The sequence below is a fragment of the Haemaphysalis longicornis genome, unplaced genomic scaffold (genome assembly GCF_048455015.1).
Source record: "Haemaphysalis longicornis isolate Haplotype H1 unplaced genomic scaffold, Haemaphysalis longicornis Haplotype H1 scaffold_10, whole genome shotgun sequence".
NCBI classification, from domain to species: Eukaryota; Metazoa; Arthropoda; class Arachnida; order Ixodida; family Ixodidae; genus Haemaphysalis; species Haemaphysalis longicornis.
In genome coordinates, this window is record NW_027526204.1 from 31,063,226 (window position 1) to 31,134,722 (window position 71,497).

General features: G+C 47.3%; 1 long non-coding RNA gene across 1 annotated transcript; it reads left to right on the forward strand.

The window, feature by feature from the left end:
- The first annotated feature begins 4,324 nt into the window (after window positions 1-4,324).
- Window positions 4,325-35,466, forward strand: LOC144157676 (uncharacterized). The gene is made up of 4 exons (XR_013319818.1): window positions 4,325-4,447; window positions 4,923-4,955; window positions 16,621-16,728; window positions 35,303-35,466. It is a non-coding gene; the product is annotated as an uncharacterized LOC144157676 (long non-coding RNA).
- Window positions 35,467-71,497: the final 36,031 nt, after the last annotated feature.

The window sequence follows — 71,497 nt, forward strand, 5'->3', positions numbered from 1 at the left end:
CCCAGTTTTCCCACTGTAAATAGCTGTATATAAACTCTTCGTTTCACTGAATCAATCTCAACGCCTCGAGTTCGTCAAATCGACCGCCGTCTCCAAGAACTTGAACGCCATCGCCCTGCCAGGCTCCTGCCAAATCAACCGAGCCCGGGCGATTGGGTTCCTGATCGACACCGGACTTTGGGGAAACGAACCACAACCATCTTTACTGGTTCTTCCCGACACGTAGCCATCGAGGGTCTTCAGCATGTTGCCGCAAGCGCCAAATCAATTGAGATCACTCTAGATGCCGTACCGCCAGGCCGTGTAAGGCCCTTTCCATATCAAAGAAGACTGTTATGCAAACTTGGTTATTGATCAAGCATCTTTTACATACGATTCTAACGCAACCAGTTGATCATTGGAGGATCTCCCCGCCCTGAAGCCAGCGTGGCAGCTCTCGAGAAGACCATTGTACTCTAAGAAGTACATGAGTCTCCTATTGATCATCTTCTCCAGCAGATTACACATGCAGCTTGTTAGTGCCATGGAACCGTAACTTGCGGTAGAGCAGGGTCCTTTCCCTCCTTCAGAAAGCCACTACGATGGCCTCGCTCCAAGACCTTGGAAGAAATGAATATTTTGTTGCATAGGTGAAGGAGTGCTTCAAGTGTGTCCGCGTGTAAGCGTTGTGTCATAGCCTTTGTAAAGTCTTCACCCAGAGCTGAAGGTTTACACGTACTGAGGGCGATCTTCAGCGCATGAAGTGAGAAGGGATTGTTATAAGGGGAAGTAGACTTATTATTATCTCGCAAGGACTACTTCTCATAGGATGTTTTGTATTTTATGAAGTGTTGGTGTATGCTGAACTCTACACGTGTTGGAAGTGCTGTGCGAGCATGTTAGCCTTGTCTTCCAGTGTATCCCCTGAGGTACTAACCAGGAGCAGGCTATGTGTATGGTGCCCTTTGAGTTAGCGTATACTTGTCCAGACTTTGTGAGTGTCGGTGTATGAGTTTATGGATGCGATGAGCGACCGCCAACTATCTCGTTTTGCCCCACGACGCATGCGTTTCCAGAGTGTTTTTGCCAGTTTGAAGATTACAAGGTTATTGGACGTGGCGTACGCCCCAAAACTTGTTCTGGGCCTCTCATGCTCGCCTGCAGTCCTCCTTCCACCAGGGCCTCCTTGGGTTGCGCGGGGCACCGAAGGCCTGGGGAATAGACTTTTTCGCATCATCGAGGATGTGCGCCGTGAGAAGGTGGGTGGCTTTGTCTACTTGTAGGCGTTCTATGGCTGTGTGCTGTAGTTTAAATGCATCTGTAAAGTACTCCAGTTTGCTTTTGATTCGTTAAACCTGTTATAGGAAGATGGACTGCTCGGGTTTTACCTATATATATTAGTGTGATTGGGAAGGCCTCACTACCATATGGGTTCGTGCCCACGTACCAATCAAGAATTAAAGATAACTGCATATCTAATAGCCAAGTGGAGGAGTGAGTAAGTGCTGTGTACTATATCATAATGTGTAGGCTGTTTCTTGCTAAAAAAGCATGCTCCCCGGAGCTGTCAAGAATTTCTCCAAAAGGCGACCTCGGGCATCCGTGCGAGAAGAGCCCCAAAGAGAATTGTGTGCATTAAGGTCGCCCATGAGAATGTATGGTTCTTGCAGCTGATCTACCAGTGCCTGGAACTCGGAGGTTGAGAGCTGGAAGTAAGGAGGAATGTAGAGAGAGGATACTGTTATTAACCTGTTACTTATTAGGATACCGTTATTAACCTCTTAACCTGTTACACGGATTCCTACATCCTCAAGGGCAGTGTTCAAATCGGTGGGGTGGCATGCTAAGGATTTGTGGGTGATGATGGCCACACTACCTAAACAGTGTGTGCCGACATATGTGTTCTTTCTGAGTACCATGTTATTATTGAGGAAGTTTGTGTTTCATGTTAAGTTGCGTTTCTTGGATACACATGACATTTGGACGATTCGAGTGCGGTTTCTCGTACACATCGTCAAGATTTTTAATAAGGCTTCTACGTTCCACTGTTTTCTCTTCCTATTACTTAGTGTAAGAGCTACTGAAATGTGCATGTTTACGTTTTTTCTTTCGGGCAAGTGATTCGATGCTTTTGGGGCTTTCGGGGGGGCTTTGACGTCGAGACACTTTCTTTGCGCTGCGCCGCAGACAAGAATGTTCCGACGTCCATTTCGTCGTCAGAGATCTTCAGGCAACCCGAAGGATCCGGCTCCTTGGACAGCGCACCATTTCTGGGGGTTCTTTGCTGGAGCCGCCACCGACAAGGGTGTTGGGCGTGCCACATGTTGCACGGGCGGTGCAGCGGTGTTGGGAGCCGCCACGGCTTCCTCCATCTCCATCTCCTCCGTGCCCTCGCGCGTGCTTTGGGTCGGTGGAGAGGAAACAGGGGATGCAGCGACATCCCCAACGGACGTGGTTGCCACCACAGCTGCTGATGACCTTGAAGGCGGTGTGGTGACGGGTTGGGCCGCTTGAGGGAACCCGTCGGGGGCAGGGGCGGGACCAAGCCCAGCTAGCGGAACTGGGTCTTCGCCGAAACCATGTGCCGCTCCGTCCCCCGGTGAGCTATGTCGGCGTACTCCCCCAGAGGGAAAGAGGCGAACCTCTTCCGCGCCTCTGGGAAAATTTTTTCCGTGATTTTCAGGCTGATCAGTTTCTTTCACATTTTGAACATTTCAGACGTGCGGGAGTATGCAACATGAGGTCCACGACAGTTGCGCACATAAATTGTTGAGTCTGCCAATTATCTGGGTCATGATCTTCTGCTGAAAATTTGGAGAAGTTCTTTTGCCACAACAGAAGGTGGTGCCATGCCCGAACTGTTGGCACTTGAAGCAGCGCCGCGGGTTCAGGATGTATGGCCGCACGGAACAATGAATAGAACCTGCTTTGACGGATTCTGGAAATTTGGAACAGTGAAATTTCAAGATTACCAATGTGCTTTGTTATGATTTTCTTATCATCTCGCCGCATGGTGATGCGCTTTGCTGCCGCAACAGGCTGGCCTTTCAGGCCTATGAACAGATAGGATGCTGTCCGATTTATCAGATCTAGCTCAGAAATCACAGCCTCAGAACTATTGAGGCTAGGGTTGGGTGGGACTCTGATGTCCAGATCTTCCCTGCGTTTCTACGTCAGGAGGCTTGTGGCTTCTGGTGAGTGTTAACCTCGACCATGACTTTGCTGGTGCTCAGTTTCTTGGCTTCGAAAGACTTGCCCAGGATGCCCTCAAAGAGTTTAGCAATAAGGAGCACTCTCTGGGAGAGACATGATTTGAATTGTCAAGGAATTCAACAATCAAGAAGCGGGAGAGTTATCCGGCTTCGGGAAAGGGATGGCTGCAAGTGGCGGAAATGATCCTTTTGTGCTGCCTGTTTTAGGGGGCCAATCTTTGGATTTAGAAAATTAAGATATTATATGGCATGTAAATGAAGCAGGGGACGGGGGTGCTTCTTTTTCAAACCTTACCCTGATAGCTTGAGAGGTCCCGGAGCTCCCTGCCTGGTAAACAGACAGGGAGCCCACGCGCCGGGGCTTGATCACGACTCCGACAGCCACCGTTTGTGGTTTCTCACCCTCCACATATAAACACATCGCCACGATTGACTACTGCTTATGTTTGGTGGCTCGGGGTCCCCGGTGTCACCAATACGGTGACCAAGATTGCGCAAGGTGCCCCATGCACGGTCATTCGAATTGTCATTGGAATTGGAACTGTCATTGGAATTCCACACAAACTGTCATTTGAGTACAAACTCTCAGTTGAATTGGACTTTCGCAACACCACCCCGACGGTTAGCTTTTGCAGAATATTTTTTGCTACGCTGAGTAGAAAAAAGCTGACGAAAGCACAGGCACACACTGAAAAGTAAGGAATATCACCTGCTTTAACGAAAGGTCATATAAAGGTACAAAATGAACAATTGAATTTTGAATTGAATTGAATTGAATTGCGAAGCGTGTAGATTCAACAACTGTTACCTCATGTTATTCCTATTAAATGCACCCTTCAGTGAACCTCCACAACGATTTTCTGAAATGAAGAATCACGCACATCATTGTGTGTTCTCTCGTCGTTTCCGGTCATGCATATTTATTTCTATTTTGTAAACGGCTTTTCGGATAGCTTCAGTTCCTCTTGCGTGCCCTGTGTTTTTAGTCCCTTTCTTTATACTGAACGCAATCAAAAAAGCCCGAATGAAACCTCGTAAACCATAAAACTGAGCCAGGCTTTTGTTCTGAAGCCATTGTTTCAGGGCAAAAAAATGAGTCGTGTGTGTACAAAGGCGTCAAACGTCTGTTCCTATGATTAGCCAAGCCTTGACATTTCCCTCGGGTTTCGCTCGGCCAATTTCCCCCGGAACAGCAACATTTGTAAATGCTAAGCTGTTAGGAGCACACACCTTTATTCAAGTGGGGTGGCTCTAAGGTAAGCCATACGTTTTTTTTCTGAGCTGGCCAGTTATGTCAGGGACCAAATTTTAGTGTGCATGTATGAACTGAAACTACTTGTGGCAATTTTCTTAACAAATTCAGGGCCGCCAAAATACACAAAAATTAGGGCTCAAGCTAGCATCCTTACCAACTCTTTCTCGCTTTACGCCTTCCATCAATTACCAAGAATGTCTACGCTAAGATCAATTACCAAGAATGTCTACTCTAAGAGTTTTTCATGCAGGAGGAACAGTTTTAGTCTGACGGAACTTTTCCCCGTAAAGTCTGAATATATCGTTTAAGCCCCAGCCATAAAATGGAGTATCTTCTCATTTGCGTATTTTTTGTAGAACTTTAAGACAAATAAACAGATACTAATGTAACACAATTCTTGCAGATCCTCCAGATACTGCACTAATTTTTAGAGTGATATGGTTCTAGCTCACCTACAACAAATTTTTCGCTTACAGATTCCAAAAATGTGCACAAGGGTCTTCGAAATGGTAAGATGTTGGATAAGGCGCTTGCATTTTTTCTCAATTAGTGGGCGCTTTTGGGTTTGAAATACCTGCCATTTAATTTCGACTTCAACTGTAATGAATTATCTACAGCTTTACTGTATAAGGGCTATCGGCGGAAATATAATTTCACTTTTGAAGACAGACATTATTCTCGGTGTCCCTCTGTGCAGAAAATAAAGTTTCAAGACGGGTGAGGAGAATGCCATGGCAGTATTAGCGCCAGATCACATGCCCTTACAACAAACCGTCTTCGCAAAATGTCAAGCGCTGGTGTCGTGCTCGAACAACGAGATCGCACTTGCAGATACTTTCTTTGGCCTAACAGCTTTCTGTATGTGTAAATAATTCAGTGGGGCCGGTCCAGATCCCTTATATTATTTAATTTGGGAGGGTAACCGTGTCTCATGGCTCCAAAAACATCAGATTTCATTAAAGTGCTAATGTTTTTTTTGGCTGCTTTAGCTAGCATTGGCGCAAAAAAGCCACTCCAATGTTATTATGGTCTTATCACAACAATGTAAAGAGAAGTTTGGACAGAAATTAGTTATTTGAAGCTACTGAAGCCTTATACGTCATCGGAGGTGCGCCAAACCGACAGGGCGAAGGGAGAAAAACAACAGCACCGCTGTTCGCCCTCTTCCTTCTTTTTTGCTTACCTTGTTTGGTCACGGCTGGCATAAAAATATATGCGCACGAGGTTTTACTGAAGGGCTGCTTGGTACAATCATCGGAAAACGAAATCAGTTCGCGAAAATATGAACCGGAACAAACGAACAGCGCCATTTGTTTCGGTGCAAGTTAAATAGGCGCCTGGCTTAATTACAGCAGCAAAGTTGTAAAATGTAGCTTTCCAAGCGTACCAATAGCGCGCTATTTTTCAACGTCCACAAGCAGTATTTTTCGATTTTGCGGGGTCTGGTTCATATTTTCATCTTCACCTTTTATTTTCCCAAGACCGTACATGGCGAATCATAGAAAAACAGCGCAAATGACAAGTCGAAGCAAAGAAATAACACAAGGCAGGCTTCTGTTGGAGGTGAAAAGTGAAAACGCCCGTGTGTACGAGATATTGGCGCACGTATAGATCCCAGGTGGTAGAAATTATTCTGGAGCCTTCCACTACGGCGCGCCTCATCGCCTGCGTTCCGTCGGCGCGTTAAACCCTGCAATCAATCAATCAAACACAACGCAGGCGCTGGCGAGTAATTGAGTGGTGCTTAATGGGGAACAAAATATCTATGAAAAATTGCAGAAAATAGATATAACGTGGTGGTGGTTGTGGTTTGCGACAGGAATAGGAAAGGAAATGCACTGGGGATATTTTGAGCTCGGCAGGGAGCTCACCTGCATAAAACCCAGTGCAGGGGAAGGAAAGTAGAGGGGTAGTGGTAGGAGAAAGTAGAGAGAGAGAACGGCATAAAGAGAGCTGTCAGTCCTAGAAAGCTGTCAGTCCGGGCAAATCAGTCAATCACTGCACTCCGGGTTACAGCCACTGCGTGAGGCCGGTCGTCTGCAGGTAATAGAGCAGACGGGCTAAGACTTCGCGTTGAGTTTCCGCAGGCCCCTTCGGGAACAGAAGGTCCTCCATGCCAGCGATGGGAAGGCCTCGACGCTGGAGCGCTCGATGGAGCTCTGCTCTCGGCCCCGCGTGGTGGGGGCAAAAGCAGAGTAGGTGCTCCAGCGTCTCCAGTTCGGAACAGTACACACATGTAGGGGAGTCCTTGCGCTCATGTCGGTGTAGACGCTCCGCCACACTGCAGCAGTCAAGCCGCATGCGGAGAAGCAGGGAGTGGGCGTCCCTGCTGATGCGTGCGGGCATCGGATATAAGGTATCAACTAAGATATCAAAAGAACACAATTTCGTCGCCCTGTAACGTAAGTAAATCAGTAAGTATTGTTGAATAAGGCGAACTTAGCCTAGCATAGCTGCCGGCAATTGCTCCGCCTGATCGTCCCCAATACCATATCAAAGCTCTCAAAGTCATCACACATCACTTAGTTCCAAAATAACAGACACACAATGTCACCACAGCTCACTTAGTCATGTGAACTTCAAGAATCCGAGTAGGAGATGACACACCTCTCTTCGCACAATCCAGTGGTCCCTAGGAAAAATAATGTCCTCCGATGTAGCATGGGGCACTCCTAACTTCTGGAGGTAACGAAAAAAAGTTCGTTTGCTAAGGGTTGGTTTTGGAGTAATTCATAATGAAGTGATCAATGTCACCAGTCACACTGCACGAGGGGAGGGGCAAAAAGGGGATGAAACAATGTTTATTTTATGTAACCAAGCTGGTGTACGGGCTGAGTCTGTTCTTACTCGGTGGAGCACACAGGCTTCGGCTCTTTTCAGGCACTTCGTCACGACTGGTTGATGTACTGGTCGCCACAGCTGCCTAAAGTGCTCGCGAACGGTCTGTTTCTGTATGCGTTGGAAATCGCACCGCGTTTGCACCATCCTTGTAGAAGATAAGGCGTCCTCGGCTAAGCTGCCAGCACGTTCGTTTCCAGCTACACCGACGTGCGACGGGATCGACTGGAATTGCACGGTGAAGCCTTCATGCTTAAGCCGATTTAGTAGAACTAGGGATCGCTGACAGGTCTTTTTAACAGGTATACCCCGCTGCAACTGGTGAAGGGCTGACTTTGAATCGCTGAATATTGTGACTTTTTGCCTTTCAAACGATGACAGTTGGCGCAACGCAGCTTCTATGGCAACACACTCATTCGCTGTAGATAAAACCAAAGGCGTCACCCTGGCAGCCCACGAAATATTCAAACTGGGTATGAAAAAAGACGCCGCGCACACCCCACTTTTTGCGTCAACTGATCCATCAGTGTATATGTGCAGAGAGTCCCCGTATTCCCGTTCCAAATGCTCCAGCACCAGCGATCGCCACATGGTTCATGGTGCAATCTCCTTATTGAGAAGTAAAACTGATGGTTCATTAATACATTAGTTCCTTTCATGCTGATCCCCAAGCTCCGAAAATGTCCCGCTCCCTCTGCCATGCTACGTCATGAGAGTCGGAAAGCAAATGAATCAGAGTGCGCAACCGCAGGAAAAGCAATGCGCAGACCAGGTTCTACCTGTGGAAGACCTGACATCACACGCGTCCTCCCTGAATCGATCGCGATTGCTCACTTAGCCACTGGCCGGTCACATGCAAAAGCATCCGACCGACAACAGGATTTCGTAGTCGACCACACAGTCGACGGAGCCTGTCATGTGATTCTCGGGGCATGCGCGTAGATCAGGATTCTCGGGGCTGACCCTCTAACCTTGGCTCTCCCCAATATTTTAAACGTCTTTCCAGAAGCATGACGAATATTCTCAAGTGTCTTAGTCTGCGGTCTTTTTTGAAGCAGAAACCATGAGCTGCATGGCTGCGTTGCGCACAGAGAGAGAGAGAGAGAGAGAGAGAACGCCTTTAATGAAAGCTGAAGAGGTCAGGCCCACTAACGGTAGGGCTTGCTACTCCAGATGGGGTGAATACAGTGAGGTCACAGAGCAAAATAGAGAGAAAAAGAAAAGGAAAAAACCCGCCCGCATCTTCCCACGGGGGGAACTCGAGTAAATGCGTCGCAGATTGGTGGGGGCATCGCGTGAATGTTGCGTAATTGGGTATGGTTTGGGAATGCTTAATTGTTATTTCGTCTTTATTATTCTTATTTATTGAATGAAGGAGAAGCGAAGGCAGGGAGTGTAAAGTTAAAGTCTGTCTTTATTGCTTGGTGCCGTCAAGCAAAGCGTCAAGTCAAGCGAAAGCCAAGCAAAGACGCCCTTGACTGAATTCTGAACGCGCGCTCCACCGCTTATATACACACCGCCCGCGTTCGAGGGAGATGAGTACGGGGGAGAGACCCGCATGCGCACACTTCCGTACACAAGCGCGCGAACTTTCCACGCACCCACCACGCCGTTATCACGTGTACACGCCCTGCCGCCGTTACTGTTGAGCGCGACGCAGCGCACGCGTAGCTACGACGCATGCGCGCACACACGCGCTCCCCCCCGCACCGCCGCACCTGTTGTTGAGAGCAAGGAGGGTACGGGGGAGAGACGCGCACCTGCGCCTCGACGCGGCGCGCATGTGCAGTGAGCGTGTGGACGGCGCCGACAACATCGACGAGTGACATCGCGAGCCTAAGAAATGCTCCGCATTTAAAAAAAGAAAGGGGAGGGCGAGGGAAAATGCACACATATATAAAATGTGTATGCTCAGAGGGTTAACAGAACCTCTTCTAGCCCTGTTTCCGCAAGACAAGTAAGCAGAATTTTTGTACCCAGCACTGCCTCATCTCGATTTTGACAGGTTCCAAGGAAGTGTGAGTTCTAGAGGACCTCCTCGTCGTAGTCGCACAAGTGCGTTGGATGCTGTTGCCCCCTCACTGGCATATCGTGGGCAGTGGCTTAAAATGTGTCTGGTATTGTCGGTATTAGAGCACAGTGTACACAGTGACGACTCCACCCAGCCCAGCTTAACCACGAAGCTTCGTGTGTATGCAGCGTTAAGTTGCAGCCGGTATAGCACGCCTTCAGTGCGCTTTGACACACCCCGTGGATGCCGGAAAGCGCACTGAGGGTTTATAGCATGAAGAGGCGCATAACTTCTTCGTTGCGTACAATCCTATTGAGCCCAAGGCTTACTTCGTGTACTTAAAGAATGACAGCAGTCTTCTGCCTTAGCTACTGAGGACGTTTCTTCAGATCTTTCAATGACACTTCGCGTAACGACATTGTAGGTAAAGAGCTCAGGAGGCCCGTCGGATGCAAGGCGTCTTGAGAAACTTTAGGTTTCTAAAAAAAGGCCTTGCCGAGTGAAGTCTTAGGAGTGCTTCAAGAAACCCGGTCCCCGCAGTGTGAGAGAGTTTTGAGTCTCACGCCCACCTTTTGAAGTATGCGGCGTATCTTATGGAGTACCCCCGCTCGTTTAGCGATAAATTGCTATAAAAACGTTTCCGGGACCTCTTGAGAAATGCTCTCAGAAGGAAAGATGGAAGACTGCTTTCATGTGGAACTTTTACACAGGAAGCCATGTGATTATAAAATTTGTCAGCAACGAGGGCGTACGACTGGCCTTTTATGATTAAAAAACCTGAGCCACCCAACCAGCCATGTAAACGCCGAAAATCCTAGGCCACGCAACTACGTCAAGAAGCAGATGACACGCTACTTCAACTGTGTGGACAACGTGGCATATGAATTTAGGTTGTGCGGACGACACTATCAGGCTGCCGAGGACTGGCGATGTTAAAGAGGACTCAAGAGGGTGCTCGGGACCGGATGCTCCTCTCGGGACGCCAGGCAGTCGGGCGCAGAGGAGGACGAGCTCGCCTGAAACGACACCTCGGTGGCGACTGGACTTCAGCTTGCGTGCTACGGCTGGTCGAACGGGACAGCGAGACTGGCCTGAGCACACCCTTGGCAGCGCACTATCAGATCAGTGGCAGCGCACCAATGCGAGCACGCCAGTGCCTCTACCAGCGACCGTCGCTGACATGGCGCTATCGTAGAAACACGACCGGCAAATGCTCTCTTTCGACTGACCGCCCCGCGGCAGTGTTAGATTTCTGTGTGAATCAGGTGTCTTGAGTACAGCATCCGTTCATAGTGACTGTCTCAAGCAAAACGTGTGTTCCTCAGCTGAGGCACCTTTGATTCGTCTCGTGTGCATCAGTCCCGTGCAGGGGTGATTTCTTTTCCACCCGACTGGCAATGGGCCCTTTCCCCGACCTGTATCTGCGCATGCGCTTTCGGGTTCCACCATTACTTTGGGGGGCTCTCAGTAGTTATCGCAGATACCACGTCTAACGGCTGCCTATGGTGAGAACGCTGGGCTCTACTCCAAACAGATACTGGATGGCATTTGGGTGCCGCTGCAGAAGCGCTAAGCCATAGGACGGTCGTAAGAAGACGTACTAAATTTCTTGAACAGCGCACCTTCACGCATGAACTGGAAAAAGTAGAGTGCGGTGGCCATACAAAGCAAGCCTCTTGGCTATCCCCGCCGGCGTGCTACGTGATTAGAAGCATAGACAACAGCGTCACGGGCAAACATGGCTGAAAGAGGCACCAATTGTGCTTGTCGTATTCTCCGCTACGAGGGCTATAAATGGCCTGGAAAAGGTCCACTGCACCCGAAGAAACTGAAGCCGATCGACAACGTTAATGCGAATTGCTCGCAAGCGGAAAATTTACGATGGCTTTCGACTATGCGCCGCCCAACAAAGGCGTCCAGGAGTTTAGTTGCACATTCATCATTTCGTATTCTTATACCATACGATCTCTCCATCGCTTTCGGGGAACATTTCACACGAAGTAAGTCTCACAAAATGCAGGTGTCGTCCTTTTGCGTGAAATTATTAAGGAATCCTGTGTGCTTACGGTGGTGATGAAAGAGTACCAGATATTAGGTACCCTACATCCATATGAAGTGTTTAGGGGCGCGTGACAATTCATCGAACGCCGTTTCATCGAACGCCGTTTTACCGAAGGAATGTCCGTTTCATCGAAGCCGTTTCATCGAACACCTCTTCGTCGAAGTGACGTCACCCGCTTTATCGAATGCTGTGCGGAAGCTGTGGTCGCGATAAGTATTGCTGCTAGAAAGTTTTTTCGTCATAAAGAAATGCATGAAGCATGAATGGCTTTATAATATAGGGTCGCGTAAGCAAACCCTTCCTTTTTCAGGCAAAAGTCTTTGTCACTGCCACTCCCATGGCGATTATCGGCAACACCCTAGGTGTTGAAGTTGCTGCAAGTGGTGCTGTCTTTCGTGTTGCGATTACTGAAGGTTGTTAGTGTAGCGTAAGCTACACTGGCCGAGGTTGAGCAGTTTCGCGTGGACCTTGAATGGCCGTGCTGCTCAAGCGCGATAAGCATTGGATTGGATCGGATTGGATTTGAATTTTTTTGGATAAAATTGAATTGTATTGTAAACGATTGAAAATCCAATCCAATTGGAGAACGAGTATGTAGAGAATTGGGTCTGCTCATTCACCGGTGTGCGCATTCCAGAGGAGTGACGTCATAGCCGCGGCAGACGCACTGGCGGCGGCGCGTGCTCAGCTGTGCGCCTCCGTTGCTTAGTAGCCAAGTATGACGTTGTGCCGGAGCCGCTTGATAGCCGCTTCGCGTGGCTCCTGGAGAGACGTGCTTCGCATGCGCGAAGAGCAGTGGACTGGAATGGACCGAACCGGACCGGACCGAACTGGACTGGATTGGATTAGATTGAACTGGATTGGATTGGATTGGATTGAAAATCGTTGTAGCAGCAGTAAGCATGATAATCAAGCTAATCCTAGGCAACCAGGAAATCTAAGAATAACCAGCTAAACCATAGCTCACGCTACGTATATCCTGGCATAGCCGAGCTAAGACACTGCTATTAAGTTTGAATACACTTTATAAGCGACCCCAAACCATCCACCGCCGGCGGCGGCGTCGGCGTCCGCAGTGCTCCTCTATAAAGAAACACCATCCGGCGCCAGGTTTCGATCCGCGGACTTTGCGGCCGCAGCGCGACGCTCTACCGATCAAGCCACGGACGCGACGGTGATATCAGTGTTGACGCGCCTTATATCTTTAACGCATTCAAACTACGTCGTCAGCGGCGTGCGTTGGCGACTCAGCGGCGTTATAGCGGCTTGATAACTGCGTGGTGTACACGTGATACTACAAACCCGATGGAAGAGATGGAAGAGAAGGCGGCGAGGCGGTGGGCTGCAGGGGCCGAGCGCAAGCGCCGCAAGCGGGCCGACAACCGTGCATTCGCACTTTCACATTCTCCCCCTCGGGGAAATGCGGGGGAATTTTTTTTTCTTTCTCTTCCGGTTTTGTGATATTGTGTTTACATAAAGTATTTGACCGCCCAAATAGTCACTAGACACATATTTTCAGGACGAAATAAAAATCCATCAACCGACTGGCAGCAATCAAAGAAGCTTATTTTTCAAGGACAATATGGGCTGTTTATATAACTACACTGTAAAATGACATAAACATGCAGGAAAACACTGTAACAGTTTTATTGATGAGCATTTGCCCTCAAAAAGACCTTTTCTGGCATGTTCTTCCGGTGGTTCGAGATGAGCTCGAAGGACTCATCTTGGCTATTGCACAGCCTTCTTCTTCTTAGGCGGCTGCTGTCTACCCAAAAGTGCTTTCAGGCGTTCGTTCGTAGCTTTTTGCTGATGTCGCAGGTGCCCGAGGAACCGCCAAATGCCGGTGCGTCAGATTCCCTTGTTCCGCTATACGCTGAACCGACCAGTAGGCGGGCGGAAACCGGGGTTACACACATGGCCAGTCCACCGGTCTGCTGGCGTGATTTTCGTTTACCCCCGACCTAGTTTTTTTTTTTTCGAACCAGCACACCACATCCGAGACTGCTGGCAGAAACTCTGTCTTCATCGTCGAACTCCTGCCAGCCAGCAAGATTTGAGCAATGCGCGCAGTAACTCTAGTCAATTGACGTTCCATCTAATTCTATGCTGTGGCCGGAAGGCCAAAGCGCTTACCTATCGGACGGAGGCCAAAAAATTAAGTTCGCGTGCTGAGGCTAAGACACTTATGTAGATGATAATATCTTGCGAACTCATCAAAGCTTATCCGCATGCCAAATTGCTTGATGACATGATTGAACTAAACAAATCAGCAGCAGCGAAAAAATAACAATCGTATTCGGTTTTGTCTATTTGCCCTTAAGGCTCTTCTCATCGTGTACGACCAGATTCGATGAAATGTCCTCGATGAAACGTCCTTCAACCAAACGGCATTCGATGAACTGCCTGGATCCCGTGTTTAGGACTTTGCGCGTTCAGTGATATCCGTCCTCTGTGTATTTAGGCACCAAAAACAAACCAATGTTACGAAATTTGTGGCTTTCTGGTTAGATTTGTTTTGAGGGCGTTTTACACACATGTTAGTAAAAGCGAGGCAGAAGTGTTTAATTTCTAACCTTCGATAGAGTAAAAGGTAGCGAGCAATTTTTTGAACTTCACCTTATAAGAATAAAGAATCTCAAGTACGTTACCTTGGTAGTCTTGATCCGTCCGACATACGTAACAATAAAAAGAACGCCTACATTTTTCCCGGGCTTATGACTTCATAATTTTGAAAAATTACGCTAGCCCGAGCACTTAGCCAGTTTGCCTTGGGCCACACAGAATAATTAAAGCGAAGCTTTCAGCCTCTCACTGGTGTCATCTGTAGTTCACCGAAAATGCACTGAAGAAGACAACTTCACCTAACGGTGATGATGATCATGGGCGCAGAAGTAAAACAAATGGAAACAGTTTGGGCTAGCAGTGCAAGGGTGGAGAAACACCAGAGCTGGGGATCGATCCAACTGCTCCCCACACCCACAGCGGATACCCGGGGAGAGCAAGCAGGAAGAGGAAGTCTATGCGCGTACCTCGTAAGCGAGCGGCAACCCAAGACTGTAAACCTCGACCTTAACGGCCGCCAAGACGTCCACAGCGCGGACAAAGTCAAGCCAGCTTATGCCACCTCCCTCCGACCCACCCACGCCTTCCCCATCTCAACGACTCCTCCTCGCAATTCCACAGCTCCAGCCACTGAAAAATCCCCGCATTTCCCCGAGGGGAAGAATGTGAAAGTGCGAATGCACGAGTTGAATTTGCGCGGTTCGGTAATGCTCGCGAAAGAGAGATCACACACACACACACAACTACAAAGAAAGAAAGATGCATTTATTCCCAGACACCTATTTGTGTTGTCGTTGTACTTGATTGCTAGAGCGGATCTCAGCTTTGAAATTTCGTGTCAGTACTCCTTTAAGCGGGTACATTAGCCCTTCTAACGCCCGATTCCTGGCCAATCCCCCACGTGGGTATGTGCCATGTCAGCGGCCAGGCAGCGCGCGCCTATCTTCCCCCGTTGCCAAGGAAGACGAGGAGATTCCTGGCCAATCCCCCACGTGGGTATGTGCCACGGACATCGCCGGTGGACGCAGGTTCAGGATCGCTTAAGAAGTGCATTCGCACTTAAAACGTCACGTGGGCCACACAACGGCCGGCGGCTCTACGGGGGGAGATCTGTAGCCACAGGGGCGTCGTGCATTCGCCGCGCCAAATACGAGGATGACGAAGGCGGGAGCTCCTCACGTGGCACAAGCCCACACCAAAGTCTGGACGACGCCGAGCGCTGCTCACGAAGTGCACACTCTCGTGCGCTCAGTCTTCGTGCAAAGCACCTTAGGACCTCCCTTTGTCCGTGCCTTGGCGTCCGTGTACACATGTTGCGCATGCGCGATGAGCATGGGATTGGATTGAAATAAAGTCTAGTCCGCTTATAACAATATCCAAGTGCCAAGGAAATCCCATCGTTATAACCGATAATTGCTATAAGCGGGTGGCGAAATAAAAACACGGAACAGAGCTCAAAACATTTGATGCGCATGCGAGCAAGGTCGTATTATTACTAATTTACGGAAAAGAATCCACAGTCGGTCACCTTTGTTTGCCGCGTGTGAGGTGCCTCACCTAGCTGAGGTAAATGTCCTTGGCGGAAACAAAGTCCCCGAGTTACTGTGTCACGCATTAAGCCTCCTACGAAGACACTACCCAAGTAAGCTGCACAACCGCATCATTAAAGTCGTCACTGTTGCACTTTTGGTGCACCATATAAGCGGATTCAATCGTTTTATCCGATATCGTAGCACTGGAGCATTGTAATAAGCGGTTTTTTTTTACCATCGAAAGAATACAAAGGTTGACAGTGCCATAGCTGTTCATCGTTTTATCCGATATATTGTTATAAACGGTATAGTTATAAGTGGACTCGACTGCAGATTGGATTGGATTGGATTTTGATTTTGCTTGTATTGGCATAAATTGAATTGTATAGGATTGGATTGGATTGTAATCGTATGTACTGATGTAGTGTACACACGCGCTGTTACTCATTACATAAGCGGGTGGGCAAGGCCACGGGTGATTTACGGTAAGAACGATCCCCAGTGCTTCGCCCACTCGTCATGATTCACTTCGTTGAGATGGGGGAATTTTTTTCCTTTTTCTGCGAAAGCCATTGCGCGAGAGCTGTGCCGAACGCCTCGCGCCGGGGAGGTTATTTTCTCGGTATTTTTTTTCTTGATAATGCCAAAGAACAAAGCTCAAAGTTAAACAGCTCTGCTAATAAAATAGCTGGCTTTCCGTGGTAGGAATCGACGTATATTCAATTCCGCCATTCCAACACGGTCCAAGCAGTTTAAATTTTGAGACTGGTGCATAGACGTGCAAAATTAGCCAGAAATTAAATGTACCCCTCCGTCAAACGATGACAATTGTGCCCTGCTCCGGAAAGCCATAGAATTCCCGCCTCAGTAAAGCGCTAAAGACAGCACAACTGCATTGCAGTAAACCGTCGCGATCAGAAACAGTTGCCACTCGCTTCTGAGTGGGTTCGTTTGGTGTTGAACGTAATTTCTTTCAACTTCGCATTCTTTCATGGTTTTAGTTTGAAGAGATGGGTAGGTGATTTTTTTTTTATCCAGCGCGTTACGGTTTGTGAACAAAGAAGGATTTCTGAAGTATCAATTTTGCCTATTTTAACGAAACATATTTGTAAGTTCGCCATTGCAATAACGAAAACATCAACAATACTCACCTAATTTTGGAACAGGTTTTCAGGTGCCTTCTTGGAATAACTGCTGTGATGTTCCTGACACAAATGGCCTCGGACGCGTCGCCCTTTCGTCTTCCTAAGAAGTGTGGCCCACTTGGACGTCGGGTAAGAGTATAAAACATTTGCCGGAGATACTGATTGATTGATTGTAGGGTTTAACGTGCCGACGCAACGCAGGCGATGAGGCGCGCCGTAGTGGAGGGCTCCGGATTAATTTTGACCACCTGGGGATCTTTAACGTGCGCCGAAATCTCGAACACACGGGCGTTTTTGCTTTTCGCCTCCATCAGAAAAGCGGCCGCCGCGGCCGGGCATCGAACCCGCGACGTCGTGCTCAGCAGCGCAACGCCTTAGCCACTGAGCCACCGCGGCGGGTTGCCGGAGATACCTTGTGAGGATTAGTGTGCTTGAGTCTAATAGCCATGCCAAAAATCTATGCTTAACCTGGGGAGGGAGTGCAACTTCAGGTTATTGCCTCCTCCTGGGGTCCGGGCGGAGGAGGGTGCGCTAAGCAAAAGCATTCCCGACAGCAGATATATATATTTATTGTAAGGGAGATAGTCGAAGTTCCGGTAAAAGGCTGGACTCGTTTATTCACAAGCGAGGCGTCAACGTAGACGGGGTGAGCCGAAGCGACCAGCTTTTCGCGAGGCTGACACTTAACGATGCACGTCCTCTTCCTCAGGCTGCGCCGGCGCATATCCACGTAGGGGTATTTGCCCGACAATATATATATAGGACAGAAAATAAGGGTTGGCAGTCAAGAAAACCTCGGAAAGCAAAGGGGAGGTTGTGGTGGGTCATAGAAAGAGATGAAGAATTTTTTGAGTCGAAAAGAAAGTGGTGAAAAAGTGACCTCCGGGTGGGATCCGAACCCACGACCTCCAGAATACCGGTCTGGTGCGATATATATATATATATATATATATATATATATGGTTAGGAAATGAGGGGCTCGTTAGGAAATACAGAAAGAAATGCGGGCAGTCTACAACGCCAAAGAAGGCATAGGGGAATGGTTGGACTATATTTTTTTACCGTTAGTGAAATTATATATATATATATATATATATATATATATATTTGTATTAATTGAAGCGAGAAAGAAAGAAAGAAAGAAAAACACGCGCCCAGAGTGGGGACCGAACCCACGCCTTTCGATAAGATCTCGAATGCCTTAGCAATTTGGCGTGGGTTCGGTCCCCACTCTGGGCGCGTGTTTTTCTCTCTTTCTTTCTTTCTCGCTTCAATTAATATAAATATATATATTGAAGCGTGGTTTATTGGACCACTAACGAGCAGTTAGAGCTGCGGAGAAGCCGGGGTTCTTCGTGCTCAGCAAGCTAAGTCCGACGCGATACTCGATCGGCCCGTGCCCAAGCGATGCTTCTGCCTCCTCGTCGTCGGGCGTGCACCAAGCCGAATATCCCCAACGGGGAATTGTCTTTACATGGTTGCCGGTGACAATTACATCGATCGCGTCCATAATCAACGCTACAATATTCGCCCCCGGTGGAAAAGGAGCCATCCTGGCGACTCAAGGTGCCGAGGAGACCACAGGATCGTAATACTCTTTCAGCCGGTTGGCGTGAACTATCTCGCGACCACGGTGTCGACGGTCGGGTGCGGGCGCAACCGGTTCGATGAGGTAATTCACTGCTGAAGTTTGCTTGACAACTCTGTAGGGTCCATGATATTTTGCAACAAGCTTCGGTGAGAGACCGGGTGTAGGGCATGGGACCCAAAGCCAGACAAGTGAATCAGGCCTATAGGTGGGAGCCGCGGTGGAAGCGTCGAGATTATGCTTCTGGTGTTGCTGGTGTTCAGATGTGAGCGAGCGGGCGAGCTGACGGCACTCTTCGGCATGCTTGACTATTTCCGAAATGGGTGCGAACTCGGTCTGATCTGAGCGATACGGCAAAATTGTGTCAAGAGTGCATGCCGGCTCCCGTCCGTAGAGCAGGAAAAAAGGTGAGAATCCCGTCGTCGTCTGCGTGGCCGTGTTGTAGGCGTACGTGACAAAGGGAAGTATCACGTCCCAGTCCGAATGGTCCGACGCCACGTACATCGAAAGCATATCACTCAAGGTGCGGTTAAATCGTTCTGTGAGACCATTCGTCTGCGGGTGGTAAGACGACGTAGTTCGGTGAACAATTCGACATTCCCGCAGGAGGGCTTCGATGACTTCCGACAGGAAGACGCGACCTCGGTCACTGAGCAGCTCTCGAGGGGCACCATGGCGAAGTATGAAGCGGCGTAACAGGAAGGACGCGACGTCACGTGCCGTGGCAGTTGCTAGAGCAGCGGTTTCTGCATAGCGCGTAAGGTGATCCACTGCCACAATGACCCAACGGTTGCCAGCAGCTGTGCACGGAAGGGGACCGTAAAGGTCTATCCCAATGCGATCGAACGGTCTTTCTGGGCACGGCAATGGCTGCAGCGGGCCCGCCGCGGGAGTAGGAGGGCATTTGCGCCGCTGACAGTTGATGCATGATCGGATGTAGTTGCGGACGAACGTGTACATTCCCCGCCAGTAATACCGTACGCGAAGCCGCTCATACGTTTTTAACACACCGGCGTGAGCGCAGCTGGGGTCAGCGTGGAAGGATGCGCATATGCCCGCGCGCAAATGGCGAGGTATTACCAGTAACCATTTGCGACCTCCTGATTGGTAGTTGCGCCTGAACAGCATTTCGTCGCGGACTGCAAAGTGGGCAGCTTGGCGGCGCAGCGCACGCGATTCTTGAGCAGAGGGCACGCCAGAGAGAAAGTCAATAAGCGAAGCAATCCAGGGGTCCTTACGCTGCTCGGCTGGCATGTCCGTGATGTCGAGGGACGACAGGCCGGCATCAACAGAAACGGAACACGAGTCTTCCGCCGGTAGGGGGGAGCGGGACAGAGCGTCAGCGTCTGAATGCTTCCGGCCGGAACGGTACAGCACACGGATGTCATGCTCTTGAAGTCGCAGAGCCCAGCGACCAAGGCGGCCAGACGGGTCTTTGAGCGACGACAACCAACACAATGCGTGGTGGTCCGTCACAACGTCAAAAGGACCCCGGCTACCCCGCACCTCCACCAAACTGAAGCGTGGTTTATTGGACCACTAACGAGCAGTTAGAGCTGCGGAGTAGCCGGGGTTCTTCGTGCTCAGCAAGCTAAGTCCGACGCGATACTCGATCGGCCCGTGCCCAAGCGATGCTTCTGCCTCCTCGTCGTCGGGCGTGCACCAAGCCGAATATCCCCAACGGGGAATTGTCCTTACATGGTTGCCGGTGACAATTACATCGATCGCGTCCATAATCAACGCTACAATATATATATATATATATATATATAATTTCACTAACGGTAAAAAAATATAGTCCAACCATTCCCCTATGCCTTCTTTGGCGTTGTAGACTGCCCGCATTTCTTTCTGTAAATATATATATATTGTAACAGAGATAGTGGCCGTTAGAAGGCGCACCAGTGTGGCCAAATGGGTGTGCGCTGAACTGAGACGGAGGCTGACTGTTTGGTGGCGTCAATCCCCCAACTGGGCCTATGTGCGAGGCTCAGTCACCGGAGCAGCCCCATACCTGCGCGTGGACTCCCGAGCTAGCTTGGCCTCTGGTACAACCAGCCCCCGTTACCACGCTCTAGCCGTTTGCTAATAAACCCCATTATAATATATATATATATATATATATATATATATATACAATAGAGAAGTTCAACCAAAAAACATAACATATATTCTAACGTTTTGAACGGGGAACGGTCTTTTTCAAAGATACACATCATCATCATCATCATCACCAGCCTGTCTACGCCCACTGCAGGGCAAAGGCCTCTCCCATTATTCTCCAACTACCTTGGTCCTGTGCCAACTGTGACCAATTTATCCCCGCAAACTTCTTGATCTCATCTGCCCATCTAACTTTCTGCCGCCCCCTGCAGCGCTTGCCTTCTCTAGGGATCCACTCTGTTACCCTTAATGACCAGCGGTTATCTTGCCTTCGCATTACATGCCCTGCCCAAGTCCATTTCTTCTTCCTAATTTCTACTAATACGTCTTTAACACCAGTTTGCTCCCTGACCCACTCCGCTCTCTTCTTGTCCCTTAATGTTACACCTATCATTTTCCGCTCCATTGCCCGCTGAGTCGTTCTCAATTTAAGTTGAACCCTCTTAGTGAGCCTCCAAGTTTCTGCCCCGTAGGTGAGTACCGGTAAGATGCAGCTGTCATACACTTTCTTCTTCAACGACAATGGTAGGCTGCTATTCATTATCTGATAATGCCTGCCATATGCACCCCACCCCATTCTGATCCTTCTAATTATCTCTGCCTCATGGTTGGGATCTCGGGTCACAACTTGGCCTAAGTATATATATTCCCTTACCACTTCCACTGCCTCGCCATCTATCTCAAACTGCTGTGCTGTCCCGAGGTTATTGATCATTACTTTAGTTTTCTGCATATTAATTTTCAGGCCCACGGTTCTACTCTGCTCGCCCAGTGCGGAAAGCATGCTTTGCAATTCGTCCCCCGAGTTACTTAGCAAGGCAACGTCATCAGCAAATCTGAGGTTACTGAGGTATTCTCCATTAACCCTTACTCCCACCTGTTCCCAATCCAACGTTCTGAATACTTCTTGTAAGCATGCTGTGAATAACATTGGAGAGATTGTCTCCTTGTCTGACACCCTTCCTTATAGGTATTTTACTGCTCTCCTTATGGAGGATGATGGTAGCTGTAGACCCATTAGAGATATCCTCGAGTATTCTTACATAATGCTCATCTACCCCCTGGTTCCGTAATGCCTGAATGACTGCTAGGGTTTCGACCGAGTCAAATGCTTTCTCATAATCTATGAAGGCTATATATAGGGGTTGAGTATACTCAGCGCACTTCTCTATCACCTGATTGATCGTGTGAATATGGTCCATTGTTGAATAACCTTTACGGAACCCTGCTTGTTCTTTAGGTTGACTGAAATCTAAGGTTGCAGAGATTCGGTTAGCGATTACCTTGGTAAATACCTTGTAGACGACTGACAGTAAGCTGATCGGCCTGTAGTTTTTCAAGTCCTTCATGTCGCCTTTCTTATGGATTAGGATGATGTTCGCGTTCTTCCAAGATTCCGGTACCATTGCGATCATTAGGCATTGCGTATACAGGTTTGCCAGTTTTTCAAGTACAATTTCTCCGCCATCCTTCAAGAGGTCTGCTGTTATCTGATCCTCACCAGGGGCTTTGCCCCCTTTCATTTCTTTCAAAGCCTTCCTTACTTCTTCGGTCGTTACTGGTGGGATGTCTATCTCCTCTGAACTACTGTCTCGTTCGGCATTATCCTGTATGTCCCGGCTACTGTACAGATCCCTATAGAACTCCTCGGCCACTGTGACTATTTTATCTCTATTTGTGATGACATTGCCTTGCTTATCCTTAAGTGCATACATCTGATTTTTCCCCACGCCAAGACGTCTCTTTACTGCTTTCAGGCTACCTCCGTTGTTTACAGCGTATTCGATCCTCTCCATATTATACTTCCGTATGTCAGCTGTCTTGCGCTTATTGATTAACTTCGAGAGTTCTGCTAGTTCTATTCTGTCAGCTGCGGTAGAGATTCTCATGGTTTGCCGTTTCCTGATTAGATCTTTCGTCTCCTGTGAAAGTTTACCAGTATCCTGTCTAGCCATAGTGCCCCCGACTTCTACTGCACACTTAATGAGAATGCGTGTAAGGTTGTCGCTGGCTTCCTGTGTCGTAAGCTCGGCTTCCTCGTTAAGGGCGGAATATCGGTTCTGCAGCGCGATCCTGAATTCTTCTACTTTACGTCTTACTGTTTGCTCATTTATCGGCTTCTTTCGTACTAGCTTGTTGCTGTCCCTCCTCAACTCTAGCCTAATTCGAGATCTTACCATGCGGTGGTGACGTCAGCTTACCCTTCCGAGCACTTCCACATCCTGCACGACGCCAGGGTTATCGCATAATATGAAGTCTATTTCATTTTTGTGCTCCCCATTCGGGCTCGTCCAGGTCCACTTCCGACTCTCCCGTTTACAGAAGAAGGTATTCATTATGCGTAGGTTATTCCGTTCTGCAAACTGAACTAGTAGGTCTCCCCTGCTATTTCTACAGCCCAGACCATAGTTCCCAACTGCCTTGTCTCCAGCCTGATTCTTGCCATAGATACACACAGTGCACATCAGTTAGGTTTACATACATTTCAGTTGTGGGCGCAGCAAGAAGGTGTATCAAGCAAAACGTAGACTCTACGCGACACAGAAGTATGCAAAGACCCAGAACGCAAGAAGGGGGGGGAGCGTTGGAGTGGTGCCGGGGAATAGAGGGTAAAGGGGGGCGTAATCAAGGCAGGCGAGGCTATTGGATAAGGGGAATGCGTTGCATGGCACTGATGTCACCACCGGAAAGCAAGAAAGTGAGGGACTAAGGAAGGGCTCGTTTCTTGCTCGTTTCTTCAGTGGAAATTGACTGGTTATGAGAAAAGGGTGAAGGCGACCAGAGTTAATTAAGGTCGCCTAGAGCAAGCCTCAACACACACTCACACACAAAAAAGAAGAGGAGTGAAGGAAGAGGGGGATTGAGACAATAGAGGGTTTTTTTAGCGGGAGGGGTGCGAGAACCGCAGCGGGGTAATGCGGAGATGAAAGAGGTTCGAAGAAAGCCCCAAAACAGCACGTGGTTTCACATGGGGTAAAAACGCGGAAGCTATTTGCTGTCTAAAACGTGATGGCCGTCCACGAGGCGGACGCAGAAAGGCAAGGTCATCCAATGCAAGAACAATACAATGCAAAGTAACGCTAATTTAAGCTAGATCACATAAATACTGAAATATAAGTGGACATAAGGCTAAATAACACATACAAAGAGGGAGATATACAGTGCCACATGCAGTTCTCGAAGAGCGTTCATGCAAGATCATATTACCAATAGCAATTGTTCAAGGTGCCGGCTCGGGTGCTAGCCGCTGACGGGCTCCACCCAAGTTTCGAGGGTGTGGCTATCCTGGCGAGCCACCTGCACCAGACCCTACGTCGAGGATACGCAAGCGCAGACTACACGTGGCAGCAGCACTCTGCGGGCCAGACAGCGGCTGAACCAGGCCATACCTCCCCTCCACCAGCACCGGCCTCCCCAGCGGCGGAATCCCGGGCTCCAGCCCAGGCTCCATCGGACCCAGTAGGAGTATCCCGGTCTTCAGCCCGCACTTCAGGCCAGGATCCTTTGGACCCAGCGGCAGCATCGCAGGCTTCATCCCAGGCTCCATCCGAGCCTCGCTTCTTGTTCTCGGCCGTCGTGAACCAAAACCGAAGGAACTGACTAGAATCAGGTGACTCTTGTGTTCAGAAAAGACCAACCGTGTCAAAAATTTTTTCAAAGCTAGAAAAATTGTCCCAAACCGAGTGCGATATCAGTGCCATCTTAGTACCCTCATTCCCAATCGCAGATGTGACGTTGTTCCGAAAGGGATGCGCATTTACGTTAAAGCCGCCACCTCCGACATGTCTCAAGAGCTTCAGGATAGGTGGGCGCTATGCATACACGAAGCATTCAAGGAACTTTCGAATATTGTTATTAATCACGATAACTCACAACTAGAGCACATCCTCAGTGAGGAACAAAAACTCACTGACCAGGTAGACTTGACGCCCCATGAAATTACCCTTTTAAAAGTGTTTGCAGAAAACAAAGAGCGCCAAGTAATTCTAACAAATCAGAAAAAGCTGCTTCGGGACGGCATAACTTCCCCTCTTGAAACAGTAAACACGTCTTTTTTTCCTTCCCATGCAAGCCCCGAAAATATTCCTGACCTGAACCTCTCCCAGCTCAAATAGTGCCACATAGTAAATCTTTCCGACACCCCCTTCACTGATGACGAAGAACGCGGGCTATCAAGAGGCTTGGGTTTTTGCCCTGCAACCGGCAGACTAGACGAATTCTAACTCTATAAGGATTTAGAGAAATTCTCCCGAAAGCTTAGGCTCAGCGAGTATTACTATGGCAAATCACAAGACCCTAATATGGACACGACGCTGTAATCACTACACCTTTAGACTCCTCCCCCACAAAGAGACAAATGCTTATGCATCTACATCAAGGCGGTACAACGTGACATTCTAGTTCAATGTAAAAATAGATCACCGCATCACAAAAATCTCTCACAGAAAGAGGAAGAGGCATTAAAAGGTTTAAGCGGGAGCTCCGGCCTCACAATCAAACCCGCCCACAAAGGTGGCGCAATTATTATTATGAATAAGCAGGACTACATCACTGAGGCAGAAAGAGAGCTCAGCAATACTTCTTTCTATAAACCAGTCGACACCAATCAGACTTCGCAATTTAGGAACAAGGTAGGCCAGACACTCATGGTGCTCGTCAAGGACAAAAAAGTCTGAAAAAAACTGCACCCTCACTTCAAGTTTTAAGTCCAGTTCCAGGACAATTTTATATGTTGCCTAAATTACATAAAGCAGAATGTCCAGGCAGACCAATCATCTCCGGTATAGGGACGGTAACAGAAATGATCTCTAGTTTTATCGATAGCTTAATCAAAGACATTCCTCCCACACTACCTTCATATGTAAAGGATACAAACCATTTTCTGACTGATATTATGGATGTAGTTATACCGGAAGATAGCCTGCTAGTCACTCTCGACATCGCCTCGTCATATACAAATATTCCAAACTCGGACGGCATCCGATCTGTCATCCATGCGTACGATGATGCTCCCCAAGAAAATTCAATTGATGGTGAAACTCTCGGCGTATTTTTAAAGCTTGCCTTGGAGGCGAACAACTTTGGGTTCGACAATCAGCACTAAGTGCAAATCGACGGGACCTCGATGGGAACAAAAATAGGACCCAACTATGCTAATATTTTCATGGGCACATTGGAGTCTGAATATCTAAGCAACGCAGAGCTTCAGCCTTTCTTCTATCGAAGGTTCATTGACGATAGTTTTCTCATTTTGTTCCATAGGGAAGAGCAACATCTAAAATTTATAACCGCTTTCAACAACGCCCACGAGAACATTTCATTCTCCCAGTCATATTCCGCATCCGCCAATAATTTTCTCGATGTTTCAGTGAAAATATTAGACAACAAGCTTGTGACCTCAGTGTACAAGAAGCCAACACACCGAGGTGAATACTTGCATTACAAAAGCAAGCACGTTAAACACTGTAAACTCGGCATACCATACAGTAAGTCTCTGCGTTTTAAAAGGATATGCTCTGACCCAGCTGATTTTGTCTTTAACTGTCAACAACTAACTAATGACCTAACACGACAATAATACCCACCGTCTGTCATCAGTGATGCCATTAGGAAGTCTGAAAAACAGGGCCACCGCCACCTGATAACCAAGTCAAAAGTCAAATTTTTGAATACAACCCCCAACCTTATTCTAACATAGACCGCTTCGTCCTTCAACGTAAGCGGTATACTCAGAAAACACAACATCATTTTTCTTTCAGGGAGAAGTAGAACTTTGAAGAAGGTAGCGAACACAAGCAAAGAAAACTTTGAACAAGGTAAAAGCACCATTGTTGCCAACGTTTCAGCAAAGAGACTTGCTTTCGTCAGGGCAATCTCTCGCCTGCCTGGCACGATTTATATAGGGGTAGGTCCCCAGGTGAGAGGAGAGAAGGAAATAAGGAAGTGAAATTGAGACCGTCATTTCGGACAAAGGTAAAGTCAAAACCACGCTTTTTAGAAAACCAACAGACAGGCAGCAGTACCTAGATTATAAAAGCCATCGCCCGAGGCACTGCAAGGAAGGGATCTTTGTAGGACAACCCAAAGGCTTAGAAGAGAATGCAATGACGACAGTGACTGTGTAGAGCACCAAGACGAACTCAAGTCCACCCTTATGAACAGGAACCACCCCAAAAACTCGCTCGATCAGTCGTACCAACGTGCGTCTAATCTCAAAAGGGATGACGTGGTCAACAAACAGCGACAAACCGAAAGCGCCAGGCCACCTGCCCTAATAACTAAATTATCAAACGCCCTACCAAACCTAAACAGTATACTGCGGAGGTACTACCCCATTTTAGCCAGTAACGCCCTACTTAGAAAGACTTTCCCGGGAGCAGCAAGGGTGACCTACCGGAGAAACAGGAATCTAAAAGATATTTTAGTTCATGCTAAAAACGGGCCTTCAAAGCAACCAGTCATAGCCAGCTGCTCCAGTCCCAGATGGAATATTTGTAGGCACCTGCAGACCGACTGCATTGTAAAAAGCACCGCCAGTAATTATGTCCACAAGATTAATTCAAGTTTTACGTGCACTTCATTCAACATTGTGTATATGTTGGAGTGCTCAATGTGCCACAAACAGTATATAGCGAAACGAGTCAACCTCTGAGACTACGTTCTAATGGTCACCGGGCAGATACTCTTAGCAAACCCTCCATTGCTGTAGCGCAGCATTTCAACCAACCAGGCCACAATTTTGATGACCTTAAGTTGTATATACTTAAGTCAAACTTTAAGTCTCCTAGGGACAGGAAATACCGAGAATCCTATTTAATTCACAAATTCAACTCCATGGAACCTAGTGGAATTAATGCGTCTAGAGGCAAATTGGAGTCTTTGCGATATTCACCGGGAATACAAAATAAGGCATTGTTTTGCACATACCTTATCCAAAGAATAAGACCCCTCCCTCTGCTCTTTACCTGGTCCCCTAATTTCTGTTATTTTCATTTCGTAGCTTCCAGCTTAATACTCGATCGCATCACTCCAACCTTTGCTTTTGGAATTCCATTTTATGTGTTTTCTTTCTCCTTTTTTTGCTCCGCGTTGTCTTGTGCCCCGTACGTCACTCTAACTTTATCTTTCGTTTTTGAGTTTCAGGACAGGCCTGTTCCAGGAATGTTGCCTTGGGCGACACGTGCCATTTCAGTTGTCCGGTTATTCCTTTTTAGATTCAGAGCATCTGATTCACTCGCCTTGTCCCTCCGGCGTCGTCGTCGTCGGCGTTGTCCGCCCCTCCCCCATTCTCCTCGCCGCACCAGCTGCGCTCTCCGCCACTCACCCCCTCTCCTCTCCGATAGCGAACACTCTCTCGTGAGGGGCATTGGATTGGATTCTATTGGATTGGCTTGGATTGGATTGCCTTGGCTTGGCTTGGCTTGGGTTTGAATTGTATTGTATTAAAGTGGATTGCGTTGGATTTTGTTGTGTCATAGCCGCGACACGTTGCGTCAAAGCCACGGCAGACGCGCTGGGGCCGGCGCATGTGCAGTACTCTCTCTTCCGCGGTTTTCTCGCCTTCGGGCGCGCTGCGCATATAACCGGTGTGCCGTTCTCCGGCGAAGCAACATCTACGCTTGGCTCAAACACCTAGAGTCCACGCCGCTTTACAAGTACGCCAACGTCGTCATCGACTGGGACCGGCTTACGCAGTCCCGTCAACGTTATGCGCGCTATAAAACGCGGTCCCTTCGCCGCTCCGCCTATGCGTCGCATCTACACAGGGGTTCCCGCGAGCGGAGGTGGGAGTTTTTTCTTTTGTGTGTGGGTTTGTGTGGTTTCCCTCCCGGTTTTTTTTTCGTCTTTTTTTCTTTTTTCCTTCACCTAGTGATTTTCCCTCTTCTCTACGTTATTTTTCGACCTGAGGCTTGCAGATGGTTTCTGATAAAGACCCCACTCTCACCCCCTGGTCTGCTTCCGGCGGTTCTGAGAACCTTTCGGTATGCTCCGCGGCGGGTCAACAAACACCCTCTCATCCTTTCTCTCCAAAAATTCCCCGAATATCAAACCCCAGCTGACTTTCTTGTGATCTACTTCGTGGCTCAAACTATACAACCTTCTTTGTCCCTCAATACCTCCCCCGACATATTCCCAAACCAATCCGCTTCCTCAATTCCGGAATACCGCTCTGGTGCTTTAACCACTACGCACCAAACCGGTATTCCGGAGGTCGTGGGTTCGGATCCCACCTGGCGTGCATTTTTCTCCACTTTCTTCCTTTCGAAATTCTTTGTCTGTTTCAATGGCCTACCATATCCTCCCCTTTGCTTTCCGGGGTTTTCTTGACTGCCAAACTTTATTTGTCTTATTTTCAACGAGCCCCTCATTTTCTATTCTGATTCGCTATATATATATATATATATATATATATATATATATATATATATATATATATATATATATATATAGGGCTTTTTGCAAATCAGACAGACATAAGAGTTGGCAGTAAAGAAAACCTCGGAAAGCAAAGGGGAGGTTGTGGTAGGTCATAGAAACAGATAAAGAATTTGGAAAGAAAGAAAGTGGGGAAAAAATGCCCGCCAGGTGGGATCCGAGCCCACGACCTCCAGAATACGGTGCGATTACCATTACGCTACCGCCGGGGCGATTTTCCCGTCCACTTTCTGGGGTATTTATGTTAGGGTATTTTTGTTCCTGTGCTTGAGGGCGGTAGCCAGCGCCACTCGGACTACTCGGGGTGAAGGGGAGCTTCTTATTAACGGCCAGGCCGTGACTACGACATGTCAAGAGTGGTCGACCATCGTTGAACCCTCTTGAGCTTCCTATGGCACAAAGACCGCCAGAACAGAGGCCCTCGCTATGCATGTAGCGAATTAGAATGGGAAATGAGGGGCTCGTTGGAAATAAGACAGAAATAAGAGTTGGCAGTCAAGAAAACCTCTGAAAGCAAAGGGGAGATTGTGGTAGGTCATAGAAACAGATAAAGAATTTGGAAAGAAAGAAAGTGGGGAAAAAATGCCTGCCAGGTGGGATCCGAACCCACGACCTCCACAGCATCCACGACCATCACGGCCTGGGGGTTAAAAAGAAGGTTTCCTTCACCCCGAGTAGTCCGCGTGGCGCTGGCTACCACCCCCAATCACAGGAACAAAAATACCCTAACATACATACCTCAGAAAGTGGAGGGCAAAATTGCCCCGCCAGTAGCGTAGTGGTTATCGCACCAGACCTGTATTCTGGAGGTATGTAATACTTCAAGTTCGGCAGTTTTCTATCTAACAAAGGTCGTAAATTTTTGTCCTCCATAAGTTCAGAGTTTGTTTCAATAGGTCCTATGTAAAGGGGACTCTTCTTTCTTGCCCCCAATCCTGCATTTCATCAAACAATCATCGGAAAAGAAAACCGCGTGCACACCATACCTTTGGCATTTCTGTATGAAGTCCAGTGAAACGTAAAATCCTATCCAGCCTCGCGTGGTTGAAACCTTGAAAGTGGACGTCTTTTTCACCGTCTAGACATTGTACGACACGAGTCCATAATCCGCAACAATTTCGGATAACAAATTAGTGCTAGCAGTTCAATACGCGTTGTTCCTTGTTTTATCCCGGGCAGAAAGTACGCAGTTGAAATCACCCATTACCGTGCGCATTCCGTCTGTATCAACGTGTTGCCTGAGAGTCACAAAAAATTTGTCAACTCATTACGCTTCACTTATGACGGCTACAGACCGGGCGAATGGTGCTTACCTGACACGTGAGGACTACGCTACGCGTTTTTAACCGCCGCCAAAGGGCCAGCGCTGCAAGCGTTGGAAATATAAGGTATATACTGTGTAAACAGTTTACACTTTTTTAGTTTTAACATTTTAAGCAGCTTATGTTGTATAGCGCTCGTGCAGTAAGAATCCCCCAAATTACCACAATATCTCACGTCTACCAATTGCATTTCCTAGTCGGAAAAGCGTTCACAGATGTGTGGTCATGCTGCTGACCGCTGTGCTTGTTCTCCTAGCGCAGAAAAGTGTTTCGTGCTCCTTTGCTTTACGCTGTACGGTAAACTTATCAGTTGGTTTTATTTCCTTAGTACCTATATTGACTTCGCTGACTCTTCTCCCGCTTTCAAGTGGTATTAGAGTTTCCTACTAGCGTAACAGTCAGCGAAGCGTCGCATGTGCGCTTGAGTAACGCTTGTGTGGAGCGACCTTGACTTGGAGCTAGATACAGTGTGCAAACTAACAAAGTGAATAAAGGCACATTCTTTCATTCACAAACGTGTCATGGCTTCGTTTCAACTGAGCGAACAAATTGCGACAACCCGTCCGCGGCCGGTGGACTAAACGCTGGGCCGAGTGACTCTGCCGGAAGGTCGGCGAGCCATGCAGTAGCTCAGTAAAGCCAGGTCATCTCCTCCTAACGATACACGAAAACGCCCCAGAAAATGGGCGAGGATGCAAAGAGGAGGACAGCGATTTCGAATCGATTTTTGTACTAAATAAATTCGCGCAAACGCGCTCAGAATGGTCGAAACATGGCCTATGGACTCTGGACTACTATTTGCGCTAGTAATCCTGCAATGTTTACAAATCACTTTAGTGTCCCTTTAAGTCGGACACTTGCACCACCACTCCGTTTCACCAGTGGCACCGAAATCAGCCCAACAGCCAACTTATAAACGCATGACAATGCGAAACTGGGAAAGGACAAACAAGAAAGTGTGCCGTCTGTAAAAGAAAGGAAGGCCTTAAAGGGGCCGATCAGAAAAATACAAGTTTGTTTTATTCAAAAGACTTCGCGTTTTATAAGTGGCCCGAGCGCGTGTCCGGCCGTAAACGATGCCGCATTAAATAAGAAATTATTCCATTTAGGCTAAATTTTTGATTCTCCCGCCAAATCGTGTTTTCGTGACGTCTGCAATGAAGCCACAAGGGCCGGTATTCACATGAACTTCTAGTGCGTCACTGGGCTCTGCCACGGCCGGACTGGAGCAGCGGCGAGCGCGCACTTTCATACGGCCTGCGCACCCAAGAAGGAACCAATACAGCAGATTCTTTACAGTGGGGGCGCTTCGAACCAACCCTCTGCCCTTCCAACCCGCCTTTCTGTTAGTCGACGCATCGCTTCTGGCCGAGCGCAGCTGTGTGTTTTTGACAGTGCGCTTCGCTGCCGGCGGGCCGCTCAGCCCGACCGGAGCGTGAATAGCAGAATCACGTTTAGCTAAGCGATAACCCTATCTCCCTCGACGGGAAATCATTCGCTTCACTGGTCCTGCCCTGTGCGTGTTCAAACCAAGACATCATCCGAAAGGAAAAATAAAAAAATAAGAAATGATATTTCAGTCACGGAAAGTGCCGCGTTTATTTGCCTGTCTCACCATTTTCATAATACAGTCGCTGATAAGATATGAAGACCGCGCATATTTTTCGTCATGCGCCCCGCGTTGAAATGTTTCTTTCAAATGTTTGATTCGGCGCTTCCGAATGATAATGTTAGGCTGTTTGACCCTAATAGACCGAAAATTCAGAAGGGGGTAAGGAATCAACTATTTTAAGAACGCCCATGTAAATTAACACTGGCAGGTATCACCTGTAGCCACGGCAGGGCTAGGGCAGCGGCAAGTCCGCGCGCACCGCTCCTCTACCCCGCCCGTGCTGTGGGTCAACTGGCGAGGGTTGGTCCGAAGCGCCACGAACTAGCGGCGGTGAAAGGTGGGAACTATACCCGAAGCGCAGGCCGTATGAAACTGCGCGCCCGCCGCTCCTCCAGCCCGGCCGTGGCTCTGCCACCTTACTTACCTCAGTCCTCCCAGATGGCGCTACCATACGGGGCCGCGGACCGTTGTCCGCCGTTGCTTTGTTTTTGGCCGCATTTGCGCCTGGCTTGTTTTTCTTACGGCAGAAAGTAATGGTTTCCTGAAGCATGGGGTATCCTCGACAAACAGAGTCATAACGACAACGTCGCTTGCGCCAATCGGCCAGTGTCGTATAAGGCAACTCCAAAGCGGCGGTCTGCGCCGCAACTAAAACAAGCATAGTGCGCCCAATACCAACAGCGTGCGCTTCGGTAATTCTTTGTCCACGTGCATTTTCGTAACTCCCAGTGAATACCCCACAACCCTTACTGCCTTAAAATTAATATGCATTACATTTAAGGGCAAATAGCTCCTTCAGCATGCTTATAAGCCGTGCCTAATTTGTGTTTGCTTCTGCCTGCCTCAGCCAACCACGCGCCCAGCTGGACAAACGACATCACAGGTTCTGTTGCGGGAAATGAGCTAGCGGGTCGCGTGGTCACCGCCTTTTTTTCCCTAATGATACAGCTTATTTGAGCGAAGTATGCGTTAAAAGTGGGGTCAGTAGGGTTCTAGCGAGGCAATCTTTCGAATGAACTAATCTTGTGTTTTGTCTGCATGGCGCCTTGAAGGAGGAACAGACTGGCACAGCTTCTACTATAAATACAGAAACCAGAAAAAAACAGCGGCGTTCTAATTCTGCAACGCTACACGTTACTCTGCTATGCAGAACAAGCACGGTCAATAAAGTCGAGCGATATCCTCCAGAGACCCGAGGCATGACGTAGTAAAAAGCCGTGAATTTTTTCAAGTAATTTTTTCAAGAAGGGATGATTCTGATGTCATTCTTTATTTGCTATGACATTCAGTTGAAAAGTTATCCGATGTGCAATATATTGCACACTGGGACTAAGTTGAAAAAAACCATGAAACATGATGTCACAGTGTGCGTGCGTGTGTGTATGGGTGGCTGTGTTGTGTGTGTTGTGTGTGCGTGTGTGTTGTGCCTGTGTTGCGTGTGTGTGTTGTGTCTGTGTTGTGTTATGTGTGTGTTTGTTTTGTATGTTGTGTTGTGTGCGTTGTGTGTGCGTGTGTGTGTGTGTGTGTGTGTCTCGGTGTTTCTGATGAAGATAGAGAAGCCGATCGGCTATGGAAACCCTGTCCACTTCTTGACACCATTAGAAACGGTTCTCTCACTCGGCCATACTCACAAAACATTTGCGTTAACAAGCAAATTATTCCCTTCACCGATAAAAGCCCAGCTAAGGCTATCGGTCCTGGCTTGTCCAACCGGACCGGCCTGAAGCCCTTAAGGCACGAATCTCTCCAGCGCAAGGAGTAAACGAGTGTCCCGGTGTTTTTTTAGTGCACTTTACGCTCCAGCGCGAGGCGTAAACGAGTTCCCCGGTGCCTTAGTGCCGTGAATACATGAGACTACGATTACCACGACAGCGACCGAAGACGTCAACAGCCTCAGCCTTTAAGGGGCTTCGGCACTATAGAAACCTAATTTCAATAGAAAGAACGGAATTAAAACAATGCATTCTACCAAACGTACTAACAAAGAATCAACATTGTCCTGACATTCCACCTGTTTCATATCGAATTTAGGAGTTAAATAAAGAATAAACCAAAAGTCAAGGCAGAAATAATGGTGCTGAATGATACCTGAGTCTTTCATGAGCTCGTAAAGCGAAAATTAAAAGGGTCACATTATTTTTAAAAACCTAACAACGATTTACTTTGGCGGCGTCGATAGAAAACCTTCGGACTGGAAAACGCCATTGTTGTTGGTATAAGCGCGCTCTCGCACCTACAGTTGCAGGAAACACAAACAGATTGCAGCCCCAGTCTCTAATTCAGCTTTGAGAGGCTGTTTCGATTTCGCTTTCAGCCAATTTTGTTTACGGAGCGCTGAAATCTGATTGTTTATTATGTTGTACGCGGGGTCTTAAGAGGATATTGAATATCGTCGTTACCAGATAGCTCATGTGGAGTAGTAGAACGCACGAGGTAAATAAGCGAGAAAGCACAATCGGGAGAGTAAACTAGGAGTTTGATTTTATGGTGGAAAAATCCTGGCTATACGCGCTATGATGCAGCTAGATTGGTGCCGCCAGCAACGTACCAACTAGAAGCCATAGCGTCCTCGCGGCGAATAATTCGGGGAAACGTTCATCGAGGACGCAATAACAAGCGCCATGTAACGCCTACCCCAGATTGTAATTTCTGTCAGACGAAACGAAGCAGAGTGAAATCACTTCGACACGTCGCGTGCACGACCAACAGACGCAGTATGCAAAAAAACAAGTGTTGCATATGCACATGTCACAACTGTCGTTCTGCATTCAATGGCATCTAGTCCCTCAAAACATTTTAGGGAATTAGGGATGTGTCAAAATTTCTACCAATCGATACTTTTTCGCCTCCCCGTACAGGCATTATTGACAGTACATGCTGTAACTGCGTTTGTCAGCTGCGCCGATGATACTTCGGTGGTGCTTCACGCCTATAAATTAAACACCCCATAATTTGACAGCGAACAGTAAGCGATAGTTAGCAAATACTTCGCATCATTTCTGAGCTCCAAAAAGAGTCGCTGCGAGACTTCTTTCGTAGAAGAGAATAATACAAACGCAAGGGTGTCATTATTGTGACGCTGTTTAATTGTTGCATTGTGACAAAAATAACTGGGACCTCATAAGTCGGGGCGTAAAATCCGACAACCATAGCAACATTCTGCATGTAGCCATCCTATCAGGCGCTCTGGTAATAAAAAAATTCGTTCGTTAGGCGCAACCTAATGCAGCCATTACCAGTGCCTTATTTGAGCTGAATCCCAACTCCTAACTTGTTTTTCTAGGCAAAATAAATAGAGTATAGCTGTGCAAGAGATAAACTCGTGTTTCTACTTTTTGAAGTTGCCTCAAACGGGTATTCTTAAGCTGCTAACTTCGATAAAAAACTTATAATTCTCAGACAAAAATCTTGTTTTCTTTTAAAATACATCAAAAACATCAACTAAGTGATCCCCAACATGGGTAAATAATGCACCTATTTTATGACCATGTTATGTATTGCTTTTATTTTTCAGTGACAAAACTGTGTTGCCTTCGCGTTAACTGAGACGTCTTCCAATTATTTTTACCTTGTTTCTTTCAGTGCAATAACAGCGAGTCGTGCTGCGTGAGGTTAAGGTGTCTTCCGACAGCAATGAATGCAAATGACTTGAAATGCCTTGAACCTCCTTGGAGAACCCGTGGCTAGCCAAACCATGGTTGAATTGTGATGTTGCACCCAAATCTTTGGTAAATTAAAATAACTGCTCCGCCGTATTCTTAGTTTCCACTTTCTCCATTGAGACGTGTTTTGTATACATCGTAAACGTGGAATTGCTATTCCCCGCCCCATAAAACCACGTAGAGATATCAAATGATGTTATTCTGCGAACACTGAACTTAAACCTATCCTTGATACCTTGAGCACCCCTGTTTTGCCCAACGATTCCAAAGCCAATTCCAATACCGATTCCAATACCCATCGCCTGGCGTTGGCACCACAGTCACGTTCACTCCGGCGTGAATCTGCGATTAATAATTGCCCTTTTAAACCCATGCCTCAAACAAAATTGTAACTACTGGTTGGCAGCTATTAAATGCAAGCCTTCTTGATGTTCATGACAATAAAGCACCGGCTGTGTTGTTGGCACCTTCGGAGGTGTCAAGTGAATTTTCGAAAACCAAAGTTCTCTAAGGATCACATATTAGCCGGGGGATGCATGAGGTCAATGCGCCCCAGCAGTATCTTGTTTATTGGCGAGGCAACCGAAAAAGAATCCAGTAGGCGGGAAACATTATTCACTGTATAAGTGCGCAGGGGGTTTAGATGTGCATGGTTTATTGTGTATTCTTGATAATGGCGAAAACATCGCCAAAGGTTTGCTCTTAAATAAAACACGCCACTTGTACCGTACACGTTTAATTAGGGGTGGCCAATCTTTCGTAAGCCCTTATGTAGCAAGTACAAAACATTTAGCGTGTAACAAAGCGTAGTGCTGCATGCCCCAAGGACGCGTGTTCGATCCCGGCCATGCTGGCTCGCTTTCAGATCGAAAAAAAGGAGAATAGACTACGCATCTACATTTCAGCACAGGTTCGTTGCCCCTGGGTGGTGGAAAGGAATCCGGAGCACTACATTAGGGCGTCACAGCCGAGGTTTAGTTCCTGCACGGTACAAGCCTGAATTTTCCACTAAAGCATTTAAACTTGGGTTTTCTGCGCCATGGAGACCACATAAATATTTCTGCACCCAGTATTTAGATGCCATAAAAAGACAATAAATCCGAGGTCTTAGCCATACAGCGACAGCGTCGAATTATTGCAGGAAAATTGCAAACTGAAAAAGTATTATACAATCACAAAACATGACATCACCGTGAAACAACTGTAGGTTACAAAAACTTCGAGTCGATGGTGAATGGCTATTACACGCTAGACAGCCATGTCATCATTGTCAGTCTGAAAATCATTTCCAGTAACCACGTAACTGGGGAGAGCATTCTAGTTGAATCTTGTTTTGGGGAAAACGAACATTTACAGAGATTATTTCGGCGCTGATACAGTCTAATCTTTTGTGCTATCCCGTGTAGCGGCAACGTAATGACGCTCCTTTAAATAAATGTTTTTTTTAATAATTCCATTCTTAGAATTTAAAACGCGATGTAGAAGGCTTAACATTATTTTTCACGTGCTGCAAGTGTTTTCCACCCAAAACCATCAGCAATAGTTTTGCTTCTAGCATAGAGGTGATAACTGGCTGCGATAAATTATAATTTGTCACAGCAAATTTCAGTAAATGGTTTCTTAATTACAATAAAGAAAAATAAATCGTATTGGGCAAAAGAAATCACTACAACGCACGTAGGGACGCTACTACTGGTTGACCACCAAGGTAACAGGGTGGATACCGAGAGACGGGTGTTGAAAAACTTTTGCAGTGCGCAGCCAGAAGTGGCGAAGACCGGAAATGCCGAGCGGAACGCGTTTCGCTCCCCCCTAGCAGACGACGCTCGCTTTCCTAGCGCAACTCGCAACCGCAGCGCCGCGGTGGCGAGAGTCGCGGCCGGCCGCCTTCTCTCCACGGCCGGCCACATCTCCACGCTTTAGTTTCAGTTCCGCATCTCCACGGAGATGCGGAACTGAAACTAAAGCGTGGCAAACTGTTCGCATGGCGACGCAGTGAAACATCCCCCTCGCGAGGGGCACGATCAAATGCAGAGCATTTCCGGGGGGCGCACGACGTTAAGTAGTTTGCATTACGTTAATGTGGTTGCACTTGTGGCAACTGCTGACGAGAGAGCGCTCGTCAGCAGTAAAATTGGCAACCTCGGCGCACGTTGAGTCCGAGAGAGGGGAGGGAATGTCCTTGAAACATGCCTGGGCGCGCTATCGAATGTTTATCGCGCCGATAGCGAAAGGTCTGAGCCAGGCATGTCGAGGCGAGCGATGCGGACAACTACGGATGCCAAGAACGGGTGACATCGTGAGTTAAAGCAATGCTCTGCATTTAAAAGGGGAAAGTCAAAAACTCCATCGAGGGACGAAAGGAGGAAGTTCGGAGGCAAAGAATGGACTCCAGCGGCGCAGGACCCGAGCGGATGAAGGTCAATGAGAGAGACCTTCATCCTGCACCGGAACTAAGTAGGCTGTTGGTAGTGCTGGTGATGATGTACGTTTTAGGTTGCGAAGCCCCTTACGGGCTGGGGCTGTTGGCGTCTCCTGTCATCGTCGTCGTCGTAACCGTTGTCACATGTAGTAACGGTACAAAAACACCAGGAAACTCGTTTACGCCTCGCGCTACAACGTGACGTATACTAAGAAGCACCGGGGCACTCGTTTACGGCTCGCACTGGAGCACTTCGTAACGTGTACTACAAAGACGACGGTACACTCGTTTGTGCCTCGCCCTAGAGAGCTTCGTGCTGCAAAGACAAGAGACTTTTCCAGCAAAGCTGTATACCTCTAACCCCAACGGTTTTATCTCCGTTGGCCAAAACGCCAAGGCGCCAACAATACTCTAGTGCACTGCGTGCTTCGCACCTCCCCAGGTTTCACGCTAGTGGAGATGGCCCGGGATGTTTTTGGACACGCTCTCACTTGCCTATATTTATTTTAATAGACGGATCCCCTGCTTTGCAAACGTATTAAACGACTGGTCTAATCTTACTAATGTGCAGAGTTTCCTTCAACTCCGTAGGGCCATGCTTGAAGTGTCTCTAAAATAATACAACAGGCTGGACGCTTTTGCCGCAAGTGTTTCTGTGTATACACACCAATTCAAAGTTGAAGAAAAACAAAAAAAATTATCTAACCTCATGGCAGGTTCACAAACAATGTTCATTTAGGGTGTATGAAGTTTCTAGCTTATTTTTTGTATTTTTAAACTCTACCTGAAGCGCTTCTTTGTGAGCAAGGCATTTTCCATCAATCACTCAAACTAGCGACGGTGTCAGGGTCTGTCTGCGAAATTTGCGCGTAGTTTACACACGTAACGGTAAGAAATAGTACACAGTCAACCGCGTACAGCCTAACTGTGCACCTAATTCACCCGGAAAGTCATATAGAAAGATGAGAATTAACAAGGTTCCGAGATTTTGCCTTTGTGGTTGACCTGACAAGAGTGCCACGAAGGACGAAGAGACACCATTAAAACAAACCATTGTTCGAGTCCCGCATGTGTAGATAGTCTTTGAGCCAGCCAAGTAAACGCTCTGTAATTCTTAGATGAGATAATTTTAACAGAAAAAGTATGTGGAACGCAACCCTTAATGCCTTCATTAGGTGTAGAAATGTGCGTTTATCTGTTGCTATTGCCATATCATGAGCGATACAGTCGATAAATTCTGTTAATTGGGTTGCGCAAGATAATATGGAATGAAAGCCGTGCTGAGTACTAGTTAACAATACCGTTCTTTTAGGGCTGCTTTATGATGTTTGAATAAATTTTAGGTGTAACGTTCTACAGCATATAGACGTTAAGGACAACAGCCTATAATTATGAGGTTTGGCCCTATTTCCGGCCTGATGGATTTGGGTTATGTTAGCAATTTTTCAACCTTTTGGTGATATTGACTCCTGCAGCGGTTTTTAAATAGTATCACTAGGAAAGGGGGAAATATGAGTCGTACAATCTTCCAATACTTGGTTAACGATACCATCAGAACCATTACAGAAACGGCGGTCCAACTTCGCTAGCAAGGCATGCACTCCTGGTTCTGTTTATTTCTTGATTTTTTATTTATTTATTTTGTGATGTATTTATTTATTTATTTATTTATTTATTTATTTATTGTGCAACTAATGGCCCTCGGCAGGAGGCTATTTCATAGGCGCAGCATTCGTATACATCAAACGAACAAAACATGAAAGGCTGCAAACAAAATGACAAATTATAAATACAAAAAAATCCAAGCAATGACAACTTCTCAAACACATCACTACAAAACACATAACTACATAATCACATAACTACAAAAACAGAAAAGGAAATCATATGTAGGCAAGCGAAAACACCATTAGGTCGCTTCATTCCTTAATAAGTCTTAACTTTGGTCATGCTGGCTTCAGTGGCAATGTGATGTGGTAGGTTATTCGATTTTACTATTGTACGTGGAATGCATGACTTGAATGTGAACACCTTCGACAGAACTCTGTCTGGTTGGATTTTTAAACTTGAAGAGGCAAGTACACCAACCAAGGGCGTTTATTCAAAGCGGTCCAAACGTTTTGGAGCCAACTCGGCTCCTTCATAAGGGATGACTGTGTACGACAAAAAGAAGCGGTTATATACGCTGTCTTCTTCTTTTTATTTTTTCTTACTGGAATCTTGCCCTTGCGCGTCGGAGACCGTGAGCCTAGATGGTGGGAAGGGCTCAGAGGGATCTATTCAGGCCTTGCCGGTTTCCTTTGTATGTGCCAGTCAGTGTCGGAAATGCCGAAAAACAAGACATTTGACCTTCGCGAACGGTTTTCCAAGTCGTCAAGGTTCTCCTGCATACAGGCCAAATGCACCTCATGACTAACGCCGGTTTCAGTTGACAGCCACCATGGATTTGGTTTCCAGATCATTGACACGTTTAGTCAACGCATCTAAGTCGTTCTTTATGCCGATATAAATTAGCAAGACTTTGTTGACCGCTTCGAGTAAGGTCGCATTGCTGGCTTCAAGGCGTTGGACAGTACTAAAAGCTAAGTCCAATTTTTCTTCTTGTGCTTTAGTCATTAATCCCGCGTTTGCTTCTACGTCACCGCCAAGTAGCAGTAGGCCCCAAAACTACAATGCTGTTGAACCGACGGGCTTCAAGAAACCGGGGGACCATGACACCGCAACAAGACAGACACTATTATCTCGGTAACAGCCCGTTTTTATGTAATTGACCTGTACAAACGTGAAAACTGGGTGTGGCATGACGAGTGTGGTCGCGCGGCCCCAATGACAGTGTGGTGTCGCGGCCCTGTTGCATCAATTTCTTTCATGTTTTCCAGATGTGTGCAATATCTAGGAACAAAATCCGGTAGTTGCATTTCAATACAGAATGAAAGTACGTACCAAACCAATCAGCTTTATCAAACTAAACCAAACCATACCAAATTATTATAATGCACAATGGCTGGGATCTCAGTGTTGTCTTTTTAACTGCTTCCTGTACACCGCCAATTTGTTTTCGTTGATCAGCAAGGCTTGTCAAGTACACACGCATCGCATTTCTATAAGTCTGCCCCTTTCTTAAAAGAAAGATTGCTAAAGAGCGAAGCTTTCTTAAATCACAGTTAAATCACAGTCCGCAATCCATCCGCGTAATGTTGCAAATCCACACTCCGAAGTCCGAATCCAAAAGTTCACTTTGAATCAGACAAAGCCAAAGCCAACGGCCGTGCTGCGAACCTTAACGAAATGCTGTGCGCCGCCCCGAATGCGATGACAGACGCCGGTTTCATAACGCGAGGGACCCAGGTCCGATCCCCACCACAGGAAGCGTTTTCTTCTACGTGCGCGCACTGCCCACACCCGCTCGTCGGCTCCTTGCCTCCTTGCCACTTTTCCTCGCAATTCTTCGCCTAGAATTTCCACCTCTCCCCTTCGATGAGCGGAGGGTTGTAGCGTGAGCTACACTGGCCGAGGTTGAGAAGTTTCGCGTGGCTCCTGGAGAGCCGTGCTGCGCATGCGCGAGGAGCTGGGGCGTCTCACGGCCCACAGCTGGCGCGCCGGAGCCGCCGCCACCGCGACTGGATTAGATTGGATTGGCTTGGATTAAATTGTATTGGATTGGATTGAAAATCGTTTTAGCAGCAGTGAGACTGATCACCAGCTAATCCTAGACAACCCGGAAACCTAAGAATCACCAGCTGAACCTTAGCTCGCGCTACGTATATCCTGGCATAGCCGAGCTAAGCCACTGCTAATTTGTCTATTAACGATCAACATGCACACAGCTCAAGCGTAGACATGTCCACTGTTACAAATTCGCACGCTACTGGCTTTGAAGGGGAATGAATGCCTGGCTCTATTTAGCGATGACTTCTTAGCTGCTATGACATATTCGCGTCTGCTTGTTTTCTTTATTTCCTTCACCTTTTGGCCTGAAATGAAGGTGATAAAATTTGTTATGTTCTTTCCTTTCTCGCGGAAGGCTTGTGCGGCCCTGTCGCTGGTTGCGGGGCCCTTATTCCGAGGCGCCGCTGCATGTGCCGCCCGCTGGACAAGCTGCATCTGGGCATGTTGTTTCTGCTCGTCCTCGTTGGTCAGCCCCTCCTCCTACCGCACTGCAATGGCATGTTTTATGCGGGGAATTGTTTACTCACTGCGTTCCCAAAGGACGTGGTATAGTGTGGGCATGTGACTGGGTCTTTTCTCCGTCTTGATAGCTGGCTGTTGGAACTGCTGGCGGAATCGAGTGATGGCGATTATTTTAAAAGGGCCATTGGGACAAAATACAAATTCGGTTCATTAAAAAGGTTGCTTTGTAGCGTGAGCTACACTGGCCGAGGTTGAGCAGTCTCGTGGGGCTCCTGGAGAGCCGTGCTACTCATGCACGAGTAGAAGTGACGTCACACGGCGCACAGCATGCGCGCTGGAGCCACCGCCGCCACCGCGACTGGATTGGATTGGAAATCGTTTTAGTAGCAGTAAGCATGATACTCAGCTACTCCTAGACAACCAGGAAACCTAATAATAACCAGCTGTACCTTAGCTCACACTACGTATATCCTGGCTTAGCCGAGCTAAGTAACTGCTAATTTTTCGTCCCCGTGATAAGAACACCATATTATCTATAACTAAACAAATAATTGAGAGCGTAGTGGGGCCGGTAGTCCCGTTTTATTGTTTCGCTTAAATGATAACTTGCAGTAAACACACTGAATAAAGCGTTTTCAGTTTCGGCCGAAAAGACGCCATCCCAGCCCATATTAAGTCCCTCTGGCGGAATATTTAAGAGATCTTTAATATATTTGGCAATTTTTCCGTTAAAATGTCTTTCGTGGCTACCGTGGAGCTGACTGACCTACCAAACTTTCATTCTATCAACCAGAACAACTTTCTAGTTTGTATTCATGCTCCATTTGATGTATTTCATAATGATTTATCCACCCCGCACAAGCAATACGAACAATGAATTGTACGCAAAAGAACAGAAATCAACAAGAAACAGCATTACATTACCTTGCACATTCTTAATCGGGTACTAACCTAGTGAACTATCCCAACGATAGAAAAACGATTTTTAGTACCAGGAAAAGCAAGACCCTTCTTCAAAAGCTTTCCAAAATACATTGATTTATGCTTGTTGTGGTTGTAATTCTGAAAAAAAGCTTTTTATATTTAATGCATGAACTTTATCCTTCTATAAAACAATGAGCCTGCAGTTGTGTAATGTGAATTATTATTTGAAAATTATTAAGTCAAATTATTGTTATTCAATATCTATACTTATAAAAAGAAGTGCCCGACCAACCGACCGACCAACCGACTGACTGACTGACTGACTGACTGACTGACTGACTGACTGACTGACTGACTGACTGACTGACTGACTGACTGACTGACTGACTGACTGACTGACTGACTGACTGACTGACTGACTGACTGACTGACTGACTGACTGACTGCCTCATCAACGCCCAACCAAAGCAGCTACATCTAGACAATTAAAATTTCGACAGTACATTTGTATCAATGCGTGAGGGCTGACCAAGGCGACATTTTCCAAAATTGTATACTCGTAACCGAGGAAACGAGGGCAATTGTGTTTTTTTAAATGACTGAATATCTCACTCACCCGTTCATGGATCGAAGTGCTTTTTGCTAATAGGTGCAGCGCTTAGGAGTATATAAGAAGTAGTACTTTTGTTTTGACCTAACCAACACTAATGGAGCAATTCCGCATTTTGGAACACAATGTGTGTTCTTAAACATTCTACAATAAATGTTTCACTGATTCATTAATCCATTTCGTTTTTCTAATACATTTTGTCATACAAATGCGCAAAACAAATTTTAACTATTTCGCCACGTGACGCCCCTAAAAGCGAAAACATTTTTTTTTTAAATTACACGGCTGCGAGCCCAAAAGGCTTGACAGGTGCTGTCAACGTATAGCTGAACTGCTGATTCAAACGGCTTCAAATTTCATGAGAACATTGCGATTATGCTGCAGAAGCTCAACATTGCGAATTTTTTTAAAACATAGACCCCTGACAAAGAGATAATTTCTCAGATGTTTTTTATCGCAGGCCATTTGAGATTATAAACTGGTTGTTGTCGACATAGGTAACTTACTGAGGCATCTAAACACTGTTCAATAACAGTTTTTTCCACACAAACCCAAAAGAGACAATCAGGATTTCGGGAAAAATGCGTGTTTTCCCGCGTTTCTCAATGACTATACATCCCGTTGATATATCCAATTCGTTTTTCTTGCAAATACTGCCCACACAGTTTTCCGTATACAAATTGAAGGATTTTGTCCTAACACGCGTATGAAGAGGCCAGCAATATTTTTTATATATTTACACCACTCTCGACGTGGAATTCAGTTCAATTTTCCCGCATTCGCAGAGCGCTCACCATCTGTTGGGACTTTCTGCAATTACGCGCCTCGCGTAGAAGCCCATGTCATTTATCCTTATGAGTACACGACTGATGAGTATCGTTCGTACCTACTGAGACAAAACTTCAGATGGGTAAGGAGTCGTTTGAGCGCACCATCTTGGAACAATATGTTTCGGGAGGGTTCCAATAAAACCTGAGTTCCAGGCGCTGTCCATTACCACACGCCTGTGTTAGGAGCCTCCGTATCGACAGCAGGCGGCATATTTTAATTGTTTACAACTTCACGGTGAACTACTTGATTGTGACAAGTAAAGAAAAATTAGCAGTGGCTTAGCTCGGCTATGCCAGGATACACGTAGCGTGAGCTGAGGTTCACCTGGTTGTTCTTAGCTTTCCTGGTTGTCTAGGATTAGCTTGATTATCATGCTTGCTGCTGCTTCAATGACACACACACGGTATACGCATTATGTGACACATGTATATTTATCAAGCGGCTCCGGCGCAGCGTCAACAATCGCCCAGAGCAAAGCCGGTGCCACAGGCGCACGCCAGTGTTGCGACGCACGAGCTATAGGTTCCACACCCGGCCACCCCTCGCATGATCATGAAGTGAACCGGGCCGCTACGTGTGGAACGGAGGTCGGCGAAGACGCTGGGCGTGTGGGGTGTGTGAGAGACGCCGGGCTGTGAGCAGCGTTCTGTGCGCCTTGTGACGTCACTGCTCCTCGCTCATGCGCAGCAGGCTCTCTAGGAGCCACTAGAAACTGTTCAACCACGGCCAGTGTAGCTCACGCTACAATAACTGAACACGTGTTACTCCAATTAGTGTTAATACTATAGAGGCCGACCCGGGCATCGCCCGGGACTACCGCTAGTAGATAAATAAAAGGATAGTTATTAGCGGGGAGTGGTTGTCTTGCAAGTTTTTTCAGGAGTCGGTGGGTAAGTGATTTGCGGAGGCCAGTTCCTGAACAAACCTATACGTAGAAGTGGTTGGGCGCAGGCATAAGTGGGCCTTCTTCCTCGAAATAAAGAGCGCCATAAACGGGGACAACGTGTTGTTCCTCCTCAAACTAAAAGTGACTGCTTTTTTGCTATCGTTCGGTTGAACATGGTTCTGTTTCATTTTGTATGAAAAATGTATGTTTCTGCGCACAAGCGATAACCGGGATGGCACGGTGCATGTACTTATTTAGTTGCTTCGTTACCAATATCGTGCAATAAGGTGCCTGGGGAAAAACGCTTAACTTGCTTCTATTTTTATTGTGGTGGCTATTCCGTGCCTAATATGCCGAGCGAATAGCTGGTTTTATGATTGTCATTTTTTCATGATATGAATACATAATTAGAATTTGTTATTCGGTAGCGAAAAAGTTGTTGACTTTATAAAGCCTTAAAGAATCAAATTCACAATGTAACGTCAGCGACGGCAGCAACAGCTATGCAGAAGTGAGGTAAAAGGGCGCGAACTGTTCTTGCGATGTCAGTAGACGATGCCCGTGGTTCCTGATTTCATGTATGAGCATTGGTACATGCGCTAATATCTTTTCTTTAAGAAACACTTTGGTACTACCGGCAACAAACATATGAGTCGAAATGTAGTTCGTGTGGTTGTCTCTCATCCCGCATTACCGATACCTTGGCAATCGCCATACCCCGTCATTGCCATGTTGCTGCCTGCAGTATAGGCCTACCCGCACCGGATTAAGCCGGCCAGAGAGAGGCTGAGACCGACGAAGTATAGCACCATTCATCGCAACAGGACGAGCAGAGGCGTACGCAGTGACTGAATTCCCTCCGCGCCATTTTTTGCCTATTATAGGAAAAGTTTGTTCATTGATAGCGTTTACCACTGGCCCTTCAACCAAATCTATCAACGTAGGCCGAGACCCTTGATTTAGCCAATTGTTGTGAAAGGAAGTCGACCATACGATAAACCAAGACAGGAAGCAAATCCGGCGGCGAATTCTAACGAGGCAGAAAAGAGCGTCGGTGCAAGGTCAACGTGAACGCCAGCAAGCCAACTGCGTGTTAATAATCATCGGTCGGTAGGGCAACGTAATTGGCAGGAACCCACAAGACCATATCAAGTAGTTTCTCTCTTACTCGGTCCAACGATGAAAAGCGTGGCTGCTTTAGCCGGATACGATTCGACATCGTCAGATGATGAGGAGAACGTTTTTAATTTGGCAAGTAGTTAATTACGCTGCACCAGTCTTCCAACAATCCCTTAACGCTGATTTATTGATTGATTGATTGATTGATTGATTGATTGATTGATTGATTGATTGATTGATTGATTGATTGATTGATTGATTGATTGATTGATTGATTGATTGTGGGATTTAAGCACCGACGCAACGCAGGCGATGAGGCGCGCTGGATTGGCGGCCTCTGGATTAATTTTGACCACCTCGGGGTCTTTAAAGTGCGCCGAAATCTCGCACACACGGGCGTTTTTGCTTTTCGCCTGTATCAGAAAAGCAGCCGCCACGGCCGGGACCCGAACCCGCGACTTCGTGCCCACCAGCGCAATGCCTTAGCCACTGAGCCACCGCGGCGGCTACGAAGAAAGAAAGGGAGAACCTCACCCGGAATTCGAACCTGCAGAGTTCGATACCACCCACGCACTACTCCAAAACTATGAACTACGAGAACACGTTACAGGCCCCTCATAAATAACTGGCATAGTTCGTGGAGGCCTACCTCGGCGTCTACGTGTACAGTCCAACAAGAAATACTAGTTGGATTGCGCCAGTCAGAGCATCTAAGCTGAACATTTTTTGAATGACGCTTGTGCAATGAGCTACTGTCCAGCCCCAAGAAATATCTCATAACCTGCGACTGCGTTTCTTAAGCAATCAAGCGATTGCAAATGTACAGTCCATCAAATCTTTAACTAGCATGCGTGAGCTGCTGTTTTAATGGAAAGTGATTTATTCCCGGATACACGAATATTTCGCTGACTGAACATCCGTAACGGAAGTGACGCCAATACAACGAAGCAAGCGGCCTGTAAAGGGTGCACCCCTGCACACAGGGTCTTCTTGCGGGGAAGCAACCTTTTGTAATAAAGAGTACGTTATTCAGTGGACCCCGTTACTACGTCTTTCATCAAACCGCGAAAGAAAAACGTACGTGCCGGGAAAACGTAAGAGTGAGGAAAGCCACGAAAATGGAGCCGCGTTTAGCTGGTGACGTTAAATTACCCCCTATCTAAGGCTCCATTACTGCCATCAGGTCTGTAGTAGCGTGATAACTCTGTGATGTCATCGTGCATACATATTTTACTGGATCTCTGAAGTGTCGGTGCGGTTTGTAGACGTGCTGAGCGCCAGGCTGCCATTCGGGGTTGCTTCGGCAGCGGCAAAGTCCGTGGCACGTCATTTCTTCAAGGCGCCGTTGGATCTTGACGAATTGAATGCGAGGGAACGCCCGATTCCACGGAAACATTTCGAGGTTACGTCGCAAACTTACGGCTGTGGCATTGATTCTGAGCCTTCAGACAACGTCGACGTTTACGAACACATCGTGAACGGTCAAGCTAAGGATACCGCAAAGCATTTCCCTTATTTCCCCGCATTTCCCTTAACATACCTCCAAACAGAGACGCTAAAGTAATGCAGAAAACCACCCAAAGGAAGTGTTGCGTCCTGCCAAAATGATGGGCCTTTGTGAGACAAAACTGGCGCAAGTGAAGGTATGGGTGGTGCAGAAAGCGCCGAGAGTAGGAAGAAAGCAGGAGCCGACGACGCGAAGAAACCGATCTCAACTTATCTCAAGGCTACCGCAGCACCACCGCCTGGTCAGTACCGGAAGGCCGCGCTCTTTGCCAGCTGACGTAATCTAAAAACGCTGCACGGCATCATTACAACAGTGCGGTGGCGCTAACAACGCACTTCGGAACGCACTTCCCGCGTTCCGAAGTGAAACTTCTGTTGTAAGCAAAGTGATGGTGGTGACAGCACTTTCGACGGATGGCCATTATGTGAGTCTCTCCCAATCGATTGCTACTTCTTGTAGCCAATCCATTAACAAAGCCTGGCCAAGGCTCATCAAAAGCCAAAAATGGCGGGGCCCAAGCGACTTCGGAGAGTCAGGTTACGACGCAACAAACGGGAACGGGCCCACAGTTGAGACGTTACAGCGGGGTTCGCAATGCACTATATCTTAGGGGAGCTATGCCGGGACCGATGACAAACAACGTAACTGCCAGGAAAACGCAACAGTGAGGAACGTAACAAAGGGGTTCTATTGTACTTAGGGTTGTTCGTTTTCGGGTTTTATATTTTAACACGAAAGTGTTTTATGCCGCGATACCCCCAAAATTTCACTGACGGAACATCCGTCATGGAAAGGAAGCCACTACACCTTTGCCGAAGTGACCCGCCAACAGGACGTCGCTCGCCAAGCACACCCACATGAGAGCCGCCGACCAGCAAATCATGCTCAGCGGCAGATTTTGGTGCACATTTCACTATCTTATTTTACTGATTCCTACGACAGAGGAATCAACCACACTTTTGTGTCTAATGACCAATGGCCTGGCAGACGATGGGCCCAGTTGAGCGTGCGTTCTGAGCATGCATTTAATCTCAACCTCTTTGCATCTTGGTTTCCGTCATACGGCGCTGACGCATGAAAAGTCGCCGCTCGCAAGCACCAGTCAAAGATTTGGGCGACTGTACACTCGAGCTGCCGACCAGTCTGCTAGTTCACCTTCAGAAGAAATTCTTTTACAGCACATCTGTCTACGGCAAGGACCAAGCATATCGCCTCAGGCAACAGAGCGGTGTACAAAAAAAAATTACCAGTCGCTTAGCTCGGCTATGCCAGGAAAAAACGTAGCGTGAGCTGAGGTTCAGCTGATTATTCTTAGCTTTCCTGGTTGTCTATGATTAGCTTGATTATTATGATTACTGCTGCTTCAATGACACATACGCGGTGTACGCATCTGGCGCAGCGTCACCAATCGCCCCAGAGCTAGGGTGGCTCCAGAAGCGCACGCCGGTGTTGCTCCGACGCACGAGCCATCGGTTCTACACCCGGCAACCCCTCGCATGATCATGAAGTGAACCAGGCCGCTACGTGTGGAACGGAGGTCGGCGAAGCGAAGATGCTGGGCACGTGGGGTGTGTGAGATACGGCGGGCAGCAAGCAACGTTCTGTTCGCCGAGTGACGTCACTGCTCCTCGCGCATGCGCAGCATGGCTCTCCAGGAGCCACGCGAAACTGCTCATCCTCGACCATTGTAGCTCACGCTAAAAAAATAAAAATCATAGGGCACCCTCTGTTATTATAAGACGGCTGATATTTCCCGTTAAAAAATGTCTTCCCAGCAATCCAGTTTGTTGAGTGGTGACGCGGACTTTAAAGGGATCGTTGTAAGCTTCGTTTTTGTAAGACGGCTTTCCCTCACTGATGTGTTGCACAGTGAAGAACGTTCATCTTCTGAAGGAGAATCTTCACTGCAATTATTTCTAACTGTTGTTTTATGGAAACTATCCCAAAACAAATTGTGCACAAATGGCCGCGAAGACGGCTGTAGCATTACGCCGACTTTTATTTACTTTTCAAAACGACATAGTTAAAATTTAAATTGCCATAATTGTGAAATTCGTGCCGGCCGTGAATATGTTCATGCTGGCCGGCTTACACGGGAGAGAAATTCACCAGTTGTGAAATTAGTGCCGGCCGGCTTATATGGGAGCGAAAGAGACAACCCCATCTTTGCCCACCGTAATAAAACTGTGGGTCCAGACAATTTTATTCATCTAATTAAAAAGGATGTATGCTTCATTGCTATTTATGAACAAACTGGTTTTTCTTCGTGCACCCCTTGGACTTCGCCCCGGTCAAAGCATATTGTCGCTGACGTTGATTTGGGCACTACGGTCTTGTTGGTCATCTTTCTTCACAGAGTGAAAAATCATTGAATTTCTAAGGAACCTCCTTCATGTGCGATGGGTTCGCGACCCTGACCCTGCCCGACTTAGTGATGCCGACACGAAAGAAACAAATAATCACGGGTTTAATCTGGGACAGCAAAATAAAGAATGACGAGTAGAAACAGCTGCTCGTAACGCATACGGTTATGTAAGCAACGCGTCACTGAAAAAACGCACCCCACCGATTTACAGAAAAATAATACGGCGCTTCGCTCTACATTCACGACAACGTTCGAGTCCTTGTATCAAGCCACCCCGTGTTCGCCAACCACATGTGCTGGTTAGTCCGAGCTGGCCAGGGTTCGTCGGTCCGGTTGTCTGCCCATTGCTGCCGCCGAGCTGTTCCGTTCAACTTCCCTTCCCGCACCCGAGAGGGCAGTATTTATACCAGAAGGGGCCGCTGCGTGGATGTTGCGGAGTTGATACGCACCCCCACGTGTTCCTTGTCCGCTCACTGTTTATCGTACGAACACGCACAAGGCTCATGACGCATAAGAACTGACGTCCGTATCTGTGTTCGTCGTGCGTTCACTGCGCTGTCGCCACAACGAGCACCATGTGTAGTCGCTTCGTCCCTAAAACTCGTACCTTTATTTTGCGCTCTACAATAAAAGCTACAGTCCATTTTATTCTTTATCACATATAATGTTTTCGACGATTTTATATGCATTTTTATGACAGACTTTCCACCGGCGTGCCAGTCGCAGAGGAATATGGAGTTTAGAACTCCAGTGAAGCGACGACAGGAAAGCGGTGTTAGCCAATTTACGTATAGGTGGTATTTGGTGAAAAGTTTAGCTGTCAATTTCTTCGCTTGGTAACACTGGAAACGACCACAGACATGGCCGATGCGCCACACACTTGGCGCGGCTTGGGCCACTGCGCCCGCACGCCGAAAAAAAAACGCCGGCCTGCGTCGTCTGCTCCGTTTCGACCCGATTCTCAACGGTGGTGTCAACCAAGCTGTTATTAATCGCACTCACATTCGAGTCGAGGCGGGACTTTGCGTCCGGCGAGGTAGAGTTTGTTAACGTGCAACACGCCATGTGCTTAGCACGGAGAAGTACAGCCATCCCACGGAGCCCGACGTAACGAGCGACGGCACACTCACATGGTTGCCTGCATGCGCGCCTCGCCAGCGAATACAAGCAATTGCCTAAGCGCAAGCGGAAGGTTATTTTGACTTCCTTGACTTTACTAAGCCTAATACGGTCTACAAACAAAAAATAACGGCACAATCTTGCGAGCGCCAATCCTGACGTAGCTCACGAAGTTTTCGCTGCGCGATCGAACAAGGACAACCCGCCGGCGGCCGGCCGACTGATCTCGCGTGTGGTCGGCGAGCCGCCCAGCCGGCGCAGCCAAGCCAATCCAAAAGAGCGCGCACTCCAGGACACGTCGTACGAAATCGGAAAGGAGAATGCAGAACGGAGAACAGCCCTTTTTAACTGATTTTGCTAAGAAATAAGCTCACGTAAGTGCACCCGGACGGTTGAAAAATTGCCTAGGGATTCCAGGCTTTAACCCGCGTGCGTCTGTTTCCACTATTTACAAATCACTCAGTGTCCCCTCTATTTCCTCCAACTTGTATTTGTGACGTATTATCCTACACAAACTTCATCATTCTAGCTTAATTTCCTTAAAGCAAGAGGGGTTCATTATGATTTTCCATTGCTGCATTGAAGTTAGAATTCATGCAATTGTCCGCAATAATATTTCAATGTGTGCAGCGAAGCCACATGATATTTCAGTGACATTGCGTACTTGACGGGTATTCAAAGCAAAGCCGGCATTCATTTCACGTCAGGCCACTATCTGTGGATTGCTTTTCGCCTTAGTGTATACTCCTTGCAGTGCTTTAGTCAAGTTTAATAAACCTAAAATAACAAGTGCACCCTATACGCATATACTCGTCACTCGCTGCAGCTGGGGCGTTTCCGGAATCGGTTTGCATAGCATGTAAAGGGTGAAGGCGGCAGGAGTAAGCTCACCATGTCTTGTATAGTTTGGCTGACCGGGAAATGCATGTTTTCTTTGCGGCATAACTTTACGCACAGCGTTAAGAGATTACCCGCCTGGGTGGCTCAGTGGCTAAGGTGTTGCGCTACTAAGCACGAGGTCGCGGGTTCGAGGGCGCTGCGAGCAGCCGGAGCGAGCGGACGTGTGTTACATCGGCTCCGCAGTTAATGAGCCATAATTGCGGACTAATTGGTCCCACAGTGCCCATTTTTCACCAGTGTGTTAGGCTTCGCTCAGCGGACCTGGCAATAACAAAAATTCGGTGAGTTCTTGTGAATTTCCGAATTTTACGGCCCTTTTCATGTTTGCGGCGTGGCCGCTCAGCTAAGCCTAACTTAGGCCTAGTACGAGTACGGCCAGGCCGGGCCGTCGGCGACGGCGCTCGAGCCGATGTCGACCGGAGGGGAGCCCGCATCGACGGGATTCAGCGAGGAAGCTACCATGGAGGCCTGCGGAGAGCGGGACGAGGAAATGCAAGTACAATTGGACAGCAGCGGAGGTCGGACGGCCGTGGTGGTGCCGGGCGAGGAGCTCTCACCGGGCGACCATGCGGGGTGGACGACCCAGCGGAGGAAGCCACACCAGCGACGAGCGGAGGCTCCACGATCTCCACCGTCGACCGGTAAGCCCGCCGCAAAGGCGAACGCGTCTCTACAATCGAAGGAGAAATTCGTGAAGAAGGTAAATGCAAGCATGTCGAGAGCGGCGAGAATGCCCAACAGCATCCCCCGCGAAGAGCACAAAATTATCATCAGACCAAGAGGGGGACTGCAGGTAGGGAAGGTCAGACCGACCGAGTTGGCAACCGCAATTATGGTGGCCACGGGCATCGCAAGAGAGTTTCCGGCAGTGGCGGCCGCTTTTCTGATGGAGGCTAAAAGCAAAAACGCCCGTGTGTACGAGATTTTGGCGCACGTTAAAGATCCCCAGGGGCATCAAAATCAATCCGGGTCCCTCCACTGCGGCGCCCCTCATCGCCTGCGTTGCGTCGGGGCGTTAAACCCCACACTCAATCAATCAATCAATCAATCAGCGTTAAGGGATTGTTGCAAGACCGATGGACCGTAATTAATTACTTGGGAAATTAAAAACGTTCTCCTCATCAGCAGGCGATGTCGAACCGTATCCGGCTAAAGAAGCCGCGCTTTCCTGCGCTGGAGTGAGTAAGAGAGAAACTGCTTGATATGGTCCCGTGGGTTCCTGCCAATTACGTTGCCCTACCGACCGATGATTATTAACACGCAGTTGGCTTGCTGGCGTGCGCGTTGACCTTGCACCGACGCTCTTTTCTGCCTCGTTATAATTCGCCACCGGATTTGCTTCCTGGCTTGAATTATCGTAGGCTCGACTTCCTTTCACAACAATTGGCTAGGTCGAGGGTCTCGGCCGGCCTACTTTGACGGATTGGTTTGAAGGGCGTGTGATAAACGGTATCAATGAACACACTTTTTCTATAATAGGCACAACTGTCGACCGCTTCTACGATTGATGTTGTGGCTGAAAACTGCGAAGTTCATATTGGACTTTTTTTTTCAAAGTTACCCTGCCCCATCCAAAGCTGCCTAAAAATGAATTTAAAATAAATGACAACGTCTTATTATTTTTCTGGAGATTGAGCGAATAAAGATTTTTTTGTGTGCAAAGTATATTTTAAAACGAAAAATATGTTTACTTACCACCTTAAAAGCGATTACACTTACTTTTTCAAACGCAGAAAACAAAAATAAAGATATCCCGATCTATTACGCTCTCTAAAGGTAGATTACCAGGTTAGCTATTTAGTGCATAGGCCCAGTGGTATGTGACACCGAATGTCGAATAAAAAGGCGGATTCAAATATTGTGGATAAATAATGACATGGTATTCTAACTCTGAGTAATAACAGCACTTTATGGGCGAATTCTCATGTAATTGTTTCTAGAAAAATGTTGATATAACGAAAGTAACAACCATTTTCTGCTGACCATTTGAGACAAACTTTACTTTGTGGCACGACTTTTTCTCGCTGTAAAAAGTTCACGAATCCCCTGCCACTGATGAGCACACAAAGAAGGACGGGTCAGTCAGTTTGTTGACGTTACACCCTTCAATATTTTGCACGCTTCAGTAAAACCAAGCCGTGAATGCGCTCCGATTGAAGGGGGTCAAACTCACTCCCTAATAAAAGCGGCATCGCTTTTGTAACAATATTTGGCATTTTGGAACGGCGTTTGTGCTGTCTAGCCCGTATTAATTACCACCCTTGTTCTTCTATTGGCGACGATAACATGCGGGAGCTGAAGAGAGCATTGTTGCGTTCATCGCGGAGATAAAAAGAAATTGGCGCAGCTTTCAATACTGGTTCAAGGCTGGAGAAACCGCAGAACTGCGGCCCCACTCCCTTCGTCGGAGACCTGGCTATTGCACCTCACACGCATTTCCAAACTTGCCGCTGAAATGTCTTTATGACTGCCAGGCCCCGATCGTATCGCCCGCCGCCTTTCACATATCTCCTAAACCGTACCGCGTTAGCACAGGCCGGAGCACTGCAAAAGGACATTAACACCACCCCTTACACCATTCGCTCTTGACATACGAAGATGTTAATCGGTTCCCATATGAAGTTTTTGTTCTGATAAGATTGTTTAGCTTGTGGAAGTGCCGTAATGTGAACAAAAATGATAGCTCAATCGGATAGACGCCCGTTTAAAAACGCGGACCCAGGTTCGATGACGGCCGCGGGAAAATTATTCTTTTGTTCATTTGGCTGGCATATTGTACCCCGCTGCATGCAGCCCCTCAACCCCTGGGGCGTTCAGGGTGGCCCAGTGGTTCTTGTGCCACTTTCACGGCGTGGAGCTCCCGGGTTTGATTTCCAGAACCTCCCTAACCACATGTTTTCTTGACGCTTCGAGGTTTTTTGGGGCGACGGACGCGAAACACTCGGTCAAAACAGTTCTGCCGTTAAAATACGAACACGATCAACCGATTTTCCGGCAGCATTCCCTCCGCGGGAACGTTCACCCATCTGAATTCTACGTAGACGCCCGATCCGCCCGGACAAAAGAGAAAAGTAAGCGAACAGTACGTTCGCCCTCTCGCAAATGACAAGGCTGGCGACGAAGCTGACATCTACACCGACGCGGCTCTGAATAGGACGGCGGCCATTGCCTGGACATCTACGGACCTGTCGGAATTGAATGGATCCAGGCACATCTCCAACACATACGGCCTCGTAGAAGAGGTACAACTTCTAGGAATTCTGGGAGCCGCGTGGCAAATTTTGGCCATTCCGGGCATCTATCTAAGAAATTTCGCATTATCACGGATTCCTATGTTGCTGTCCGAGAGTCAAATTCTCCGTTTTCACCGAACAATACGGCAACGAACATCCCTACCATTATTAAAGACCTACAAATTGAAGGCTTCAAAGTTCGCATTGTTTGGACTCCAGGCCATAGTACAGACGCAGAAGGCAACCACATGGCACCCGACCCTGCCAGGGAGAGGCTATAATCACCTCCCGCGGAGCCCGCCTCGCCCGTCCCCCCTCTCCAAGCAGACTCCATCTCCACCTCCGCCACCTCAAAAAAGAAAGCGGTAAGTGCTTACAGGCAGAAACTCCGGTTGGCATCCTCGCCCCTCTCAAGCTCTTCTCGCGACCGGGGGAAGTATTCGCCAATAAAGTGGATGCGAATGACACATGCTTATAAATGGACAGCTCCAGCAGGATCCGAAATGCGCCGATGCCCCCACTGTAGTCGTGAAAGCACACCAAATATTTACCACTTAATTTGGCTTTGTCTATTATTCGACAGCAATCGCCGCCAGCTTTTAACTCTAGGTACCGCCCCTGCGACTGAACAGGAAGCTATTAGTCGGGTCCATGACAATCCCCCCAACACTAGAAGCAATCACCCAGTACGCACTTGAAAACAGTCTCTACAAATTGGTTTAACAGGCTGAAAAACTGTGTCTACAAATTGGCGTAACAGCCTGGTCAACTTCCCCGTTCTGTATACCATGTGAACTGTCTGCAGCGTTCACTGTATTCAGTGTGAATCGCATTATCTACAGTGTGAATTGTACTGTGTGAATTTTTTAAAGTGTAACTCTGCATTTTGGTGCCGCTGACTGACTTACTTAAGTCAATTTGGTGATTAGGACCTCAAGACTGCAGACTGCAACCGTGTTTATTGTGCGAGTTGTGACCATCCCCTTTTCCCCTCCTCCTTGCTCCCCCCAGTGCCTCATGGCCTCTCGTTCAATAAAGTGTTTCACTCACTCACCAAACCCTGGTTCCTGGGATCTAAGTAAACGCGATTCAGAGTCAAAGAAAAAACGAGATACAGAGTAAAAAAAAAAAGACTTCTCGGTCATGCCATATGTGCACGCGTTGTCGCATGGATTAAAAAACGTGGCAGGCCATTATGGTGTAAACGTCCTTTTCTCGCCGCCGGACAAATTAAGAAAGATATTTAGCGTGGTAGATAGGAGGTTGGCTGGTATAGCTGCACGTGGAAGCGGTGGAGTAAACATATGTGTCAAGTTTTGTGCCTTGTAGTATTGGTGTGGTGTATATGATTCCGTTTGTCTGCGGTCATGTTTATATCGGCCAAACGGGCCGATGCCTTAACATTTGACTAATGGAGCATAGACGTTCTTTGAAGGGCGATGACTATTCCCACGTCGCACAACACTGCAAAAAATGTAAAAAATGTTACCCTGTTTTTAAGGGAACAAAAGTAGTAGCCAAACATAAAAACCAGCAGGTCCGAGAGATAATAGAGGCCCTCCATATTAGAAGGAACGAGGGCAAGTGCCTTAGTGTTCCTTCTCTGTGATTACTTCACAAGGAATTTCAGTTTCTTATCCGCTAGCCGATTGTGTAACTTCTTTGATGCTGAATTTTGTCGCGTGCCACAGTGTTTTAAAGATGTTACTCTGTTGTCGCTCACACGCTTTGTCAGTGTCATCTGTTCCCGTGATAGTATGGTTATTGTGTATAAATATGTGCTTTCTTTCTAATAAACGTTCTGTTGCGAGTTCAGCGCTGTGCGTCGTCCGTTCTTCCTTTCTGTCTCTGTGTTCCTTGCGCTGTTTTCACCATGAATCTTAGCTACTGTTTCACCGTGGAACACGTGCGCATATAGCGCGGGTTAAAAAAGGCGGTGATAGCGTGGCTGTAGCGCACCCGGGTTCCACCCTAGAGGCCAGGATTGAACTCCTAAAGAAATGCTGCAGTGTTTCTTATTTACTTTTTGCACGCCGGCCATTTCCTGTTCCGGTAAACCACAACCACGACAGCGCCCGTTTTTCACGTAATGTGTTACTCAAGGCTTTCATTCCATATAATACAATTACGTCCCAATTCGTAATAGTCAGGACACATGTGTCGCGCGAGAGCCGGCGTCAGAACGGTCTCCGCTTGCAGTTGTCAGAACCTCGTCGCCTCCGCCCGAGATAGTTCCCGGTGCGGCGGCGGGTAGGTCCTCCGTTGTTCTCGATGCCAGCGAAGCACTCCACCGTAGCCGGACAAGGGCTCCACTTCATCTTCTTCGTCGGTCGTTTCGTCGCCGTCTTCGAGGTGTGGCGGACGGACGGCCGCGGCCCGGCACGTGGCGAGATCACGACTGTAGATTGAATTGGATTGGATTTTGATTTTGCTTGGATTGGCATAAATTGAATTGTACAGGATTGGATTGGATTGTAATCGTATGTACTGATGTACTGTACACACGCGCTGTTACTCATTACATAAGCGGGTGGGCAAGGCCACGGGTGATTTACGGTAAGAACGATCCCCAGTGCTTCGCCCACTCGTCATGATTCACTTCGTTGAGATGGGGGAATTTTTTTCCTTTTTCTGCGAAAGCCATTGCGCGAGAGCTGTGCCGAACGCCTCGCGCCGGGGAGGTTATTTTCTCGGTATTTTTTTTCTTGATAATGCCAAAGAACAAAGCTCAAAGTTAAACAGCTCTGCTAATAAAATAGCTGGCTTTCCGTGGTAGGAATCGACGTATATTTAATTCCGCCATTCCAACACGGTCGAAGCAGTTTAAATTTTGAGACTGGTGCATAGAGATGCAAAATTAGCCAGAAATTAAATGTACCCCTCCGTCAAACGATGACAATTCTGCCCCGCTCCGGAAAGCCATAGAATTCGCGCCTCAGTAAAGCGCTAAAGACAGCACAACTGCATTGCAGTAAACCGTCGCGATCAGAAACAGTTGCCACTCGCTTCTGAGTTGGTTCGTTTGGTGTTGAACGTAATTTCTTTCAACTTCGCATTCTTCCATGGTTTTAGTTTAAAGAGATGGGTAGGTGATTTTTTTTTATCCAGCGCGTTACGGTTTGTGAACAAAGAAGGATTTCTGAAGTATCAATTTTGCCTATTTTAACGAAACATATTTGTAAGTTCGCCATTGCAATAACGAAAACATCAAAAATACTCCCATAATTTTGGAACAGGTTTTCAGGTGCCTTCTTGGAATAACTGCTGTGATGTTCCTGACACAAATGGCCTCGGACGCGTCGCCCTTTCGTCTTCCTCTTCCTAAGACGTGTGGCACACTTGGACGTCGGGTAAGAGTATAAAACATTTTCCGGAGATACCTTGTGAGGATTAGTGTGCTTGAGTCTAATAGCCATGCCAAAAATCTATGCTTAACCTGGGGAGGGAGTGCAACTTCAGGTTATTGCCTCCTCCTGGGGTCCGGGGGGAAGAGGGTGCGCTAAGCAAAAGCATTCCTGACAGCAGATATATATATTTATTGTAAGGGAGATAGTCGAAGTTCCGGTAAAAGGCTGGACTCGTTTATTCACAAGCGAGGCGTCAACGTAGACGGGGTGAGCCGCAGCGACCAGCTTTTCGCGAGGCTGACACTGAACGATGCACGTCCTCTTCCTCAGGCGGCACCAGCGCATATCCACGTAGGGGTATTTTCCTGACAATATATATATATATATATATATATATATATATATATATATATATAGTAAGGAAATGAGGGGCTCGTTGAGGAAATACAGAAAGATAGGTCGGCAGTCTACAACGCCAAAGGAGGCATAGGGGTGTGGTTAGGCTCTTTTCTTTTTCACTACAGTTAATGAAGTAAGCATTTTTTTTAAATATACAGAAGAAAGAAAGAAAGAAAAACACGCGCCCAGAGTGGGGACCGAACCCACGCCTTTCGATTACATGTCGAATGCCTTACCAATTCGGCTATCTGGGCACTGTGTTCTCCTTCACTTTCTGGGCTATTTATATTTTACTAGAATTGTATCTGACGCTTGAGGGTGGTAGCCAGCGCCACTCTGACTACACCGGGGAGAAGGGGACCTTCTTTTCAACCCCCTGGGCGTGACTCGAACGTCTACAGCCTGTCATGAGCGGGTAACTGGCGGGAAGCCCTCTTATGCTACCTAGGCATCAAGGCTGCCAGAACCGAGACCCTCGCTAGGCTTTCGCAGAATAATATAGTAAGGAAATGAGGGGCTCGTTGAGGAAATACAGAAAGATAGGTCGGCAGTCTACAACGCCAAAGGAGGCATAGGGGTGTGGTTAGGCTCTTTTCTTTTTCACTACAGTTAATGAAGTGAACATTTTTTTTAAATATACAGAAGAAAGAAAGAAAGAAAAACACGCGCCCTCAGTGGGGACCGAACCCACGCCTTTCGATTACATGTCGAATGCCTTACCAATTCGGCTATCTGGGCGACTGTGTTCTCCTTCACTTTCTGGGCTATTTATATTTTACTAGAATTGTATCTGACGCTTGAGGGTGGTAGCCAGCGCCACTCTGACTACACGGGGAGAAGGGGACCTTCTTTTCAACCCCCTGGGCGTGACTCGAACGTCTACAGCCTGTCATGAGCGGGTAACTGGCGGGAAGCCCTCTTATGCTACCTAGGCATCAAGGCTGCCAGAACCGAGACCCTCGCTAGGCTTTCGCAGAATAATATAGTAAGGAAATGAGGGGCTCGTTGAGGATATACAGAAAGATAGGTCGGCAGTCTACAACGCCAAAGGAGGCATAGGGGTGTGGTTAGGCTCTTTTCTTTTTCACTACAGTTAATGAAGTAAACATTTTTTTGAAATATACAGAAGAAAGAAAGAAAGAAAAACACGCGCCCAGAGTGGGGACCGAACCCACCCTCAAGCGTCAGATACAATTCTAGTAAAATATAAATAGCCCAGAAAGTGAAGGAGAACACAGTCGCCCAGATAGCCGAATTGGTAAGGCATTCGACATGTAATCGAAAGGCGTGGGTTCGGTCCCCACTCTGGGCGCGTGTTTTTCTTTCTTTCTTTCTTCTGTATATTTAAAAAAAATGTTCACTTCATTAACTGTAGTGAAAAAGAAAAGAGCCTAACCACACCCCTATGCCTCCTTTGGCATTGTAGACTGCCGACCTATCTTTCTGTATTTCCTCAACGAGATCCCTCATTTCCTTACTATATTATTCTGCGAAAGCCTAGCGAGGGTCTCGGTTCTGGCAGCCTTGATGCCTAGGTAGCATGAGAGGGCTTCCCGCCAGTTACCCCCTCATGACAGGATGTAGACGTTCGAGTCACGCCCAGGGGGTTGAAAAGAAGGTCCCCTTCTCCCCGTGTAGTCAGAGTGGCGCTGGCTACCAGCCTCAAGCGTCAGATACAATTCTAGTAAAATATAAATAGCCCAGAAAGTGAAGGAGAACACAGGCGCCCAGATAGCCGAATTGGTAAGGCATTCGACATGTAATCGAAAGGCGTGGGTTCGGTCCCCACTCTGGGCGTGTGTTTTTCTTTCTTTCTTTCTTCTGTATATTTAAAAAAAATGTTTACTTCATTAACTGTAGTGAAAAAGAAAAGAGCCTAACCACACCCCTATGCCTCCTTTGGCGTTGTAGACTGCCGACCTATCTTTCTGTATTTCCTCAACGATCCCTTCATTTCCTTACTATATTATTCTGCGAAAGCCTAGCGAGGGTCTCGGTTCTGGCAGCCTTGATGCCTAGGTAGCATAAGAGGGCTTCCCGCCAGTTACCCGCTCATGACAGGCTGTAGACGTTCGAGTCACGCCCAGGGGGTTGAAAAGAAGGTCCCCTTCTCCCCGTGTAGTCAGAGTGGCGCTGGCTACCACCCTCAAGCGTCAGATACAATTCTAGTAAAATATAAATAGCCCAGAAAGTGAAGGAGAACACAGTCGCCCAGATAGCCGAATTGGTAAGGCATTCGACATGTAATCGAAAGGCGTGGGTTCGGTCCCCACTCTGGGCGCGTGTTTTTCTTTCTTTCTTTCTTCTGTATATTTAAAAAAAATGTTCACTTCATTAACTGTAGTGAACAAGAAAAGAGCCTAACCACACCCCTATGCCTCCTTTGGCGTTGTAGACTGCCGACCTATCTTTCTGTATTTCCTCAACGAGCCCCTCATTTCCTTACTATATTATTCTGCGAAAGCCTAGCGAGGGTCTCGGTTCTGGCAGCCTTGATGCCTAGGTAGCATAAGAGGGCTTCCCGCCAGTTACCCGCTCATGACAGGGTGTAGACGTTCGAGTCACGCCCAGGGGGTTGGAAAGAAGGTCCCCTTCTCCCCGTGTAGTCAGAGTGGCGCTGGATACCAGCCTCAAGCGTCAGATACAATTCTAGTAAAATATAAATAGCCCAGAAAGTGAAGGAGAACACAGTCGCCCAGATAGCCGAATTGGTAAGGCATTCGACATGTAATCGAAAGGCGTGGGTTCGGTCCCCACTCTGGGCGCGTGTTTTTCTTTCTTTCTTTCTTCTGTATATTTAAAAAAAAATGTTTACTTCATTAACTGTAAGGAAAAAGAAAAGAGCCTAACCACACCCCTATGCCTCCTTTGGCGTTGTAGACTGCCGACCTATCTTTCTGTATATATATATATATATATATATATATATATATATATATATATATATATATATATATATATATATATATATACATATATATAGGACAGAAAATAAGGGTTGGCAGTCAAGAAAACCTCGGAAAGCAAAGGGGAGGTTGTGGTGCGTCATAGCAAGAGATGAAGAATTAATTTCTTGAGTCGAAAAGAAAGTGGTGAAAAAATGACCGCCGGGTGGGATCCGAACCCATGACCTCCAGAATACCAGTCTGGTGCGATATATATATATATGGTTAGGAAATTAGGGGCTCGTTAGGAAATACAGAAAGAAATGCGGGCAGTCTACAACGCCAAAGAATGCATAGGGGAATGGTTGGACTATATTTTTTTACCGTTAGTGAAATTTTATATATATATATATATTTGTATTAATTGAAGCGAGAAAGAAAGAAACAAAGAAAAACACGCGCCCAGAGTGGGGACCGAACCCACGCCTTTCGATAAGATCTCGAATGCCTTACCAATTTGGCGTGGGTTCGGTCCCCACTCTGGGCGCGTGTTTTTCTTTCTTTCTTTCTTTCTCGCTTCAATTAATATAAATATATATATATATATATATATATATATATATATATATAATTTCACTAACGGTAAAAAAATATAGTCCAACCATTCCCCTATGCCTTCTTTGGCGTTGTAGACTGCCCGCATTTCTTTTTGTATATATATATATATATATATATATATATATATATACAATAGAGAAGTTCAACCAAAAAACATAACATTTATTCTAACGTTTTGAACGGGGACCGGTCTTTTTCAAAGATACACATAGTGCCCATCAGTTAGGTTTACATACATTTTTGTTGTGGGCGCAGCAAGAAGGTGTATCAAGCAAAACGTAGGCTCTACGCGACACCGAAGTATGCAAAGCCCCAGAACGCAAGAAGGGGGGGGGCGAGCGTTGGAGTGGTGCCGGGGAATAGAGGGTAAAGGGGGGCGTAATCAAGGCAGGCGAGGCTATTGGATAAGGGGAATGCGTTGCATGGCACTGATGTCACCACCGGAAAGCAAGAATGTGAGGGACTAAGGAAGGGCTCGTTTCCTGCTCGTTTCTTAAGAAGAAATTGACTGGTTAGGAGAAAAGGGTGAAGGCGACCAGAGTTAATTAAGGTCGCCTAGAGCAAGCCTCAACACACACTCACACACAAAAAAGAAGAGGAGTGAAGGAAGAGGGGGATTGAGACAATAGAGGGTTTTTTTTAGCGGGAGGGGTGCGAGAACCGCAGCGGGGTAATGCGGAGATGAAAGAGGTTCGAAGAAAGCCCCAAAACGGCACGTGGTTTCACATGGGGTAAAAACGCGGAAGCTATTTGCTGTCGAAAACGTGATGGCCGTCCACGAGGCGGACGCAGAAAGGCAAGGTCATCCAATGCACGAACAATACAATGCAAAGTAACGCTAATTTAAGCTAGATCACATAAATACTGAAATATAAGTGGACATAAGGCTAAATAACACATACAAAGAGGGAGATATACAGTGCCACATGCAGTTCTCGAAGAGCGTTCATGCAAGATCATATTACCAATAGCAATTGTTCAGGGTGCCGGCTCGGGTGCTAGCTGCTGACGGGCTCCACCCAAGTTTCGAGGGTGTGGCTATCCTGGCGAGCCACCTGCACCAGACCCTACGTCGAGGATACGCAAGCGCAGACGACACGTGGCAGCAGCACTCTGCGGGCCAGACAGCGGCTGAACCAGGCCATACCTCCCCTCCACCAGCACCGGCCTCCCCAGCGGCGGAATCCTGGGCTCCAGCCCAGGCTCCATCGGACCCAGTAGGAGTATCCCGGTCTTCAGCCCGCACTTCAGGCCAGGATCCTTTGGACCCGGCGGCAGCATCGCAGGCTTCATCCCAGACTCCATCCGAGCCTCGCTAGAACTTGCGAAGGACCTTCTCGGCCGTCGTGAACCAAAACCGAAGGAACTGACTAGAATCAGGTGACTCTTGTGGTCAGAAAAGACCAACCGTGTCAAAAATTTTTTCAAAGCTAGAAAAATTGTCCCAAACCGAGTGCGATATCAGTGCCATCTTAGTACCCTCATTCCCAATCGCAGATGTGACGTTGTTCCGAAAGGGATGCGTATTTACGTTAAAGCCGCCACCTCCGACATGTCTCAAGAGCTTCAGGATAGGTGGGCGCTATGCATACACGAAGCATTTAAGGAACTTTCGAATATTGTTATTAATCACGATAACTCACAACTAGAGCACATCCTCAGTGAGGAACAAAAACTCACTGACCAGGTAGACTTGACGCCCCATGAAATTACCCTTTTAAAAGTGTTTGCAGAAAACAAAGAGCGCCAAGTAATTCTAACAAGTCAGAAAAAGCTGCTTCGGGACGGCATAACTTCCCCTCTTGAAACAGTAGACACGTCTTTTTTTCCTTCCCATGCAAGCCCCGAAAATATTCCTGACCTGAACCTCTCCCAGCTCAAATAGTGCCACATAGTAAATCTTTCCGACACCCCCTTCACTGATGACGAAGAACGCGGGCTATCAAGAGGCTTGGGTTTTTGCCCTGCAACCGGCAGACTAGACGAATTCCAACTCTATAAGGATCTAGAGAACTTCTCCCGAACGCTTAGGCTCAGCGAGTATTACTATGACAAATTACAAGACCCTAATATGGACACGAGGCTGTCATCACTACACCTTTAGACTCCTCCCCCACAAAGAGACAAATGCGTATGCATCTACATCAAGGCGGTACAACGTGACATTCTAGTTCAATGTAAAAATAGATCACCGCATCACAAAAATCTCTCACAGAAAGAGGAAGAGGCATTAAAAGGTTTAAGCGGGCGCTCTGACCTCACAATCAAACCCGCCCACAAAGGTGGCGCAATTATTATTATGAATAAGCAGGACTACATCACTGAGGCAGAAAGAGAGCTCAGCGATAGTTCTTTCTATAAACCAGTCGACACCAATCAGACTTCGCAATTTAGGAACAAGGTAGGCCAGACACTGATGGTGCTCGTCAAGGACAAAAAAATTCTGAAAAAAACTGCACCCTCACTTCAAGTTTTAAGTCCAGTTCCTGGACAATTTTATATGTTGCCTAAAATACATAAAGCAGAAAGTCCAGGCACACCAATCATCTCCGGTATAGGGACGGTAACAGAAATGATCTCTAGTTTTATCGATAGCTTAATCAAAGACATTCCTCCCACACTACCTTCATATGTAAAGGATACAAACCATTTTCTGACTGGTATTATGGATGTAGTTATACCGGAAGATAGCCTGCTAGTCACTCTCGACATCGCCTCGTCATATACAAATATTCCAAACTCGGACGGCATCCGATCTGTCATCCATGCGTACGATGATGCTTCCCAAGAGAATTCAATTGATGGTGAAACTCTCGGCGTGTTTTTAAAGCTTGCATTGGAGGCGAACAACTTTGGGTTCGACAATCAGCACTAAGTGCAAATCTACGGGACCTCGATGGGAACAAAAATAGGACCCAACTATGCTAATATTTTCCTGGGCACATTGGAGTCTGAATATCTAAGCAACGCAGAGATTCAGCCTTTCTTCTATCGAAGGTTCATTGACGATATTTTTCTCATTTTGTTCCATAGGGAAGAGCAACATCTAAAATTTATAACCGCTTTCAACAACGCCCACGAGAACATTTCATTCTCCCAGTCATATTCCGCATCCGCCAATAATTTTCTCGATGTTTCAGTGAGAATATTAGACAACAAGCTTGTGACCTCAGTGTACAAGAAGCCAACACACCGACATGAATACTTGCATTTCAAAAGCAAGCACGTTAAACACTGTAAACTCGGCATACCATACAGTCAGTCTCTGCGTTTTAAAAGGATATGCTCTGACACAGCTGATTTTGTCTCTAACTGTCAACAACTAACTAATGACCTAACACGACAATAATACCCACCGTCTGTCATCAGTGATGCCATTAGGAAGTCTGAAAAACAGGGCCACCGCCACCTGATAACCAACTCAAAAGTCAAATTTTTGAATACAACCCCCAACCTTATTCTAACATAGACCGCTTCGTCCTTCAACGTAAGCGGTATACTCAGAAAACACCACATCATTTTTCTTTCAGGGAGAAGTAGAACTTTGAAGAAGGTAGCGAACACAAGCAAAGAAAACTTTGAACAAGGTAAAAGCAACATTGTTGCCAACGTTTCAGCAAAGAGACTTGCTTTCGTCAGGGCAATCTCTCCCCTGCCTGGCACGATTTATATAGGGGTAGGTCCCCAGGTGAGAGGAGAGAAGAAAATAAGGAAGTGAAATTGAGACCGTCATTTCGGACAAAGGTAAACTCAAAACCACGCTTTTTAGAAAACCAACAGACAGGCAGCAGTACCTAGATTATAAAAGCCATCGCCCGAGACACTGCAAGGAAGGGATCTTTGTAGGACAACCCAAAGGCTTAGAAGAGTATGCAATGACGACAGTGACTGTGTAGAGCACCAAGACGAACTCAAGTCCACCCTTATGAACAGGAACCACCCCAAAAACTCGCTCGATCAGTCGTACCAACGTGCGTCTAATCTCAAAAGGGATGACGTGGTCAACAAACAGCGACAAACCGAAAGCGCCAGGCCACCTGCCCTAATAACTAAATTATCAAACGCCCTACCAAACCTAAACAATATACAGCGGAAGTACTACCCCATTTTAGCCAGTAACGCCCGACTTAGAAAGACTTTCCCGGGAGCAGCAAGGGTGACCTACCGGAGAAACAGGAATCTAAAAGATATTTTAGTTCATGCTAAAAACGGGCCTTCAAAGCAACCAGTCATAGCCCGCTGCTCCCGTCCCAGATGGAATATTTGTAGGCACCTGCAGACCGACTGCATTGTAAAAAGCACCGCCAGTAATTATGTCCACAAGATTAATTCAAGTTTTACGTGCACTTCATTCAACATTGTGTATATGTTGGAATGCTCAATGTGCCACAAACAGTATATAGCGAAACGAGTCAACCTATGAGACTACGTCCTAATGGTCACCGGGCAGATGCTCTTAGCAAACCCTCCATTGCTGTAGCGCAGCATTTCAACCAACCAGGCCACAATTTTGATGACCTTAAGTTGTATATACTTAAGTCAAACTTTAAGCCTCCGAGGGACAGGAAATACCGAGAATCCTATGTAATTCACAAATTCAACTCCATGGAACCTCGTGGAATTAATGCGTCTAGAGGCAACTTGGAGTCCTTGCGATATTCACCGGGAATACAAAATAAGGCATTGTTTTGCATATACCTTATCCAAAGAATAAGACCCCTCCCTCTGCTCTTTACCTGGTCCCCTAATTTCTGTTATTTTCATTCCGTAGCATCCAGCTTAATACTCGATCGCATCACTCCAACCTTTGCTTTTGGAATTCGATTTTATTTATTTTCTTTCTCCTTTTTTTGCTCCGCGTTGTCTTGTGCCCCGTAGGTCACTCTAACTTTATCTTTCGTTTTTGAGTTTCAGGACAGGCCTGTTCCAGGAATGTTGCCTTTGGCGACACGTGCCATTTCAGTTGTCCAGTTAATCCTTTTTAGATTCAGACCATCTGATTCACTCGCATTGTCCCTCCGGCGTCGTCGTCGTCGGCGTTGTCCGCCCCTCCCCCATTCTCCTCGCCGCGCCAGCTGCGCTCTCCGCCGCTCACCCCCTCTCCTCTCCGATAACGAACACTCTCTCGTGAGGGGCATTGGATTGCATTCGATTGGATTGGCTTGGATTGGATTGCCTTGGCTTGGCTTGGCTTGGATTTGGATTGTATTGTATTAAAGTGGATTGCGTTGGATTTTGTTGCATCATAGCCGCGACACGTTGCGTCAAAGCCACGGCAGACGCGCTGGGGCCGGCGCATGTGCAGTACTCTCTTTTCCGCGGTTTTCTCGCCTTCGGGCGCGCTGCGCATATAACCGGTGTGCCGTTCTCCAGCGAAGCAACATCCACGCTTGGCTCAAACACCTAGAGTCCACGCCGCTTTACAAGTACGCCAACGTCGTCATCGACTGGGACCGGCTTACGCAGTCCCGTCAACGTTATGCGCGCTATAAAACGCGGTCCCTTCGCCGCTCCGCCTATGCGTCGCATCTACACAGGGGTTCCCGCGAGCGGAGGTGGGAGTTTTTTCTTTTGTGTGTGGGTTTGTGTGGTTTCCCCCCCGGTTTTTTTCGTCTTTTTTTCTTTTTTCCTTGACCTAGTGATTTTCCCTCTTCTCTACGTTATTTTTCGACCTGAGGCTTGCAGATGGTTTCTGATAAGGACCCCACTCTCACCCCCTGGTCTGCTTCCGGCGGTTCTGAGAACCTTTCGGTATGCTCCGCGGCGGGTCAACAAACACCCTCTCATCCTTTCTCTCCAAAAATTCCCCGAATATCAAACCCCAGCTGACTTTCTTGTGATCAACTTCGTGGCTCAAACTATACAACCTTCTTTGTCCCTCAATACCTCCCCCGACATATTCCCAAACCAATCCGCTTCCTCAATTCCGGAATACCGCTCTGGTGCGATAACCACTACGCACCAGAACGGTATTCTGGAGGTCGGGGGTTCGGATCCCACCTGGCGTGCATTTTTCTCCACTTTCTTTCTTTCGAAATTCTTTATCTGTTTCAATAGCCTACCATATCCTCCCCTTTGCTTTCCGGGGTTTTCTTGACTGCCAAACTTTATTTGTCTTATTTTCAACGAGCCCCTCATTTTCTATTCTGATTCGCTATATATATATATATATATATATATATATATATATATATATATATATAGTTTGAAAAAGGGGGGCTCGTTAGGAAATACAGCAAGAAATGCCGGCAGTCTACAACACCAAAGGAGGCATAGGGGAATGGTTAGACTATTTTTTTACCGTTAGTGATGTTACATTATTTTTTTATTAATTTACGTGAGAAAGAAAGAAAGAAAAACACGCGCCCAGAGTGGGGACCGAACCCACGCCTTTCGATTAGATCTCGAATGCCTTACCAATTCGGCTATCTGGGCGACTGTGTTCTCCTTCACTTTCTGGGGTATTTATATTCACTACATCTGTATCTTACGCTTGAGGGTGGTAGCCAGCGCCACTCAGACTACACGGGGAGAAGGGGACCTTTTTTTCAACCCCAGGGGCGTGACTCGAGCGTCTACAGCCTGTCATGAGCGGGTAACTGGCGAAAAAGCCATCTTATGCTACCTTGGCATCAAGGCTGCCAGAACCGAGGCCCTCGCTAAGCTTTCGCAGGAGCTTCCTGCGAAAGCTTAGCGAGGGCCTCGGTTCTGGCAGCCTTGATGCCAAGGTAGCATAAGATGGCTTTTTCGCCAGTTACCCGCTCATGACAGGCTGTAGACGCTCGAGTCACGCCCCTGGGGTTGAAAAGAAGGTCCCCTTCTCCCCGTGTAGTCTGAGTGGCGCTGGCTACCACCCTCAAGCGTAAGATACAGATGTAGTGAATATAAATACCCCAGAAAGTGAAGGAGAACACAGTCGCCCAGATAGCCGAATTGGTAAGGCATTCGAGATCTAATCGAAAGGCGTGGGTTCGGTCCCCACTCTGGGCGCGTGTTTTTCTTTCTTTCTTTCTCACGTAAATTAATAAAAAAAATAATGTAACATCACTAACGGTAAAAAATAGTCTAACCATTCCTCTATGCCTCCTTTGGTGTTGTAGACTGCCGGCATTTCTTTCTGTATATATATATAGGGCTTTTTGCAAATCAGACAGACATAAGAGTTGGCAGTAAAGAAAACCTCGGAAAGCAAAGGGGAGGTTGTGGTAGGTCATAGAAACAGATAAAAAATTTGGAAAGAAAGAAAGTGGGGAAAAAATGCCCGCCAGGTGGGATCCGAGCCCACGACCTCCAGAATACCGGTCTGGTGCGATTACCATTACGCTACCGCCGGGGCGATTTTCCCGTCCACTTTCTGGGGTATTTATGTTAGGGTATTTTTGTTCCTGTGCTTGAGGGCGGTAGCCCGCGCCACTAGGACTACTCGGGGTGAAGGGGAGCTTCTCTTTAACCGCCAGGCCGTGACTCGAGTGTCTACGACATGTCAAGAGTGGTCGACCAGCGTTGAACCCTCTTAAGCTTCCTACGGCACCAAGACTGCCAGAACAGAGGCCCTCGCTATGCATGTAGCGAATTAGAATGGGAAATGAGGGGCTCGTTTGAAATAAGACAGAAATAAGAGTTGGCAGTCAAGAAAACCTCTGAAAGCAAAGGGGAGATTGTGGTAGGTCATAGAAACAGATAAAGAATTTGGAAAGAAAGAAAGTGGGGAAAAAATGCCTGCCAGCTGGGATCCCAACCCATGACCTCCACAGCATCCACGACCGTCACGGCCTGGGGGTTAAAAAGAAGGTTTCCTTCACCCCGAGTAGTCCGCGTGGCTCTGGCTACCACCCCCAAGCACAGGAACAAAAATACCCTAACATACATACCTCAGAAAGTGGAGGGGAAAATCGCCCCGCCAGTAGCGTAGTGGTTATCGCACCAGACCTGTATTCTGGAGGTATGTCTTCCTTCAAGTTCGGCAGTTTTCTATCTAACAAACGTCGTAAATGTTTGGTCCTCCATAAGTTCAGAGTTTAATTTCAATAGGTCCTATGTAAAGGGGACTCTTCTTTCTTGCCCCCAATCCTGCATTTCATCAAACAATCATCGAAAAAGGAAACCGCGTGCACACCATACCTTTGGCATTTCTGTATAAAATCCAGCGAAACATAAAATCCTATCCAGCCTCGCATGGCTGAAACCTTTAACGTGGACGTCTTTTCACCGTCTAGACATTGTACGACATCAACGAGTCCATAATCCGCAACAATTTCGGATAAAAAATTAGTGCTAGCATTTCAATACGCGTTGTTCCTTGTTTTATCCCGGGCAGAAAGTACGCAGTTGAAATCACCCATTACCGTGCGCATTCCGTCTGTATCAACGTGTTGCCTGAGAGTCACAAAAAATTTGTCAACTCATTACGCTTCACTTATGAAGGCTACAGACCGGGCGAATGGTGCTTACCTGACACGTGAGGACTACGATACGCGTTTTTAACCTCCACCCAAGGGCCAGCGCTGCAAGCGTTGGAAATATAAGGTATATAATGTATAAACAGTTTACACTTTTTTATTTTTAAAATTTTTAGCAGCTTATGTTGTATAGCGCTCGTGCAGTAAGAATCCCCCAAATTACCACAATATCTCACGTCTACCAATTGCATTTCCTAGTCGGAAAAGCGTTCACACATGTGTGGTCGTGCTGCTGACCGCTGTGCTTGTTCTCCTAGCGCAGAAAAGTGCTTCGTGCTCCTTTGTTTTACGCTGTACGGTAAACTTATCAGTTGGTTTTATTTCCTTAGTACCTATATTGACTTCGCTGACTCTTCTCCC